At 38.9% G+C, this 72089-nt stretch overlaps 1 protein-coding gene across 3 annotated transcripts; it reads right to left on the reverse strand.

Annotated features, from left to right (window-relative positions):
* Window positions 1–4258: 4258 nt before the first annotated feature.
* Window positions 4259–51711, reverse strand: RAD23B (RAD23 homolog B, nucleotide excision repair protein). Of its 3 annotated transcripts, XM_003810899.6 has the most exons (10): window positions 51231–51711; window positions 34669–34750; window positions 32780–32859; window positions 28262–28530; window positions 23144–23199; window positions 16002–16129; window positions 12803–12938; window positions 10900–11027; window positions 9922–10092; window positions 4259–5607 (listed from the first exon to the last, which is right to left on the reverse strand). In XM_003810899.6, exons 1-10 carry the CDS (start codon window positions 51294–51296, stop codon window positions 5494–5496), a joined length of 1230 nt encoding a protein of 409 aa, XP_003810947.1. In that variant the 5' UTR covers window positions 51297–51711; the 3' UTR covers window positions 4259–5493. The 3 variants fall into 3 exon arrangements, with proteins under 3 accessions (XP_003810947.1, XP_054973736.1, XP_063450007.1); XM_055117761.2 differs by lacking the exon at window positions 34669–34750 and having other exon boundaries at window positions 51231–51368; XM_063593937.1 differs by lacking the exons at window positions 32780–32859; window positions 34669–34750 and having other exon boundaries at window positions 51231–51650.
* Window positions 51712–72089: the final 20378 nt, after the last annotated feature.

A 72089-nucleotide genomic window follows, 5' to 3' on the forward strand; every position in this document is an offset into this window, starting at 1 on the left:
ATAAAAATTATAAAACCATCTTGAATTACAACACTTAAAGATATGACTGAAAATATTTTACAATTAAGAAGTAACAAACTGGTTAAAAAGCAGTTTAACTTTGCAATTTCCTTAGAATCGAAGACAATATAAAAATTATAGTCAAGATGCTGTTAAGCAGAAGCAGACCTAATTGACAGCTCCCTATACAAAAAATAACAACAACAAAAAAACGCCTACAATGAACTAAAATGTTAAGCTGCAAGAATCACTCCAGGATCCATAAAATCATTCAATAAACAAAAAACTGAACCCTCAAGCTGTTCTAAGACATAGTCCCACCACCAAATATTCTCAACAAAATTTCAATGAATTTTGAAGCAATATTATTGTGCTCAAATCTGCTATTGTGTGCAAACAAAACCCATATGGCTTGTACAATTGTGCAGCCAAACAAAAGCAGTTTTAAAACAATTTTGGACTTACAGAGGTGGAAGCTGTCAACATCCAAATCCAGTTATCCATATAAAACATCCCAAGAGCCTGAGGTGGCAACCCAATCGGCAGCTGCAGTCCTGGTCAGCACACTGAAGTGTGGAGGGCCATTTACAGCTGAGAAGCCTGTGATGGTTTTGTGTCAACCTGATTGGGTGAAGGGATACCTAGATAGCTGGTAAAATGGTATTTCTGGTGTGTAGGTGAGGGTGTTTCCAGAAGAGTTTAGCATTTCAATCAGTAGACCAGAGTACATCTACTGGATGATGCCCACCCTCACCAATGCAGGTGGGTGTCATCCATTCTGTTGAAGGCCCAAACCAAAAGGCAGAGGAAGAGTCAATTTGCTCTTGAGCTGGAACGTCCACTTTCTCCTTTTCTGGGTACCATGGGCCTTACACCAGTGCAACTGACCCCACCCTTGGCCATCTCAGGCCTCTGATCTTACTGAACTACACCAGTTCCTCTCCTGGTTCTCCAGCTTGCAGACAGCATACTGTAGAACTGCTAGGTCTCCATAATCAGATGAGTCTACTTCCATAATAAATCTCCGTTTGTTTTTTTCTGGAGAACCATGACTTACGCAAAGCTCATCTAGAAAGCTAACAGATATGTAGGAGAGAGCTTCCGGATCTTTTCAACACGGCAAACACGGCACTTGTATAACACGCTGGGAAAACAGATGAGGTTGCCTGGGGCTAGAGCCCAGGTTCCCCAGCTGCCTTGAAGACGACCTCATGGGCTGAGGAAAATCACCATCTCTAAACATCTACACCTATTGCAAGCCGAGTTAGGAAGCTCTGGAATAGGAAGATGAGGAGTGCGTAAGTCAAAGGCAACAAGAATGGAAAATTACGTATGACTAAGACATGAAGCAGAAGTCTGGGATGACTGTTTTCTAATTTGTGCTCGTGGAAGACAATTAGGTTAGATCTGTAAAGGATCCATTACTATTAAAATGGCCACTGTCACAGTATATCAAGTTCAATGGCAGAGACCATGTTGGTATCTGCAGCACCATACCACACATGAAGCAAACTTGTCATCCGTTTCTTTGGTCCTCCCAGCCTCCTCTCCACAGTGAAAACCCTACATGAGGGACCACTGCTTTCTAAATCTAACTTCATCCCAGTGAAGGCTCTTTACAACCAACTTGTAACTGTTCTTGCAGTTCCCCAAATGTTACTGACAATGCAGTATCTTTTTCCTAGCAAGTCCAAGCCTTCACTCAGACTCATCACTCCCCTTTCCATCCTCCCATCCACAAAGTACACAGTTCTGGAAGCTACCCACCCACCCACCAAAACAGGTCCAATTGCTGTAACTTCTCCCTCTAAGGTTCCACCCACTCTCTTCTTCCAGCTGCAGTTAAGATGCTTCCTCCAGTTGCCCCAACTCCAATCCCAGGGCATAAGAATTTCCAGATGCTTTCATCGGGCTTTTGTTTTCTGGTTGACTTGTCACACTGCCAGGTGCTTTTGACAACGTGGTGATGGACTTCATTATCCTACTGTAAGAATAAGAAACAGTGTAGCAACATCCAAGAGTAACTTAGACACCACTAGGCCAGCACATCAGGCTCACAGTGTTCCTTTTCTTTGTGAGTGGATAATAGGGGTTATATCACTTCTCTGGAAAGATCTGTGACAGTCACATGGAAGCCAGACTACAGCTAAGACCTGAAGTCAAGAGTCCAAGAATGTCAGGAGAGGAATAAAAAGCATCATATAACTTAGGGTAGACTAGTCAGTTTTCAACAGGGGCACCAAACCTTTGCTGTAAAGGGCCAGATAGTGATTATTTAGGCTTTGCAGGCCACAGTCTGCTGCAGCTATCCAACAGCAAACTTCTGTAGCACAAAAGTAGCTATAGACAATATGTAAACAAATGAGGATGGCTGTGTTTCAATAACACTTTTAAGGACACTGAAATGTAAGTTGAAACTTTTGAGGTGATAAAAAACATATACAATTGAAACCATTTAAAAATGTAAAGATCACTCTTAGTTCATAGACCACGTAACAGGTATATGCCAGATTTGGCTCATGAAGCTGTAGTTTGCCAGCCCTTGGCTTAGGGGGAAAAAATGGGGAAAATGGATGGGGCAGGCCAACTGAACTTCATGGCTGGAGAATCCACCAGAACTGACTGGGTCAGGAACACTCATTCCCTCCAATTGCTTACTTTCGGTAGAACATTTTGCAGCAGGCTTTGGCTGGCTGCTTCAGACAAGAAGTATGGAACAATGGAAATTTTATGCATTCCCTAGAAGACCTCACTAACCTTAACATCCCAGCAAGTATCCCATCTCTGTGTTGAGAAAAGAACCAGGAGACCCAATAAAGTCAATCTAGTGCCTGGGCCTCCTATATGATACACTCACCAATTACTAAAGTAAAAAGAAGTATCAGTGACAGAAGCATTGTCAACTTTCAATCTGATTCTATGTGACAGAATCATTTAAAAAATGAGAAGTGCAATGTTGGATGTATTGAAAATATTTTATAATCAATTCTCTAGAATCCTAGCCATCCAGTACAGGAAAAAATTATATTGGAACACTTCCGTATTTTTAAACAATGAAAAAAAATTTGACTAGAGGATGGCATAAGAAATTTACAAATACAAACTTAGGCTTCCTCACATTTCCCACAGAGCAACTAAACGAGAAAAAGATTTCAAGAAATGACAGTATACCTCGAATGCAAAATTCCAAAGTCAAATAGCTACTTACATTAAGAGATTTACCAAAACAGTTTGTAAATTAAACATTAACAGCAAAAGGCACAAAAAGCCTATTTCTTTTATGGTGTCTCAGCTGATTCTTTAAGAAGCAGATAAACAAGGTACTGTATGGAACGATCAAAACTTGGCCTGAGCTGTCTTCTGATAATTAATCCTAGTATATCCAGATTTGTTGTCCAAGGACACAAGCTCCATGCCACCTTCTGCTGTCACTTTCCAAGGAAGAGGCTGTTTTTTTTTTTGTTTCCAGTTTTCACTATGATCTGAGTAGACAGAGAATGTCATAAAATAAATGAGAGTATTCCATTATCCGATCAGAAATGCCACCTCTTTTCCCAACTCATTGCTCTGACTTGAAAGATGAACGTATATATGAATTCTCATTTTATTCTCCTGAGAAATTATGCATGATCCATTATAAAACATACAGGTAATACAAAGTCCAAAAGCCTGTCATGTTTATGGCAGTGGTGTGATCTCGGCTCACCGCAACCTTCACTTCCCGGGTTCAAGCAATTCTCATGCCTCAGCCTCCCAAGTAGCTGGGACCACAGGCATGCGCCACCATGCCTGGCTATTTTTTGTATTTTTAGTATAGACGGGGTTTCGCCATGACGGTCAGGCTGGTCTCAATCTCCTGGCCTCAAGTGATCTGCCCACCTCGGCCTCCCAAAGTGCTGGGATTATAGGCATGAGCCACCATACCCAGCCAGTTTCATTTATTTTCATAATAGGCTATGAGTACGTGATGTAAATGCTTAAAAGTCATCATCACCAAACTGTGCTAAAGATATTGAGAAATTATGCAGAGAAATCTGTGCAAATTCATCTTCTTAGTATCAGATGGTTAAAAAAAAAGGAAACAAAAAACAAAAGCAATCCAAATTATTTCTTTAAATACTCTTATTTATACTCAGGAAAACAGATTTGAAAAACTGAACAAGTAGACATCTGCCCCGTTTATGATTAAATAACAATGCCAATGAAGGAGATTCCACAGAAAAAACTGAGATGAAAAAATCCAAATAAAAGCCAACACTGCTATTAAGATTTTTCTTTTAATATGCCATGAGATATCTTGATTGTATATTTTCCAAAGTACTTTCCAGCCACATCTCCCAACCCTTCAAAAAGACTTTGCCAGTCTTTCCAATGCAATAAAAGATGCTGGATTATAGTTTTGTCTACCATTTCTTTTTGAAAGCAATATTATACTAATGACTTTAATGGTAATACACTCTTATCTAATAAAGAAACACATTTACAAATATCAGAAACCCAGTTTTGAAACATTTGCATTAATTTTGAACTGAATCAGCATTTTGTGGGTTTTTTAAAAGGCAGCAGTTTGACTCACGACTTGCTGATAAACACGTTTCTGCTGAGGGAAGGGGAAAAGACAGGGAGAGTGAATGCTGCATTTCTCCATTGGCCCCAAAAGTGCTAATTTCACAAAGGGATACATCAAAAGCAAACATGCAATGGTTGTTTTAAAAGTTTTACTGCAATATAACAATGAAGTAAACAGTAATTAGACACCTACCAATTTTTTCCCCAAAACAAAAAAAAATGTAAACAGGAAAATAACTCTGCCTATACTTGTACAGCTTCTCAAATCATGTTAGAAGGGTCTCACATTCAATGATCAAGAAATTTTAAAATAGCAGTAATTATTTTCATTTTAAGAAAAGGTTCCCTTTTCCCCTCCCACCCCAAGTATTTAACATGAAAGAATGGGCTTCCTTACATATTAATTTTATACTTATTTTTGAAGCAGCAACAATTAACCATCAATTTGGCATTTCTGTTTACAGTCGCTACAAAAATTTTTTAAATTTCACAAAGCCATTATCCAGTGTTGCCATGAAACAGAGACTGTAAATTCTAGGTAGCTAAGATTCTTTCTGAAACCAATGTTAAGTCAAAGAAATATAAAGCAGGGCATTACACTAAGTTTCTGGATCTAGTACACTAAAAAGAGTGAAACCTAGGAAAAGTTACCTACTGTTTTACAGAAGAAATAAAGACCTGCAAAAGCTGATTTTTGGTTGTATATATTTTACACACTGTGTGGAGTTGCGGCATCTGCTAATTGAAGCAGACATGCACTGTATTTATCCCTGCCCTGTATCCTAGATCCCTCCCTCCCCACCCCCAACAATCTACTACCTTATACCAAGTATTGTGGATATGAGCCCAAGTCATCCCAGACAATCCAGTGAACAAGTTAGTGTAATGCACTGGTGTGAAGTGTGAGATATAAAAAAGTCCCTTTCAATCTTCATCAAAGTTCTGCTGTAGAAGAAAATTGGCAGCCAAATTCTCATTCTTCTCACAAGCAAAATACGCTTGTATCACAAGTCCTTCAGGAAATCCTAATGCCTTTAACTGGAAGAAAAAGGAAAAAAATATAAATCCAACACACCAATTATGGCACATTTAATTTTATTTACATATTATAGATTCCAGCATAGCACTAAAGATAAATCATTACTCAAAAACATACTGCAACCCAAAAAAGCTCGAGAATTTTACATGAATTCATCTCTAACAATATGGATTTACTGCCCAACCCAAGGGATTAGATGGAATCTAGACCCTTTCCTTTACTAATCACCTAAAAAAGTCTTTGTTTCTAGTTAAAGCTTAATAGATACTATGCAAATACTCTTTGGCCTAATTAAAAATTAGCTGCTAACTGCTATGGTTTAAAAATAAATGACTCTACAGAAATATGTAAATCAAATGGCTTTTAGTATATTAAGAGTGAAGATAAGGATGAGAGTACCTGCAGTATAGTTTAACCACCTCACCTATTTGTAAATTAAAAGCAAACTATGTTTTATTTATTAATGTCAACTCATGTCTTTCATTTGGATCAAACATCACTCTCAATCTCCTTGCTTTATTCAACACTCCATACTAGAAAAACAGGTGACCAATTATTAGTAATACATGGTACATTTTGAAGATAGTGTTCTATTTTTATCTGCTTAACAGTTACAGCATTTTAAATGGTAATACCAGCTACTTAATTTCATTTTCCTAGTCTATTATATTAAAAATCACTTGTGACAATACTCACTCCTTTTAAAAGCCTTTAAAAACTCAGCCAAATGTCACCCTCCTCAATTGTCTCAATCACCTTGAGTTAGATCACAGGTCCCAAACCCCCAGACCGTGAACTGGCACCAGCCATTGGCCTGTTAGGAACTGGGCTGCCCAGGAGGAGGTGAGCAGTGGGCGAGCAAGGAACTGGGCCGCACGGGAGGAGGTGAGCAGTGGGCGAACAAGTGAAGCTTCATCTGTATTTACAGCCACTCCCCATCACTCGAATTACCACCTGAGCTCCGTCTCCTGTTGTATCAGTGGCGGCATTAGATTCTCATATGAGCATGAACCCTACTGTGAACTGTGCATGAGAGGGATCTAGGGTCTGTGCTCCGTATGATAGCCTAACAAATGCCTGATGATGTGAGATGGAACAGTTTCATCCCAAAACCACCGCCCCACCCCACTTCCTAACCTAACTAACGCCTGATGATCGGAGGTGGAACAGTTTCATCCCAAAATCACTGCGCCCACCCCACCTATGTTGGTAGAAAAAAAGGTCTTCTACGTAACTGGTCCCTGGTGCCAAAAAGGTTAAAGACTGCTGTGTCAGATTATATTCGGAAATAACCCTTAAAATTTGGGCAAAAATCCCAATTCATCACGAATAACTATTCATCTATGAAAGCAGAAGAAACTAAAAAATCAGTTTGTTATCTGGGTTTTATCCAGATTAAAGCTAGGATAGGTGAAGTAAAGGGTACAATCCAACTGCCTGCTTCTACAAAACACACAATTTAGATTCAAAGACACAAGCAGGTTGAAAGTAAAATGATAGAAAAAGGTATATACTATGCAAATGGTAACCAAAAAAGAGCTAGAATGGCTATATCAGAGGAAACAGATTTAAGATAAAAATTGTTACTATAGACAAAAGGCATTTTATGATAAAAAAGGATCAGGAAGACACAACAATTATATATAACAGAGCCACAAAATACATAAAATAAAAACTGAGAATTAAAGGTAGAAATTGGCAATTAACAATAATAGTTAGAGACATCTATAGCTCCACCTTCAATAATAGATAAAACAGCTAAGGAAGAAGACTTGACTACAAACTAGATCTATCAGATATTTATAGACCACTTAATAAGAACTACACTATATTCTTCTTCAGTATACATAGAACATTCTTCAGAAATACCATGTTAGGCCACAAAACGAACCTCAATAAGTTGAAAAGTATTGAAAGTATATTCTCTGATTATAATGGAATGAATTTAGAAATCGAAAGGAGAAAATGTGGGAAATTCATAAACTTGTGGAAATTAACACAATCCTAAATAACGAATGAATTAAATTAGAAACCAAATGGGAAATTAAAAAACATTTTGAGATGAAAGAAAGCAAAAATACAACATACTAAAACTTATGGGATGCTGCTATAGCATAAACGCAGAAGGAATATTATAGCTATAAACATCTATGCTAACAAAGATAGATAATAATTTAATCTTAAACTAAAACTAAACAAAGAACTAAACTAAACCTAACCTAAAAAAGGAAGAACAAACTAGAAGCAAGCAAGAGGGAAATAAACATTAGAGAGACTTAAAACAAAACAAAACAAAACAAAAGACTAGAAAAACAATAGGGAGAATCAACAAAACCCAAAGTTATTTTTGTCATTAACAACAACAACCACAAAATGAACAAAATTAAAATCTTTAGCTAAACTGAAGGGAAAAAACAAAAATATCTTAGGACTCAAATGACTGAAATCAGGAATAAATGCAGGAACATTATTATCAAAAGAGGAAATAAAATGATTATAAGGAAATATGTACAATTGCACGCCAACAAATTAGACAGCTTAGATAAAATAGACAAATTCCAAGTCAAAAACCACCAAAACTGACTCTAAAAGAAATAGAAAAGTTGGCCGGGTGCAGTGGCTCACGCCTGTAATCCCAGCACTTTAGGAGGCCGAGGCGGGTGGATCACGAAGTCATGAGATCGAGACCATCCTGGCTAACATGTTGAAACCCCGTCTCTACTAAAAAAATACAAAACAAAATTAGCCGGGCATGGTGGCAGATGCCTGTGGTCCCAGCTACTCGGGAGGCTGAGGCAGGAGAATGGTGTGAACCCAGGAGGTGGAGCTTGCAATAAGCGGAGATCACGCCACTGCAATCCAGCCTGGGCAACAAAGCGAGACTCTGTCTCAAAAAAAAAAAAAAAAAAAAAAAAAAAAAGAAATACAAAAGTTGAATAGACAAGTAACAAGAGACTGAATCAATAATCACAAAACTTCCCCCCAAAAAAAGCCCAGGCCCAGACTACTGGTGAATTCTATCAACTATTCAAAAAATTCACACCAATTCTTAATAAATACTTCCAGACAACAGGAGAGAATAATTCCCAACTCACTCTAAGAGGCCAGTATTACCCAGACACCAAATTCAGACAAAAACATCACAAAAAAACTACAGACCAATATGACTTATGAACAGATGCAAAAATCCTCAACAAAATACAAGCAGGCTAAATCCAGCAACGTATAAAAAAGATCATATGCTGTAACCAGTAAAATTTATCTCAGAAATGCAAGGTTGGTTCAACATACAAAATCAATCAATGTAATAAAGCATACTAAAGGACAAAAATCACATGATCATCTTAATAAAGAAAGAAAAAAAATTTGACAAAATCCAACACCTTTTCGTGATGAACAAACTAGTAACAGAAGAGAATTTCTTCAATCTGATAAAGGGCATCCACAAAAAACCTATAGATAATATCATACTTAGTGATGAAAGACTGAATGCTTTCCCTTAAGATCAAGAACCAGACAAGGATGTTGTTGGTTCTTGCTAGTCTAATAATATACTGGAGGCTCCAGATAGGGCAATTAAATAAGACAAAGAAATAAAAGGTATCTATATGGGAAAAGAAGTAAAACTGTCTCCATGTGCAGATGACATGACCTTGTATATGGAAAATCCTAATGAACACATGCACAAACTACTTAATGAATAAATTAACAGTTCAAGAAGGTTTTATGATAAAACATCAATATACACAATTAAATTGTATTTTTATATAGTTAGCAATGAACAGTCTGAAAATGAAATTAAGAGAAAAATCCATTTATAACAGCATCAAAAAGAATAAAAATACTTAGAAATAATTTTAACAAAAGTATTACACAACTTCTACACTGAAAACTACAGGACACTATTGAAAGAAATTATAGAAAAACCTTATTATTAATATGTGACTTCTGAGCATTTGAAATGGGGCTAGTGTGACTAAGGAATTTTTTTTTTTTTTTTTTTTGAGACAGAGTCTCACTCTGTTGCCCAGGCTGGAGTGCAGTGGCACAATCTCGGCTCACTGCAACCTCCACCTCCCAGGTCCAAGCAATTCTCCTGCCTCAGCCTCCCAAGTAGCTGAGATTACAGGTATGTGCCACCACGCCAGCTAATTTTTGTATTTTTAGTAGAGATGGGGTTTCACCACGTTGGCCAGGCTGGTCTTGAACTCCTGACCTCAGGTGATCCACCTGCCTTGGCCTCCCAAAGTGCTGGAATTACAGGCATGAGCCCAGTCAACAACTAATTTTTTTAAAGTTTTACTTAAACTCACCCTTTCTATAGCTTCTTTTTCCTGAGGCGTTACTTGAATGTAGTTCATATGACCACTTCCAGCTTCTGCAATTCCTCCACTGCCACCTCCACCTCCTCCTCCTTGACCACCAGCTTCTTGAACTGGTTCATTTAACATCTGAATAAAATGCTCCTGGTGTTGGCTAATTTGCTGTGGTGATATGAAGGACAGAGAAAAATAATACACTGATATTAAGTATCTGCAGGAACAGAGAAATTCTAAATATTACTAAGAGAAAAGGCTACACTTTTGCAAACGTAATTTAGTGATTGTGGATTATTCAGTCTTTGGAAGGATGTGATTTCTTATACAATAGTAAAGAAATTCAGTACTTTTGGGCAAAGTAACCAGTAAAGAAATTCAAATTCTTAAGTGCTCTGAGCCTCCTGTGCTTAAAAAAACAAAACAAACAAAAAAAAAACTACTGTGGGACTATAAGAATAGAACTTATTCTTAATACTTGCATATATTTTTTACCTTCCACACTAGTGGGCATTAAAATGCTGTATAAAATTCAAATACTTGGTGATCTGATCACTAAAGAAGCCCCACAGCTATTTTTTCTAAGAGTAAGTTGTTCCTGTTGCTTAAAAGTTCCTAAGAAAAAGGAACTGAGTAATAAGCTTGTGAAAAGTGATTTAAAGTTAGGCAGTTTCTCTGTTAAACAGCTTCCCAAATTCTTTAACATATTAATGTGTAGTGGGAATCTCCAAAAAGGAAATATAAAATGTTTCCCAAACTTATTACTATTTGGTCAACTTAATTTAACCCAACCTCCATATCCCAACTGTTTTTTTAGTACACCTATCTAGATTACAATATCTAAGTGTAGCTTGGAAGAAAACATTCACATTCTCAAATACAGAGTTGTATTTGAGGAGGGGAAGGACCGTTCATGGACTTTTTCAAATTGTGACACACTCTAAATCACTTGTGAAACTGACACTGATTAGTCACCTGAAGTAATTGAGGATTCTCTCGACCTATCTGCTGTAGTAACGCTGGAAGCAAGGAAGGATTCTGCTGAATAATTTGTCTCATCTGTTGAAACTGAGGCTGATTCCGTAAAAATTCAAGGGGATGTCCTAAAATACACATAAACATTTTTAAACAAAAGCAGTAAATACATACACAAACAGTGGTTAAACAATACATTTAGACAGCAAACACTATCAAGGAAAAAATGATTTGAGTTCTCAGATGTAATAAAATGAAGTAAATAATGATGAAATCTTCCAACTGTACCAACTTGCAAGTTTTATACGGCAAAAATTACTCCTATTAGTAAAGGCAGGGAGTGCAGAACGCTGATTGTAATATGAACCAAACTTTCCTATAATTGCCCTTGGCACTCAACGTTATAAAATAATACTAGAAACTTGTCTCCTGTGTGTGTTCTATCAAAATAAAAAGTACTAAAAGTTGTTCCTGTTGCTTAAAAGTTCCTAAGAAAAATATACACCACAACTAACAAAAACAAAAACTCACTTACTTTATAAACAATGAAGACCCCTAAAAGAACACAATCTGAGCTTGAATTCCTAGGAATTCAAGAAACCAAAGAAGAAAAAGATATTTAAAGTCTGAGGTCAGGTTTTGCAAATCAGGAGAAACTTTAATCCAAACTTACATTAAGGAAGACTTCCGGTTATTACCATTAATTTTCAAACATTTGTGAACTACAAGAACTCGGATAAATAAGCTGTATGGCAATCTAGTACTAATATATCTAAACTCTTCAGTCTAAAATCCATTCACAATAATAAATGTTAATAATGCCAAATAAAATATAAAATACAGAACTTCTGGCTTTTTCAGGGTGCTGGTACTTGTCTGGTTATGCTATAGGAAACCAAAAATCGTACATACAGGAATTGTTTTTGAGGTTACTAATGAATAAAAGAGAATTTTTAGATGTATGTTGTAATTTCCTATTCAGGAAGACAATCATTCCAATTGAAATGACCACAGCACATGGGTTTTTTGTTCTTCCATATATAATACTAGCTTTACAGGTGAAGGCAACGAGACTTAGAGACTATGTCACCTAATAAGTGCTGAAAGGAACAGGACCCCAAATCCAAAGCAGAGCTGTGGTCATCTCTTTCCACTCCCAAATGCTGAATCACAACGAACAAAGGGCCTGTCCTTGGGAGACTGTACACAAAGCACTGAGTGACCTTTGTCAACCAGAGGTGACTATCATTATCAGAGCTAGGAAATGCATGGAAGAATGGCCTTTTCAAGATCAACAGTTTAAATTACTTTATTAATATACAGAAGAACGAACGAAGGAGAACACTGCGTAATTCCTAAGCTGACCGCAGGTTCCAGGCTTTGCTCTGTAGTCAGACCTATAGCAATGTGTGGGGTATGGTCAGCACCCCAGTAAAGAGACTTCAATTCAAGCTTTGCTTTCTCCTCTAGATACAAGGTTTTAAACCTCTCACCGTTTCATTTCCTTGGCTGTATAATTACTAAAATCCTGCTGGCTTTGAAATTACATACACTTTGTAACATTTATGGAGACAGTAAGAGACAAAGTGAGCAAACCATTCTGAATGGCATCAGAAAGTAACACTAAATACAAACTGGAAAGCATCTTTTCCTTAAAACAAATAAAACAGAATATGCCCTTCGGCAAAACTGCAACACTGATGTTTAATATCAGCAAGGATACCTTTTACATCCACTTGGGAAAGTTTCTTTTGGGCCTTTCTCAAACATTAGTGAAGAGAGAACTTAACGAATTATTCGACTGCTCTGGGAAGGAACGTCATTTCTGAAGTATTTCAGATTAAATTATTTTACACTAAAAATTCAGGGCCATTCCCTCCCCATCCAGAAGATTCCGCTTTACCTCCAGAACTTGTTGTTGTAGTTGTTGCCGTCGTAGTTGCTGCAGCTGCAGCCACTGCTGAAGACTGAGGAGCCCCAGTACTAGCTGCTTGAGGGGGGTCAACCACAGCCTGACTTTCTCTATCTCCAGGGATTCCCTATAATAGAATTTCCAAGCTTTAAGATATCCCATCATGCAAAATTAAATATTATACAGAGTAAAAGATTTATAGTCTATTTAACATCTTGTTTGACTTTCAAAAGCATCAAACAGATGTCTGCTTCAATTAAAAGTAAAGGATTATTAAGCTGCATGGATTCAAATTAGATTAGAAATGACCTGGGTGCATTATAGAAAAACCCACATTGCTATAATAATGCAAAGCAGCACTGTCCAACAGAACTTACCATGATGATGGAAATATTCTCTGTGTTGTTCAATAAGACACCTACCAGGCACACGTAATTAGCATCAAATTTGAAAAATATTGATACATGTACCTTCTTAAAACTGAACACAACCAAAGGTTTTTGTGCTACCTATTAGTTCAGTTGACCTTTTTAACTTCTTAGAAATCTTTATCAGCTGTTACTCAGTGATAAAAAGGATTGAGTTTGCAACTCTAGCTTGAGATAATCCAAAAAAAGAGGTTTTGATGCACACTTGACAGTTCTGAAATGACTCCTGGGGGAAAAAATATCTAATGGATACAGACCAGGTACACAGTGGCCAGGCAGGAGGATCTCCCCTACTGATCCATGGTACTGAGAAAGTGTCACTCAGAAAGTATCTCATAAATTTGAGATACTTTTGAGTGAAGTGTTTCTTAAAGTGTCAAAGTATCTCATAAATGAGATACTTAAAGTATCTCAAAAAATGAGATAAAGTATCTCAAAAAATTTAATTTTTCAAAATTCATAAAATCGATATAAAAGAAATTGAAACCATTTAGTTTTTAGGTGATGCCTTTTGTAAGTTTATAGTACTTATCTTTTAAAGTTATTAAGAGCTTAAAACTGCATGCACTAAACTCTTTTGGGACACCTATTTTGATGCACATGATTGACAGACTTGTCATTTAAAATTTTTTAAAAGTCTTTATCAAGTTCTTATAGATTTTGAAGAGAATAAAGAACCAAATATTATAATTGAATAAGATGATAAATGCTTCCATTCCCTAATAAACCAGAAGCCAAAAGCAACAACATATAAAGGATGAAAAGTAACACAGCAGGAAAATGGCTGCATGGATTAGATGTCACTCCAGGCATTAAAACCAATGTTTTTGAATGAGTTAACCAAGGCAAACCCTTAACTCAGATGGGCAGTTATTTAAGTGCTAACAAACTACATACAAATTTAGGATCCAGAGTGTCCATCAAATTCTCTTTTATTAAACTAAAAAGTTAATCTTTATTGCTATAGATCGACCTCTATTCTCACACATTACACAGCCTCTTATATAAATGCTCAACATTTCTTCTTTCCATCCATTCACCTTAACCTATCTCTTAACTAGTAACAGTTAAAAGCAACTTTTCCCCTCCAGTCTATGAAACAAAGAGCAAATATATAAAAAACATTTCAGTTATAAATTGTTTTTGATGAACTCATGTATCATCTATTTATTTGCATTTGATGCTCTACAGCAGTTTTAGCATTTGGTAACAATGATTCTGTATTTTTATACCTCAAAACTCCACATCTATTAGATCAAAATAACTGATACTGTTAAACTTATACAGAATTCTAAATCAGGTGTAAATGAAAGCCACTCCATAAAAGCTAATACTTTTATACAATCTGTTTAGGGTACACACTCCTCACCAAACAAATTCACAACAATTATTAATTCCACAATTCCAAACAAACTGGATAAACTGCCAGCATTTAAAGACACTACTCAAGAAGACAATGAAAAAGTGAATTTAAAAAGATAAAATAATATGCTAAGAAAAAGGTTTTGTGAACTTCACATGCAAAGGCATGGGCAAATAAATGGTGGAGGCAGAGTACAGTTATGAGGCTTATAACTGACTCTTCTGAAACTAGCTAGCTACCTGAAAGGAGTTTTTAACAGAAGTACAACCTAGACACAAAGGAATGGGTTAAACTGTGGATGTAATTCCCAAAAGGGTTAGAATCAGGCAACTTTAAGATTATATTTAGGGCAATTCAGACTTTGATAATACTCCAAAACACCAGACAATTATAGAAGTCTGAGATTTTAAAAAAGTTAATTCAATTACTTTAGCCTGTGTCACATCTGTAAAACTAGCAGACTTTCATCTTAATACCAAGGGTTTCAGTTGATGTCCACAACAACCTATTTCTCAAAAACTCCCATTACCAGTAAAAAAAAAGAATACTTTATTCAAAAAGTCCCTCAACTCCTACCGACTATAAAAACAAATTCAAATGCCAACGGAACCAGGTAGTAACATCATTCATTAAATGCATGATGTTACATTGGTAACAGAGTGAATCAGAGGATAATGAATTAGATTCCACGATCTAAAATATTTTCCTTAATCCCTTGCAAAAATCTGGGATTAAAGTTGTCCAGTTAAACCAGAAATCTGTACTTTTATGTGAAATTTCCCAGTTTTTAAAAAGCTGGCAACTTATTACAGAAATATACACAGTATAAGCAAAAGAATTTGGCCCGGATTCTCAAGCTTGAAATTTTGGCCGGGCACGGTGGCTCACGCCTGTAATCCCAGCACTTTGGGAGGCTGAGGCGGGCGGATCACGAGGTCAGGAGATCAAGACCATCCTGGCTAACATGGTGAAATCCCATCTTACTAAAAATACAAAAAAATTAGCCAAGCATGGTGGCAGGCGCCTGTGGTCCCAGCTACTTGGGAGGCTGAGGCAGGAGAAAGGCGTGAACCTGGGAGGTGGAGCTTGTGGTGAGCAGAGATCATGCCACTACACTCCAGTCTGGGCGACAGAGCGAGACTCCGTCTCAAAAAAAAAGAAATTTTTGTTCTGAATAATTCACGCATAGTGGCACCTAAAAAGCTACTACAATGTTGGACCATTAGATTAAAAAAGGTTACATTTTATTAACACAAAATACAAACATACTAGAAAAAAAAAGCATTATGTATATCATCTAGCATATATCAGTGACAAGTGAACTGGTCCTTTAAAATCTGTTTCTTTGAGATTTTAATCTTAAACAACAGAATGGAGTAAAGTAAAACATATTTCTCACCATTAAAAGATACTCCACTGCTCTGTCAGGGTTGTTGAAACTGGCTCTCAGGGCTGCAATTACTTGCTCTCGTTCATAGCCCATTGACATGATCTCAGTTACCATATTCTCGTAAGACTGACCTGTCACTAAAAAGGGAGGGGGGAGGGGAAAGAAAAGGAACATTTAATAAATAAGCATTCTCTATACATTTATTGATTCATGTATACAACATTTCAGGCACTACTATGCTAGGAATACAAAGATGAGTAACAGTATAAATTAAAAAATATATGTAGTAGGTAATGGTCCCCCAAAGATGCCCTCTGGTTTGATCCCTGGAACCTATAAATAGGTTACAAGGCAAAGGGAAATTGCGGTTATAGATAAAATTAAGGTTGCTAATCAGCTGACTTTAAGACAGAGACCTCATTCTGGATTATCCAGGTGGGTCCAGTGTAATGACATGAATCCTTAATAGTAGTAGGAGGAGGCAGATGAGAGGGTCAGAGGAACAGGTGTGAGGAGGAGGAGACAAAACCAGGATGAGAGATGTTATGCTGTTGCCTTTGAAGATGCAGAAAGGGGCTACCAGCCAAGGTATGTGAACAGTCTCTAGAAGCTGGACAGGATCAGGAAAAAAATTCTTCCCCGGAGTCTCCAAAAAGGAATGCCGGCTCCCTGACTTTAGTACAGTGAGCCCTGTGTCACACTTCTAACCTACAGTACTAGAAGACAGTTAATCTGTGTTGTTCTACACCAATAAGTTTGTGGTAACTTACTACAGTAGCAACAGGAAACTCATATAATATGTTTCAGAGTACAATAGAAAAATGAGGTATGAAGGTAAGGGAGAATTAGCAGGAGGTCAGGGAAGGCAACTGGTAAGAAGAGACACCGAATTCTGAAAACATGCTGGGGAAGGGATGGTATTTCGAACCATCAACTCCGATGGAACAAGTTCACAGTTTCCCTTTGATACCTTATATAACTGAAACGGGGGAAAGAGAGGTTAGGAGCTAGAAAGTTAAAATCTTGTACACTATACAAAGTTGGTAAAATGCCCAAAGCGCTAATATTCCAAGTCACTTCTTACAGACTCCTATGCTCCCTCCTCTCAACACAGACAACACTCTGAATAAATGAAACCTATTTTCCTCATAAACTTACCTCACTTAAAACTATCCTTTCTTCCGCTTGTGTTCTGGGGACCATTACCTTTATTGTTGCCTCACACTCAAACCAAACTGGATTTGGTTATCCTCCCTCTTCTCCACCAACATCTTTCCCCCTCTGTGTAATTATCCTGGGTCAGTAGTTAACTATGTCCTATACTTCACTCTAAAACAAAAACACACCTCCCACCTTTGACTTCATCCTAATTCCTCTTTGAGGAACCATCTGCTGTCTTCTCATCACAGCCATAGCTACTGAACATGTGTCCATTTTCTCACATTCCACTCATTCCTCAACTAATTGCAATTCAGATTTCCCTCTCAAATGTGTCCCACCATTGTCTGTCTGCTCTCTTTAAACAAATGGCACCTCTGTTTACCTAAGCACTTGGACAAAAACCCTGGTGATTTCAGTTCCTTTTCCTCTTCCTTCCACACCTCACTTACCAGCATACCTGGTAGGTTCTATCTCTAAATTACACCCCAAACCCATCTCTTCATTCTCTAGTGTCATCACTGAAGACAAGCCCACAACAGTCTCTAGATGGGATTACACCCTGTTTCCAACTTGTCTCCATATCTATAATCTATTCTTCAGCCAGTTGCAAAAGTCAATTAAACACACACACACACACAGACACACACACGCGCGCGCGTGCGCGCAAAACCCCTCATTTTATTTCTGGCTCCCAGCCCTCAACAATCCTCCACCCAACACACTCATCTTCCTGGTGTTACTTCAGCAGGCCACACCTTTTCCTGCCCCAGGGCCTTTACACAACACCAGCCATCTTAGATGGCCAGTTCCTTCAACATGCTTCAGTTCCATATTTAAAAGGCATTGCCTAGTCATCCTAGGTAGCCTTCTGTTTTTTCTTTAGGGAAGCCCTTTGTGTTAATATCACTTATCTTTTTTTTTTTTTAATGTTTCATTATTTTTTTCTTGCCCCAACTGAATGCAAGTTTGACTGTGCAGGAAACCATGTCATTCTGCATGTTTCCCTGATACACAGCTGACACCGAGTATCTGTTGAATAATTTTTTTCTGCAGAATTTTCAAAAATAAAGGTGTTTAATAGCTAAAAACCCCCAAATATCACAAACAGATTAAGCATTTGATATCTTGCTTAAAATAATGACTTTCCTTTTCCCATCCCATAAAACAATAAATTTTAATTATTTTCTTATCTACTGATATAATTCGAGCACAAAGCAACTCAAGTAGCAATACATGTTCAGTAACCTAATTCCCAGATACAGAAATCAGTATCAATACAAACGAAATTACGAGCTACAAAAAATCAGAACTGTACTATTTTAACATGGTGTTTCTCATTTAGTTCTCTCTCACTACTTCATAAGAAAGGTTTAATTTCAACTCCTTTAAAAGATGAGGAGGGTACAGCTTGGAGAGATTAATAATTTGGTAAAGACTAGGTGTGGTGGCTCACGCCTGTAATCCCAGCACTTGGGAGGCCGAGGCGGGCAGATCATGAGATCAGGAGATCGAGACCATCCTGGCCAACATGGTGAAACCCCGCCTCTACTAAAAATACAAAAAAAATTAGCTGGGCATGGTGGCACGCGCCTGTAGTCCCACCTATTCAGGAGGCTGAGGCAGGAGAATTGCTTGAACCCCGGAGGTGGAGATTGCAGTCAGCCAAGATCACGCCACTGTACTCCAGTCTGGCGACAGAGCAAGACTGTCTCCAAAAAAAAAAAAAAATTCGTAAAAGTATTAAGTCATGGTGCAGAGATACAAACACAGGCTGACAGTCAAGAGTCTCCACACCTAATCATTACACTATGACTCCTAAAATCATGTTTCCTAGTTAAATTATACAATCTCAAAAAAATACCCATAAGCAATGTGATACTTTTTAGATCTTAAAAGTCCAAAGGCAAATGACTTGTAAAAAGAACTAGAGAGGCCAGCACAGTGGCTCGTACCTGTAATCCCAGCACTCTGGGAGGCCGAGGCAGGCGGATCAACTAAGATCAGGAGTTCGAGACCAGCCTGGCCAACGTGGTGAAACCCCGTAACTACTAAAAATACAAAAATTATCTGGGCATGGTGGCAGGTGCCTGTAATCCCAGCTACTTGGAAGGCTGAGGCAGGAGAATTTCTTGAACCTAAGAGGCGGAGGTTGCAGTGAGCTGAGACTGTGCCACTGCACTCCAGCCTGGGTGACAAAGAGAGAGAGTCTCAAAAACAAAACAAAAAAAACAAAAACGAGAGAGATTGGCCAAGAAACAGAGTAATGAGGCAAAAGAGGTGGTGATGAAGAACCTTATATATGTCATTCAGAATAAGCTTTGATCAATATTGCCTGACTTCAAATAATACTACCAGGCTATTGTAACCAAAACAGCATGGTACTGGTATAAAAACAGACACATCAATCAATGGAACAGAATAGAAAACCCAGAAATAAAGCTGCATACCTACAACCAAAATGATCTTCAACAAAGTCAACAAAAACATACACCGGGGAAAGGACACCCTATTCAACAAATGGTGCTGGGAAATTGGATAGCCATATTTAGAAGAACGAAACTAGACCCAGACTTCTCATCAAACACAAAAGTCAACTCAAAACAGATTAAAGCCTAAATATTAAGACCTGAAACTACAAAAAAACCTAGAAGAAAACCTAGAAAAACTCTTCTGGACACTGGCTTAGGCAATCTAACAAAGTGCTATTATCCAGAACTTTAAAACATCAAGAAAAAAACAAATAACCCCATTAAAAAGTGGGCAAAAAACATGACTGGCAAAAAACATTCTTCAAAAGAAGACAGACAAGTGGCCAACAAACATGAAAAAATGCTCAACATCACCAATCATCAGAGAAATGCAAATTAAAACCACAATGAGATGCCCCATCTTATACCAGATGTTGGGCAAGGATGTGGAGAAAATAGAATGCTTATATACTGCTGGCGGAAATGTCCATTAGTACATCCTTTATGGAAAACAGTACGGAAATTTCTGAAAGAACTTAAAAACAGAACTATCATTTAATCCAGAAATCCCACTACTATGTATATATACCCAAAGGGAAATAAATCATTATATCAAAAAGATACCTGCACTTGTATGTTAATCACAACATTATTCACAATAGTAAAGATATGGAATCATCAATGGAGGATGAGATAAAGAAAATGTGGTGTGTGTGTGTAATAATACTCACCCATCAAAAAGAATAAAACCATGTCTTTTTTACAGCAACATGGATAGAACTACAGAGGCCACTATCCTAAATGAAATAACTCAGTAACAGTCAAATACCCCATGTCCTCACAAGTGGGAGCTGAACAATAGGCACACATCATATAGAGTGGAATAATAGACACTGGAAACTACAAAAAAGGTGGGGAGTGGAGTGTGGGTTCAAAAATTTCCTGTTTGGTACAATGTTCATTATTCAGGTGATGGCTACACTAAAAGCCCAAACTTCACCACCACATAATATATGCATCTAAGAAATCTGCACTTGTACTCCCTATATACAAATTTTAAAAATTAAAAAGAATAAGCTTTGGACTTATCTTCTAGGTCATGAGGAACTATTAAAAGAATTAACAAAGACCCCATTAGAGTTGCTTTCCACTCTGGTAAGGAAGAGGTAGACCAGGTGGATAAGGATAATGCAAGAGTACAAGTGAAATAAGGACCTGAACTAAGGCAGCTAAATGACAGTGAAAACAAATATTCCAGAGACTTTAAGAAACAGAGTCATTAGTAACTGTGGAATGAGGGGAAGAAAGGGAAGGAGGAAGGAAGGAGAAAGGAAGGAGGAAGGAAGGAGAAAGGAAAGGAGAAAGGAGAGAGGACAGAGGAGAGAGGAGAAAGGAAAAGAAAAGAAACAGACTCACTGGGCCAAAAAAGGCAGAGGGTGGATGAATGAATGATGGTACAAGTAAGAAGTGAACAAGAAAAGAATCAGACTGGGGAATAAAAAATGAGTCAGTTTGAAACCTGAAGTCATGGAGGTTCTAAAGTTTTCTAGTTGACAATGTGAAGATACGAGTTTGGGAGTTCAGAGGGAGATCTGTACTGCAGCTGTAATTTGGGGAATCTATATAGTATATGGATGGTTTGGGTCATTCCCATAATTTAAACTTTGAACTATGACCTAGAATGGAACCATAGAAAACTCATACATTTAATAGTCAGGTAAAATAAAACGAATTAACTGGCCGGGCACTGTGGCTCACGCCTGTAACCCCAGCACTTCGGAGGCCAAGGCGGGCAGATCACAAGGTCAGGAGATTGAGACCATCCTGGCTAGCAGGGTGAAACCCCATCTCTACTAAAAATACACAAAATTAGTCGGGCGTGGTGGCACGTGCCTGTAATCCCAGCTACTCAGGAGGCTGAGGCGGGAGAATAGCTTAAACCTGGGAGGTGGAGGTTGCAGTGAGCTGAGATCATGCCACTGCACTCCAGCCTGGGCGACAGAGTGAGACTACGAAAGGAAAAGGAAAGGAAGAAAGAAAAGAGAAAAGAAAATAAAGGAAAAAAGAAAAGAATTAACTAGAAAGCTTGAGAAGGAAGAGCCTGAGGTATGGATCAGGAAAAGAGTGGTGTCACAGCAGCCAAAGAAGGAAAGTTTAAAGAAGCAAGGTTAATTTGTACAGCAACAAGATAAATCAGAAAAATAAAATAAAATAAAAAAGCAGGGAATCAACATAGAGACTTGGGTAAATTAAAGATGAAAATGTAGAGGGATCCCGAGACCACAAAGCTGAGAATGGGAAGACATCGTCACAGAGGCTTGAGTAGCAGCAGCTACAGCATGGCCTCCCAGGCTCCCAGGAACTCAGGAGCATCAATGCATTCCAGCTGCAGCAGCAGTGACCACAGCCAGAGCCTTCAACACCATCAGGGGCAAGTGCCAGCTGGCTCCAGCCGGAGCCGAGGCCACAGACAGTTTACTGCCTCTCTGGGTAATCCTATTTTCCAGCCCTTCCAATTCCTAACAATTTCCTAAGATAAGCCTTTCCCTCTTTGAAACAGAGTGGTTTCTGTTTTCCTGGCTAGAGACTAACTCACACTGTATTTGATAGCAGAGTGGTTTTAGGACACTGCTCCTCAAAGATGAAAATCTGGGGTTGTCACACCCAGGCGATCTTAGATAATTTAAACTACTGTTTTGCCACTAAATGTACATGCCATTTTCCACAGCAACGAGGGCATCATGGAGTTCCAGTCCAACTAGCTCAGAGAACCAACTCAGATGCTAGGAGGTGGTACTGCTGCTGGAACCCTGCTGCTGTAGAAGCTAAGCAGGAATCCAGAAGCCTGTACTGCACCAAAGCTGCTGTTTCTACCTATTCCTCGCTTTCTCCCTCCCTGCCATTTAAGAGTAACAAACTAGGAATGGAGTTGCCAGCCAATAAACCAGTAATTAGCAGGAACTGTATCAGAGATGCTACAATGGGAGAAAAAAAATGCTGCTTCATTTTGACAGATTGGGGTGATGGGAGATGGAAAGGCATTATTCAGCAGGTAAAATTAAAAGTTGGGATAAAAAGGCATTTTTGCTGCAAGCCAATGCAAGCAACAAGATGTAGATGGGAATGTATAGTGCCATCAAGTTGAATTAAGTCTAATGGTGAATACACGTGAAGTGTGAGGCAGATCTAGAAAAATTTCATACCCATTTCAAAGACCCTTTGTAATAAATCCATACACAGATCAACCGTGTTAGGATCACATTTAAAATTCACATCCGGAAAATGGAAATTTATTTGCTTTAACCAAGTATGCTCAACTCAGAGCAAGTTTTAAAGAACTCAATACATAAACATTAGAAGTCTTTAGTAACACTATTAATTGAATAATTACCTAAATCAATCATCTTACAGCTTGATTATAAACCACCATGCAAATTATTAACACTTTTATCATGATCTAGAAAAGTGAAACCTCTTTCCCATCTCTTTATAGGTTATTTATAAGGAAAAGTAGATACTTACCAAGTGCACTCGTTGCATCTTCAAAAAGGTTTGACCGAGAAGAATCACCCGATGTACTATAAAAGGATTTTAGAAAAATCACATTTTAAAAAGTATATAAAATTTAATTTACATTAGTTTTAGTAACTATCCAATTGGTAAACAGATTCTTTGATTTTAATTAAATATAAAAGTCTGACTACAGTATTTAAACTGTCTCTTCTAGATTAAATCCAAAAGCTTTATCTACAACATTTGTGGTTTGGGAAAAATTTTCAATCTTGGTACTCCTTCTATTCTGAGACTCCATCACTTTAAATATCAAAATATATAAAATAATATCCTAACAGCTATCTATTGAATACAAAAAAGATAATGCACAATTATTTACCTGAAATAATTTACACGAGAAGTTAAATAATTTATAAATCAAGTCACACCAGAAGAAATATCAAAAGCAGTATACAAAATAGCACATGGAGAAACCAAATTAGGCTATAAAGTCTTTACATAATGAGGTCTTATAGGTAAGTTCTGAATGAGGACACTGAAAGAAGATATTCAAATAAAGAAATATAGCATATGCAAAAAAGGTAGATATGGGTTAAATCCAAGTTTGAATGTAATGAAAATCAGTTTAAAGAGATTAAGTTTCTGTTGGGAAACTACAGAGAAGTCTGCAATAAAAGACAGAAAATTATGACAGACCAAGAGCAAGCCAAAGAAATATAAACTTAAGTTTACAACAGTGGTAAAGGTAGTAGTTAGAAGTTTAAATTAAAGCAGACACACATACACACTTAGACCTGTATCTCAGTTAAAAACAACACACACATTATATTTCAGTTCTGAGAAAGCCCTTGGTAGTATATAATAAGAGCAGAAAACTCAAGTTTGGATTCATAAATTACTTAACCTTTCTAAGCCTGTTTCTTCATCAGTACAATGTCAACGACCGTATCATATACTCCAAAGTGTTGTGGGTAGGGCTACACTAGTACAGTGCTTAGCAAAGTGTCTGGCATCGTAACACCCAATATGAATATTATGATTAATATAATCCTTTGGTATAATTTAAGTTCTTCATTAAATATACTGTAAAACTAATACAGAGAAAATAAAATTTCAAAACGCACAATATATAAAAACTAAATTTTTCCTACCCCTAACCCAGAGACAACCACTATGACACCAATTTCTATTTAAAAGAATAACAACTTGTGTCTTGCTTTGGTGTTTTTTTCTTTCTTTTTTTTTTTTTTAGCTTTTGTGTTTTTTTAACTTAATCATTCTATGTCGGCACAATCAAATCTACTTCAATTTCTTCCCAAAGGTGCACAGTATTCCATTTAAAAGACCAAATCAAGCTCTTATTAAGCAATGTGTAGTTTTGTTTCCTGCATTTAAATTCTTTCTGTAGTCAAATTTATCAATCTTTCCTGTTATAATTTTTTTTTTTTTGGTTGTCTTGCTTAGGAATGACTTCTCACAGTGAAGACTATTCTTTTGTTTCCTTGTTCTCCATTAGCTTATGGCTTTGCTTTTACATTAAATCCGTATCCATCTATAATTTACTTTTGCAGGTGTACAGTATGAGGGGTCATTCTTTTTTCATTCCAGATGGTGAGATCTCAATAGCATTTTCCCCACATTGTTCTGAAACTGTACCTTTATATTAAGTTCCTGTATCTATCTGGGTCTATTTCGAAGCTATTGTTGATTTCGCTGACCAATCTTTCTAATATGAGCCATTCCAAACTGTTTTAATCATTACCGTATAATACATTTTAAAATCCGGTAAGACACATCTCCCTTAGAATAATTTACACTATTATCACACATTTTTTTTTTTTTTTTTGAGATGGAGTCTCACTCTGTTGCCCAGGCTGGAGTGCAGCGGCGCAATCTCGGCTCACTGCAAGCTCCACCTACCGGGTTCACGCCATTCTCCTGCCTCAGGCTCCTGAGTACCTGGGACTACAGGCGCCCGCCACCACGCCCAGCTAATTTTTTGTATTTTTAGTAGAGACGGGGTTTCACTGTGTTAGCCAGGATGGTCTCAATCTCCTGACCTTGTGATCCGCCTGCCTCTGCCTCCCAAAGTGCTGGGATTACAGGCATGAGCCACCGCGCCGGGCCCACACATTGTTTTTAAAAAGTTCTCTTTAAACACCACAGATAAGACTGGATGTACATATACTTTAACCACTATTCTTTAATCTTGATTCTGTCTCACTACTTCTCCCCTCTCCAACCACAGAGGAAACCACTCATTAGTTATATGTCAACGCTTGCCTTCTTTCCTTCTACACATTAACATGCATACCCACAGAAAATGAACAATGTTGTTTATGGGTTTTGTCTGGTTTATGGTTATTGCCTATACTCTTTTGAAACCTGCTTTTTTCACTCAATAACAAAGCCTCAAAACCACACTCATTTAACATGCTTATACAGTACATACTTTAACTGTCTTGTAGTATCAGCTATCAGGGTTTCTCAAATTTTACAAAGTCCGAGAATCCCAAGTATTCACCAGGAGGGCTTGCTGATTTCTGGGATCCACTCCCAGATAATTCTGATTTACAGGTCCAGGGTGGCCCAAGAATTCATGTCAAACACACTCCCAGTGATGCTGATGCAGCCTATTGACTACCACACTTTGAGTAGTCCTGTTCTCTACTACGAATAAACCACAGGTCAATTTAGGATTCCAATTTGTCCTTTACTACAAACAATACAGTCATGTGCACAAGTGCAGTTTCTCTCAGGTAGATATCAAGTGGAATTTGCACTGTAACAGACAATTTTTAAAAGAACAAAACTGACCTAAAGAAACAAATCCCTAATAACAAAACGTCAGGTCAGTGGTCCTAAACAGACTTCCCACAAAGTCACTCCACAAAGTCTTATCAGCTTATCTCCTGATAATTATTCACTAGGTTTTGTGCTTCACAAGACACTAGATATTTTCCAGCAAAGACAAAGGAACTAAGACACATTTAAGCAGCTTGTTTTCTGAGTTTCCCTCATTCCTCTCTTCCTGTGTTGTATTTCTGAGGTAAAATTTTGAGAAATAAGAGTAAGCAGTTGGTGTACAAAGTCCAACTAAGTAACAAACTCTAGTGTCTGCTTTCCTGGATCACTGACCATCAAGTTACTTATGCAACTTCTGTAGGTCTGAAAAGATAACCCTGGCTCTTTTTAGAATAGGTAAGTAAAACTGCAACTCCAGGAAGAAAATAAAACTAGAGTTAATGGGCTGGGCATGGTGGCTCATGCCTATAATCCCAGCACTTTGGGAGGCCGAGGTGGGCAGATCACCTGAGGTCAGGAGTTCGAGACCAGCCTGGCTAACATGGTGAAACCCCTTCTCTACTAAAAATACAAAAATAAGCTGGGCATGGTGCCATGCGCCTGTAATCCCAGCTACTCAGGAGGCTGAGACAGGAGAAACGCTTGAACCCAGGAGGTGGAGGTTGTAGTGAGCCGAGGTCACGCCACTGCACTCCTGCCTGGGTGGCAGAGCAAGACTCTGTCTCAAAAAAAAAAAAAAAAAAAAAAAAAGTGGAGTTAATGAAGAAAGAAATTTAAATTGATGGCATTAGCATATTAAAATGTATTGATCAACTCTAAAATTCTCACACTATAAGTTTTTTTTAAAAAGGAGCTTAAAACAATTAAGAGAATAAGATGTATTGTGCTGACTGACTTAAGACATATTAAGTTTAATATTTAAGTGCTTTAGTAAACCAATTTTTTAAATGCGTAAGTTCCCTCTCATATACAGACCTGATCAACAGCCCTTTGATGTAACAGCTTAACCTGACTCTAGGTGGTATTCACTAGGATAAGATGGTTGAATGCATTTCTAGTTGTACATGGGAAAGATGGATCAAGTTAGGCAATGATGTCAGAGAATGCTTAAAGCAGTGTTCTAGGCAAGTAACAGGGCAAATATTCTATTGCCTAAACCCATGTTGTCTTCTTAGGGAATCAATTATTTAGAAAGAGACCCCCAAGTAAGCAATGAACCAGGTGGCTCAGACTCCTCCAAACATGGTTGACTAAGTCAGACACAGAAACCACACTCAAAGGCAGAACACTAAAATGAAGGATCACAACTATATCTTTCTGATCATTGTCATATATATCTTAACCCCATTCCATGTCTGTAAACCCTTCCAGTCACCGCATAGTTTTCCACTGTGTCTGATTCTGACTCCAAAGATCATATAACTACTGCCACTGAGGTCCTGAGTTGCACTAAGTCACAAAATACGAACAGCTGTAGTGCCAGTGAAGGCTGGTCATAATATAACTCATGCTCTTAGATCAAGGAATTGTGCTGTATGATTTCCAACCAAGAGAACTCTGACTTAAGCATTTGCTTTGGTCATTTTACCTGATCATCTGGGGAGAAAAAAAAAGTCTTGTCTTAAACTGCTCAATAATCCTAACTGCCTAAGCAGCCACTTAGTTGAGGTGTCTCTGCTGTCAACTTCCCACAAGAAATTATTTCTTGCTCCTCAAATATCTCAACACTCTTTTCCTTTTTTTTCCCCTAAAGATCCACACAGGCAGAAGCCTGAATTTCTCACAAGTTCACAAAGATACAGATACAACAGTGAAAAACTGAAATAATCCATAGGTTCAGGTTACAAGAGCTAACAAATGTCAGAACCAAACACAATGCTATATAACTATGGGAAAGATTTACTAACATGGAAGGATGCTTATGATATATATGACAATGACCACAAAGAATACAGATCAAGTACAAATGATGATCAGGGTGGCAATGTCATGATGTAATCCTTATTCATTTTGGTTATTTGTATTTCCTAATGTTTCTACTCAAAAAAAAAAAAAAAATGACTTTCACCTGCTTTCTCCTTTCCACTGCCCCCCACCCTGACCAAATCAACAGAGTACAGAAATCTGATTATGAAAATTTGTACTTATATTCTCCTTAGTAAGCTATCAAAACAGACGCAGCATATGTTTTAGTCAAACGTTTAAAAAAAGCTTAACATAGTAGATATAGTCGGTTTGATCAAAACAATAATCAAAATAAATGCATGAAGTTCCTGTTAAACACGGATTTTGAGACAGAATGTCCTAGAATCCAGTTCCTACCTGTCAGTTGCTGTTGGGCTAGTAGCCACTGGTGTCTCTGCTGGCTTTTCTGCAGGCTTCTCTTGTTTAGCTGCACTAGCAGGTGCAGGTTCAGAAGATGCTGTCGCTGATGCTGGAGTGATGGATGCAGGTGTGGAAGTGGGGGCCAAGGCAGGGACAGGGGTTGGAGCCTGAGCCACAGTTGTGGTGGTGGAGGAAGTAACTGCTGTAGTGCTGGCAGGAGCTGACTGCTGAGTTGTAGCTGGTGCTGGTGTGGACACTGCTTTGGGCTAAACACATTAAAAGACAAAATAATTACAATAAAACACTACATACTGCCTGATCTCTAATTAGACTGTACCGTTACAGGATGCCACAAACATAGCACTAATAACAACCTATAACTTGAAAATAATTTTGTAAAATGACACAATAAATGATCAATATTAACAATCTGACTCATGGTTACTCTTTCAAAGCTCATGACAGCGTATGTTAATCTTAACTATCAACCACAATTAATTTTACCCAACAATTTCCATCTTCATATCAAGTTAATATAAAATAAAAAATTTGAAATATAGAGTATATATATATATATAAAAAAAAAACCCGTATCATTTTCCCAAAAAAACTTTATGTACCTAAGTTGTAACTTTAAGGTACCTAATACCACTTAAAAGCATTAATAAAATAATTTTCTTTAATTTTAAAGACAGGGTCTTGCTACCTTGCCCAGGCTGGTCTTGAACTCCGGGCCTGAAGCAATCCTCCCACCACGGACTCCCAAAGCGCTAGGATTACAGGCATAAACTACTACATCCAGCCCAAAATAATGTTCTTGAAATGGCAGTATAAATGTTTATTTATAAACATGTCAAATATTCTGTTGTACTGTATTTTTAGAAGAGGGAGGAAAATCCCAAAATTGACTACAAATCAACAGATCCAAGTACAAAAAGGTTCACAATACTTTCAGACATATATGTAATTAAGCAGAAAAATAAAGGCCAAATTAAGTTACCTCCACACGCTCAGCACTTTCTGAACTGGAAATAGAGCCATAAAGCTTCCCACAGAGCAAAAAAACAATTAGTTGACCCTTGAACAACAAGGGTTTGAACTGCACTGGGTCCACTTACATGATAATTTTTTTCAATATAAGTTACACTGAGTGTGCCTGCCTCTCCTTCTACCTCCTCCATCTCTGCCACCTTGAGACCGCAATACCAACCCTTTCTCTTTCTCAGCCTATTCAGTGTGAAGACAAGGATGAAGACCTTTATGATGATCCACTTACACTTAATGAACACTAAAAATATTCTCTCTCGTGATTTTCTTTTGTTTCTTTTTGAGAGAGGGTCTCACTCTATCGCCCAGACTGGAGTGCAGTGGTATGATCACAGCTCACTGCAGCCTCAACTTCCCAAGGCTCCTGCCTCAGCCACTGCCCCCGCCCCCAACACCAGGTAGCTGGGACTACGGGCTCACACTACCACTCCCCGCTAAATTTTTGTATTTTTTTTTTTTGTAGAGACAAGGTTTCGCCATGTTACCCAGACCGGTCTCCAACACCTGAGCTCAAGCGATCCGCCCACCTTGGCCTCCCAAGGCGATGGGATTACAGGCATCAGCCACCACACCTGGCCATGATTTTCTTAATAGTTTCTCTAGCTTACTTTAATACAGTATATCATACATGTAACATATAAAACATGTATTAATCCACTGTTTACGTTATCAGTAAGGCTTCTGGTCAAGAGTAGGCTATTAGTAGGTAAGTTTTGGGCAAGTCAAAAGGTATATGCAGATTTCTGACTGTAGGGGAGAGGCCGGCACTCCTAAGCTCAGTGGTGTTCAAGGGTCAACTGTACATGTGTAAAAATCATACATGATTTTTAGTCTTCTCCTAAGGCCTGTCAGTGCTCGCTACCTGTTTAGTTCATAACTTTCCCAAGGACAAAAGGTAGCTGTTTTAGTGGAAGACAAGGCTTAAATTCAACATAATTTGCCACAGGCATAAACAAACTCTAAAACCAATGAGCTGCCTTGTCTTTTTGATTTGAACTAATAAAGAAGACACTAGGAAAAAGGTTAGTGAAAGGTGATAGGTTTTTTAAAAATACTAGTAGCATTACTCCCTTCTTTTCCTATTTAGCTTAACTTTCTTAACAGCCAATATAATATTCTGCAGATTATTAATGTTCTAAAACTAAAATGAGCTGAAATCCTGAGATCATTCTGGATCTTCAGTTATTCTGGAAAAACTGGAGCTTCACAAAGGTGAAAATTTAGAGTCTTAAGCACCAAAACTTTATAATAACCAATCTAGATAAAAATGTATTTTTAAATGTGGTATACTCATTTAATATTTTCCTTAATTGTTATCAAAATAATATTGCAATATAACTTCCCTTCAAGGTTCCTACTGCCAAGAACAGCTACTTATACTTTATTCTAAACAGTACCAAGCCCTTCTCTGCTTTTTAGTTTTTATTCTTGCTTTTGATCTTAATAGCTTTTTCCTTTCCCTTCTTTGTATTAAGGTCATTTCTCAGTGCTTCCATAATGCCTTACTGTAGCAGCATTCCCTCCCTTCTCATAGTTGTCCTCTACTATTAACTTCAAATAAAACAATCATAAATATCATTAGAATCCTATGTAATATTAGGAATAAAAGACTTTAAGGAAAAACAAAAGGACTGTATGCAATATAACGATAGGCTTCAAGTATCTATTCCTCAAACACACGCACCTATTGAGACTTTTTCTGCTTAATTCTTGTGTTCTAAACAGTCAGGATTACTGTAATATTAAAAGAAACTAAGACCAGTAACAAAACATATTTAAATGTGTGGCTATCACATTTCCCATTATGTACTATGTATGCTAAAACTAGATAGGAAAATAGGATAGTATTCAGTCTTAAAAGTTGAGCAAATTCTGGCACAAGCTATAACATAGACAGATGAACCTTGATGACATTACGCTAAGTGAAATAAGCCAGTCACAAAAAGACAAATACCATAGGATTCCACTTATATGATGGTGATAGCTGCAAAACAATGTAACTATAATGTTATTGAATTGTACACTTAAAATGATTAAACTGGAAGTTTGTTATATTTTACCACAGTTGAATAAAAAAACCTAGATGATACAAGGTTTCCTCACGATTCTGCTTGTTTTTAAACTTAACATATAATGACTTAAGTTCTTAAGTATAGCAAAATCAACATGGTTCTTAATGAATTAAAAAATGTTCAACACTTGTAAACTATTTAGCTGCTTGTTCCCAGTACAAAAGCATGTGGTAATTAAAATTTATTTCTTCGACTCTATTTTCTATTACTATTAACTATTTTGTGACTTTGAGAAAAAACCCACATTTAATCCACTTTTGGCCTTTGATGAAGTGGTTTCAATTAGTGATTTAAACTCATTTTCAGTGCTACAAGTAACACTGTTCTTTCTCAGATTATGACAATCCAATCCTAAAAATGAATGTCATGAGTACCACTTCTCCATTTGTCTCTTAATTCTACACTGCATTATATATCTTTAAATAAACAAGTATATAAATAGTCTCTTTAAAAAATCCATGTTCATTCTCTGCTTTAAAAAAATTTAATTTTATAAATTGTTCCAAATACATTCCAGCCTACTAAATCACAAAAAAGTATCTGTTTAAAACTTCCAGGCTGGGCGCGGTGGCTCACGCCTGTAATCCCAGCACTTTGGGAGGCCAAGGCGGGCGGATCATGAGGTCAGGAGATCGAGACCATCCTGGCTAACACGGTGAAACCCTGTCTCTACTAAAAATACAAAAAAATTAGCCGGGCATGGTGGCATGCGCCTGTAGTCCCAGCTACTAGGGAGGCTGAGGCAGGAGAATGGCATGAACCCGGGAGACAGAGCTTGTAGTGAGCCAAGACAGCGTCACTGCGCTCCAGCCTGGGCAACAGAGCGAGACTCCGTCTCAAAAAAAAACAACAAAACAAAAACAAAAAAAACTTCCTCATAAAAATCATTCCATCATTTCTTTAGTTATCTTTTCCCTTTTTTTAGTTTCTAAAAACATATTCTTTCACTAAGAACTATCACTGTAATAATAAGCTTTCATGCCTTTTCTGTCTTGAGGAATCTGTTAGGACTAGTACGTAATTTAGCAAGTCTATTTAAGGCAAGCTTACAAAAACTACAGAATAAACATTTATTCCACTTATAAAGACATTTTAAAAGAATTATATAATGATTTCACTACTGTAGCAAAAATAATTTTAACATGACATTTTATTTTTCAATTGTTTTAATTTACATAAAATTTTATTAAAACTATATTATAGTTTAATGTGTAATTAATGTAAAACATTAATAACTTTATGTTTCACTTAAGGTAAATTCTTAAAAACCTTTCATAGTAGTTAAGTGTACACCACTATGGATGTGTATAAACTGTGTCCATTGTGTGGACTTGTGATCATCATTTTTAAAAAGACCTACATGCATAAAGATATACAGAATGAGGTTGAAACTTACTTTGGTCACCATAACCACCACAAAGTTTTTCTCATCAATTTTATATTCTTTGAGAGCAGTATCATCATTGAGGATTTTGCCTAATACATTAAGAGAAAAAAAAATCATTTAAGGCATAATCTTTCTCTTACACTTCAGTTAAAACAACTTTCTACTCGAAATATGAATATTTCAGAAATATTAAAATATGAATCACCAACATAAATTCTACCAGTTAATACTTTTCCCAAAGAAAAACCAATCAATCAAGATAAAAATAAAACAACTCCTAAGTGGCAGGGCATGGGTGGCTCACACCTGTAATCCCAACACTTTGGTAGGCTGAGGAGGAAATATAGCTTGAGGCCAGGAGTTTGAAACCAGCATGGCCAACATAGCAAGACCCTGTTTATGAAAAAAAAAAATTTCAAAATTAGCCAGGCATTGTGGCACATGCCTATGGTCCTAGCTACCTGGGAGGCTGAGGCAGGAGGATCACCTGAGCTCAGGAGTTCAAGGATACAGCGAGTATAATCACACCACTGCACTCCAGCTTGGGTGACAGAGCAAGACCCTGTCTCAAACAAATAAAACTAAAAAGCATAAGCATTTGACTAAAAGATGTCAAACTTATATAGTGTATATAGAATGACAATCAATTTTTACAAATGTATTGATTATATAAAAGACTTACTGGGCAAGGAAATATGAAAGAGGCCCTGAAAAGGAGGAGATCATGAAGATAAAGAAAATTCAATACTCCGATTGCACAGGGGTCCTCTGGAAAATAACCTATATTCTTTTATGATATGAAGAAAGGGAGAGAAACAAATTTCCTGCTCCCCAAAATATTGGTATCTGATAAATCAGAAATGTTCTAACACTATCAAAGCAAGATACTAAAAGTACTTCAGAAAACGACATGATACACAAGAAAAGGCAAGATGCTACAGAACTGAGAAATGCACGAAGTACACAAAACTGTGGTCGTGCTGAAGGTCACTATTAGGTAGGTAGGACTCTCTAGTGTTTCTTGCTACATGAATTTAGTTTTCCACCTTTAAAAAGCTATTGAATCAAAAGCTGCTAACATTAAGTCAGAAAGGAATATGGATAGGAATGAGAAAACAGGCCAAAACAAGAAACTGGAAATTTGAATTTTATGTCCGCTTCTTTAGGCTTCTGAATTCTGACCTATAAAAATAATGGGACTGAATCACCAGGTTAGCATTTCCTCCAGGCTGTCTCACTTTAGGAAACACTATTCAGAAAAAGAGAAGAATCCATGGGCGATCAAACACCCACCTTACTAACATCTACAATGAAAGCATTTTCTCTAAAAATTTGGATATCAAATGTATTTTTAATATACATTTTCCTGGTTATTAGTGAGGCTAGTCAAATGTATAATTCCTACTCTTATCCTTTGTTGCTTTATTGGTCATCCTTTCCTTACTGATTTCTAAGAATTCTTTACATAATCTGAATATTAATTTTTTTTCTTCCTGTAGGTGTCTGTGTGATGTGTTTTTTCTGTACTCTTCAGTTAGTTTTGGTTAAAATAATTTTACAGGAATGATTCCAAACATACTAATAATAACACAATCAGTATAAATGGTTTCAATTCAATTTAAAAAAAAAAGCTCCGTTTGATTAAAAAAACAAAAGCCAGTTACACGATGCTTACAAAAGATAAAACAAAACTAATACCATTTGATGGAAAAATACATAGGGCAAATGTGAATAAAGAGAAGATTGAATATTAATATTAGATTCAAATGACTGCTCTTTCACTGCTTTTATTTGTACAATCATTTTTCTGACAATTTGAATATACTACAATATATAACATTTCTAAAACTAAAAGAATATCAAGACATGGCATGTTAATTTTAATATTTAATTCATACCTGCATAAATTAATTTTTGACCTGCTACCGGAAAGGCATCTTTTCCCTTTTCAGATTCAATCTTCTCTTTCAGTGCTTTCACCTATAGGAAAAATAAAGATTTGTTTCGGAAAAAGTCTAAATAAAAAATGACAATCCAGAATCTGAATAAATAATGGAAGACAAAAATTATATACATAATTATTAATGTTTCCAAAACCTCAAATATTATGTTTTTCCAATTTATATCAAAAAAGATTCAACATTAACTCATATTAGTTATGATAGCCATAAACTTTAACACCATCTGATACAAACAGATTTTTAAAAATTTACTAGTTGACCTGATAATTTAAAATAAAGTTTTCAACATCAAAGTTTTGGTTTATATAGTGTTCATGGGTTTATTTCCCACGGAGCAAGAAAGTAAAGCTTGATCACCTAAAAAATCTAAGAAATAAAACAGTCTCATCAACAATAAGAATACTTCAATGTTAAAGGTTAAATTGTGAATGTTAAAAGGCAAATGATTCATTTTAAGTGTTATGTTTCATTACAATCACCAGGGGGACTTTACAAACACCAATTAAAACATAATCTCTGAGAGTGGGACCTTGACATCAGTATTTTTAAAAAGTTTTACAGGTGTTTCCAAAGTTCAGCCCAGGCTGAAAACCTCCAGACAACTTCAATGCTCTTAAACAAGCAGCTTAGCTTCTCTCAGCATCAGCTTCATCTGTAAGAGGAGCTGGAATCCATGACCTTTATAGTCTCTTCATTTCCTAAAATTGTGTGACAATTAGGCTTATTATACAGTATTTACAAAAATGAGTCTAATGAACTTCTTAACTTGTTAAGTAGGGAGGTACAGGAGTAAAAAAGGCAGAGATGGCTTTCCCATTTGCCTTTATAGAACTACTTTCATTACTTTAAAGGCACAAAAACCAAGGAGAAAAATTCAATACTTCTTGAAAATTATCTAAGTTGACAGTTCTCTTGAGTTTTAGACAGAAAGGGATACAAATAAAGGTTTCTTTTGTACAATTAAAAAGTGATGGTGTGTACTTCAAAGATAAAAAAAGCTTATTTAGCTTCAGATGTTAACATACAATTTCACACAATCCTCAAAACTCTGGGACAAAAGGAAATGTCACCCACTCAATTTTATAGATGAGGAGATGGAAATAAAGAGGTTACCACCCCTTATGACTCCAAGCAGAGTATTTTGCAAATACCATATAAACCTTCCTTGCTGCACTGATCTTCCTGAAATGGGTCAGTAGCATCATTGCTATTCTGATGTTCCCCAAAGTAGAAATCCATCACAAAAATCTCAATCCACTATTTCCCACTGTTCCCCATTTCAAAGGTAAAACACAAGTAAAATTTTTTTAAAGCCAAACATCAGATTTGCAAAAAAAAAAAGTAAAACAGTGTCAGTCTTTTCAGTGCTTTGGTGTTACTGTTATTTTGACACATAGTTATTTTTTGCAAAAAAAGTAAGTATAATATTTATTATAATAAGTTTATATTTATTTTTAAATGAACATTAATAAAGTTTGTTTTAATTTCTAATGTGGTAAACATTAATAAATGTAAGTACATTGGGTCAGGCGCAGTGGCTGATGCCTGTAATCCCAGCACTCTGGGAGGCTGCAGTGGGAGGATCACCTGAGGCCAGGAGTTCGAGGTCAGCCTGGCTAACACGGTAAAACCCTGTCTCTACTAAAAATGCAAAAAAAAAAAAAAATTAGCCAAGCATGGCGGTAAATGCCTGTAATCCCAGCTACTTGGGAGGACGAGGTACAAGAATCATTTGAAAAGTGGAGGTTGCAGTGGGCCAAGATCATACCACTGCACTCCAGCCTGGGTGACAGAGTGAGAATCTGCCTTAAAAAATAAATAAATAAAATAAAACGTAAGCATATCGACAAAAGTTATTTTGGAGCCCTCAATAACTTATTTAAATGTAAACAAGTCTTGAAAGCAAGTCATTTGAGGACTGCTATCCTACATGCTAAGAGACTTGCCAAGTCAACCAACTGATGGCAGAGCATGGGTGGAGCACTCAGTGGTGTATGGTAAATTTCTTCTCAAACTTTGTTTGTAGAGGGACAAAAGGATACAATATTTGCAAGTGTGATTATTTAGGAAAACTACAAATAAATTACAGACCAAGTGTATCTCTATGCATGAACCCAGTTCTCAGAACAATACATAGTGGCTTGGCATGGAGTGGGTGCTCCATTATCCTGTGCTGGACGAATAAATGAACAGAGCATAGACATATGTGAAGAAAAAAAGACACATATGAAGCAACAAATAAAAGAAAATAAACATGCAGGAATATCTCATTCTTGACAGGTTACAATGAAGTATAAGACAGACTTAAATATTTCATATTTCAAAACGCTTAAATAAATAACGGGACTCTAGCTTTATATCAAAAATGAGGGAGGACAAAAGGAAAAAAAAGCCCCATAAATTAAGAAAAGCTGGACCAAAAAAAAAAAAAAAGGCCCTTTAGTAATTTACTACTAAATAACTTTTGCTTCAAAGAAATCAAAATTGATTAAAAAATATTAAGGCTGGGCACAGTGGTTCACGCCTGTAATCCCATACTTTGGGAGGCCAAGGCAGACGGATCACCTAAGGTTGGATTCGAGACCAGCCTGGCCAACATGGTGAAACCCCATCTCTACTAAAAATACAAAAATACAAAAATTAGCCGGGCATGGTGGCTGGCACCTGTAATCCCAGCTACTTCGGAGGCTAAGGCAGGAGAACTGCTTGAATCCCAGGAGGCAGAGGTTGCAGTGAGCCAAGATCATACCATTGCACTCCAGCCTGGATGACAAGAGCAAGATTCTGTCTCAAAAACAAAACAAAACAAAACACAGAATATTAAGAACATAACAATGGGAGCTCCACACAAGATACCTATAAGATTTGGCTAAAGAAGTAATTGTAGACTAAACACTAAAAATGTTTATTCAATAAAGAAGAAAAATTAACAGGCTAAACATGCAACTCAAACAGAAAAAAAGGACAAATAAAAATTAAAAAAAAAAAAAGAAATTAAGAGGCCAGGCGCAGTGGCTCATGCCTGTAATCCCAGCACTTTGGGAGGCCAAGGCGGGCAGATCACAAGGTTAAGAGATCAAGATCATCCTGGCCAACATGGTGAAACCCCGTCTCTACTAAAATAAAAAAATTAGCCGGGCATGGTGGTGCACACTTGTAGTCCCAGCTACTCGGGAGGCTGAGGCAGGGGAACCAATTGAACCAGGGAGCTGGAGGTTGCAGTGAGCCGAAATTGTGCCACTGCACTCCAGCCTGGCGACAGAGCAATACTGCATCTCAAAAAAAAAAAAAAAAGCAATTAAAAAAGAGAAAAGGCAGCTGGGTGCCATGGCTCACGCCTGTAATCCCAACACCCTGGAAGGCCGAAGTGGGCGGATCATTTGAGGCCAGGAGCTCAAGGCCAGCCTGGTCAACATGGCAAAACTCCGTCTCTACTAAAAATACAAAAATTAACTGGGCATGGTGGCGCACGCCTGTAATCCCAGCTACTCAGGAGGCTGAGGCTGCAGTGAGTCAAGATCATGCCACTGCACTCTAGCCTGGGTGACAGAATGAGACTGTCTCAAGAGAAAGAAAAAAAAAAGAGAGAGAGACAAGGCACAAAACTGTTTTTGCACTAATAAAAAAATTGGACAAATGATTGGGCAGGCAATTCACAATTACACAGTCACAGCACAGAAAAGCTCAACCTCATTAGTAACCAAAGACATAAATTTTGATGCCTCATGTTATTAATCCAATAGACTGTCACACTGGAAAGATTGTTTTGAATAATTCTTGGCATTGAAAGTGAAGAAATACATTCTCAGAATAAGAATTAAAGTATCAAATGATCAAAATTTTTGAGGGCAACATGCCAAGATGCTTCAACATTTTTAAGGTGGTGGGGGAAGGCACGGGGATTTGACCCAACAGTATCACTTCAAAGAAAATAACTGAACCAGACTTTGGAACCAGGTGCACTGACCTGTCTAAAATTCTGGCATTGTTCCTTACCTTGAACAAAACAGTGATCTTTACTTACAATCCAATCTATACTTACAGAACACAGGCTGAATTTTGTCATCTAAAAACCACTCCATGTTTAAAATTATAAGTGACCAATCTCCTGTTCCTACCAGCTCTTAGTTAACTGTTCACTATACTTGCTCTTGAATCTCCTTAAGACTTGGTCCCTAGAGTCTCTACTTTCATTTCAATCTTCACTATCATTGCTCCTATCACCTTCTTTCTAATATCAAAAACTTCCTTGTCTTTCTGCTGCTCCTAACACACAAAATTCTGTATTTGGACCAACACCATTTATTTGTCAGTTTGTCAGTACTCAACCTCTAAAATTTACTCCAACCACTCTGTGGTGTCTCATTGTCCTAACCTTGCTTAGCTAACAAATCTCAACTTTTACCTAAGAGACTGCCTATCTACATTTATACCGTTTTCTAAATGCTAGTGGAGAAAAGGATACACTAAATCTTCTGTTCCCCCTAGTTAGCCCTCTTCTCCATCCTCCAAAAGAATATCTCAAATCTGCATTCTACTCTAAATCTGATTCACAGCATCCTCTCGTACTCTCCGCAGCTGACCACTTTCTACCTTATTAAAAACAGAAGACAGAGGAACTTATTTTCAACTTTGTCTAACTTTGTTGCATCCAGACCCATCTACATCTCCTTCTCACCTATTAAATGAAAAAAGTATCCCTTTCTTTCAAACCTAATTATTTCCACCTGTCCTCTGGTTCGCCTCCAAGTATTTTTCAGTATCTTACTAAATTCATTATATTTCCTATCTCCCCCAGCTTTTTCAGCCTCTCTCTCACTCAGTTCACTTTCATTCACACTTAGACCTAATACTTCATCATTTTAAAAACACTTACCACGTCTCCTCCTAGACTCTCTCCCCCCACAATCTAATTCTTCAAAAACTTAAATACACACCACTGCCCTCACTTATTCATAATCCCAAACCAACTACTCAAAAGAGAGCAATACTGTGCTGATAAACAAAAACATTAAATTTATTCTCATTCTGCTGCTTATTTTCTCTGGTAGTCCCCCCCAACCCACCGCTGGCCATTCCATTAACACTGCTCTTTACCAACATCACTGAATTCTGCAACACCATAATGATATGACACTTCTTAATCCTCTCCTATCTTCCTCTTGTCACGTGTGACAGTACTGACCTGTCCCTCCTTTACATACTGCCATCCCTTGGCTTCCAGGATGCCACTTTTGGTTTTCCTATCTCTCCATTCACTGCTTCACGAAATCCTCCTCCCTGGCCAGCCCTTTAAGTGCTACTTAGACTTCCAGGATAATCCATCGTGTCTACTCCTAGTTTCAATAACCATGCAGATGTCATCTGTATTTCTAGCCCAGCTCTCTCTCTCTGACCTTCATTTATGCACACTTAACTCTCTACTGAACACCTTCACAGGATGTCCTAGAGGCATTTAAACCATAATGTATCTGTAGAAGAACTGTGTCTAAATTACTTTGTTTAAATCATCCCTAATCCAACCTAATTGAGCATACTTCAAAACAGATTAGCAAGAAAGACTGCCTTCTTTCTGGATGCTTCAAAGGAAGAGGTATGAACTCAGCACAAGGTTTCTCTTGGAAAGGATATGGCCCACCAACAGATGCAATTATGACTCCTTTAACTGCGCTGAGCCCCACACCAACGCTCCCATTCCAGTAAGCCATCTCAACAGAATGAATATAAACCTGAGCACCACAGTCCCAGTACATAACCAAGGCTAGAACTTTCATTGTGCTGCATTTCCCACTACATAAATAATGGTGGTTTATCATCAGTTCCACTAGAGACAAAAACATGGTTAACATTCAAGAAATCAAACATTTTTTCTAGCTACTTAATTCTCTCTTAAAAAATCGTGCATTTAAAAATAAAAACGTACTCAACATGATATTAAACATAATGGGCATGGTTTTTCTTTTTTCCTCCAAAGGAAGACAATCATAATAGTGTATTTAAAAGTGCCGCCACAAAGCTAAACTTACCATCTAATTATTCCCTAATGTGAGCACTACCGTGCATCTCTGTGGCACTGGCACTATTCTAGTTCAGGCCAACAACCATTAAAAGTAGTCATTTCCCCTGTTATCCCAATAGTTTGAGGTCAGCCTGGTCAACATAGTGAGCCACCACCTCCAAAAAAATTTTTTTAATTAGACGGGTGCTGTGGTGCCCGTTTGTAGTCCCAGTTACCTCAGGAGGCTGACGTGAAAGGATTGACTGAGCCCAGGAGTTCAAGGTTGGAGTGAGCTATAATCTTGTCAGTGTACTCCAGCCTGAGCAACAGAGCAAGACTCTGTCTCTTTAAAAAAGCAGTCATTTTCATTCGACAAATTTAGGTCATGCATGAGACATCAAAATAGTATCTTGTAAATCATATTCCTATGATAGTATAATGAGCTGCCATGTCAATCTTCTTACACAGCACTTTGCATAAGATTTCTAGGCTACTGCTTGTTAATTAGGTCAGCGATTGCATATTCCATATAACAGCGTGCTCACTGTTACAGTATTATTTTTCCTTCTTACTTTTGTAACTATGTTGTTCCTTATTACTGTTGTAACTATATACAGTATAAATAATTGTGTAAAGTTTTAATGGGTAGCCCTGAAATATAACATCTGAATAAAAGCTAATGCAGGCTATGTACTTGCCATATGCCAGGCAGTGTACTAAGAGCCTCACAATAATTAACTCTTTTAATCTGTACTACATCTCTATGAGGTTGTAGTAGCCAACACCCAAGATGGCCCCCAATGACTCCCTCTCTTGGTATTCAAGCCTTTGGTACATACCCTTCACATACTAAATTATGGCTAGTCCACAAGAACAGTAAGATACTGCTGAAGTAAAAGTGTGACTTCTGAGGCTGGTTTATATATAAAAGCCATCATTTCTATTTTGCTCTCTTGGATCACTAACACTGGGAGAAGCCAGCCACAATGTCATGAGGACACTCAGGCATCCTGGGGAGAGGCCCATATGGGGAGGATCTGAGGCCTCCAGTCAATAACCATCACCAAGTTGTTAGCCATGTGAGGAAGTCACTTTCAGTGGGAACCCTCCAGCCAGTCAAGCCTTTAATGCATAGAATGAAGTCCTTAAATGCAACTTCCTGAGACTCTTGAGTAAGAACCACAGAGCTAAAATATCCCTGAATTTCTGACTCACAGAAATTATGAAATAGTAAGTGTTTACTGTTTTAATTAAGTTTTGGGGTAATTTGTTATGCAGTAATAGGTTAACTAGTACACAGGTAGATACTATTATCCTCTTTTTCTAATGGGGACACTAAGGCAGATGAAATAAAAAGGTTAAACATATAGGCTCTAGAGGCAGAGTCTCTAAATTTGAATCCTGGCTACTCATATGGGAGATGGTATTTGTAAATAACAAGTATTGTTAATGTTTATAAGTACTGACCAGGCTTTTTTTTTTTTTTTTTTTGACGGAGTCTCGCTCTGTCACCAGGCTGGAGTGTAGTGGCACGATCTTGGCTCACTGCAACCTCCACCTCACGAGTTCAAGCGATTCTCCTGCCTCAGCCTCCCAAGTAGCTGGGACTACAGGTGCACGCCACCACACCCAGCTAATTTTTTGTATTTTTAGTAGAGACGGGGTTTCATCACATTGGCCAGGAGGGTCTCGAACTCCTGACCTCGTGATCCGCCCACCTCAGCCTCCCAAAGTGCTGGGATTACAGGCGTAAGCCACAGCGCTCAGCCTGACCAGGCATTTTTAAAGGCAATCTGCCACACTTTGACCAAATAATTTCGCATCTAGAAATCAATGCTAGAGGTGCTCATGTAACTACTTCAAAGACAAAGGTACAAAGTATGTGCACTACATTGCTTTTTGCAATACTAAAAACTGAAAACAACCCTAAACATCCACAAAGGAGAAATGGTAAAATAAATTAATGTACATACATTCATTTGAACACTATGCAATATAAATGAATATTTATAACTATGAGGGAAAAAAGCTAGTTGCTAATTAATTTTTTTAAACAAATAGTGTAGTTGTGTTCATGTATTACGTGTAAATATATTTTTTAAAAAGACTAGAGGGATATACAGAGTCTACAGTGGTTCCTTAGACCGATGGCAAAAGCCATTCTCATTTTACTATACTTTATTTAGTATAACGAGCCTGAATCATTTGAGTAATTTAGGGAAAACTGGACTTTCAAAGAGAAAAAGAGATTTCATTTAAAAGAAAAAGGTCTAAGGCAGTTCTAATACTGCACGGCCTAATTAAAAAATAATAGCAGCAATTAAATTTTGGCAATCAACAATTAGCAAAATAAAGGAGATTCCCAAAGCCAAATGTTTACTAAAGGATTTCTTATGTTTACACTACAGGTAATGCTTTTTCTTTTTTGGTTCTTTGGTTCTTCTCCTTCCACCTGAGAAACTGGTACAGGCACCAGAGTATTTCCTGGGGAATTTCTGTCCCAAGGTAGGTTCCTGATATTTCTACAAATACAAATTTGATTTTAAAAATGTCAGCTGACTTCAGTACAAATAGGAAAAATCTCCTCACTGGACCCAAGGAATAAAATAATTTAGTACAGGAGATTTTTACAATTGAAACAATAACTGATAGCATAACATTAATTATGTGAGAAGAGGCAGGCACTATAACAAAGGCAATCCTCAAATTGGGGTTATGATCCAAAAGGCTATTATTTTAAATATATGATTTGAAATCCAAAACCCATTTGTCCCACAGAAATTAAGCCAACCAATTCATGCCAATTTAATCTATTATAAAATATATTCCTAACAGTATGATTTCAACAAGACCAAAAGAAACACAGGAATTTGAAAACTGAGTAAGCAGAATTCCCAAGATACCTGTAAGTTTCTATATAGGCAAAGAATGGATCTCTCCAGTGCACTAGCAAAAACAAGGTGCCTACCTAATTCAACCAGAAGTGTGTGGGGAATAATTGGTGAGAACAACTTTATCTACCTGTTTAAGCCTCTAGAATCTGTTCATGTATTGTCAGTCATTTGTAGCTGGTCTACCTCCTCGAAATAAGTTTATATAATGTTTACAAGTTTTATAAAGCTCATTCAGTTGTAAAATTAGCTTTCGTGACACTATAAAAAACATTTATTTATCTAAACTTATAGGGAACAGATGGTGTAGTGTCCTTCGTACGATTCACTGTGCCACAGTAGGGTTAAATTTAGCAAATTTCTTTCAGAAATTAACTGGAATCCTATACAGCATCTATCGCGGCAGGACCTTGTTCATTGATTTTACACACTGTTCAAAATTGCTGATTATGTCAATCTAAGAAAATGAGAATATCTCATTCATACAAACCTTTTAAAGAAAGAATAGTGAAATGATTGAAATAAAAACTGATGAAAGCAGGATTTGTTTAAAAACTGCAAAATTTATTTCTAATTTCACAATTCACTAAATATTTCCATGCCCATGATCTCACCTGATTTTCACAACTGTTAGGAAAGCAGTTCAATTATTATTACTCCCATTTTAATAAAGAGGAGAAAGACTTTTTTAAAAGTATTGTGCTTAAGGACAAAGCACAAGTACAAAGTTGTGAGGACTCCCTTTTAGGAACAGTATGGTGGATCTGAAAAGAGCAAGATGTGGAAAAAAGTACACAGAATTAAGAGATACTCCTGAATTTTCTTGAGAAGCAGGGAATTAGGGCAGCAGCTAAAGAGGGATGTGGACACAAGGGAGTGTATCATTAAGATGGGGAAAAAATGTTTGTATACCCTAGAAATGGGAAAAATCAGTGATGAAGAGAAAAGAAGATCTGATGGAGTGATGTCCTTCACACATGACAGGGGATGAGGTATAGTGGAAAAGTGGAAGGACCTGCCTTAGATAGCACCGCCCACAATTCAGAACTATCTACAGTAAGAAGAGGCTAGCAGGTAGGTAGCTACGGTAGGACCTTATAGACATTCTGTCTCGATTATTTCCAAATTCTCAACCAAAGAAAGACTAGGGTCATCAAGTGAAAATCAGCAGGGTAGATGATATGAAAGCATCCTGTGGCAGTGGAAGAGTGACTGGACTAGTAAACTGTAAGACTGTCAGGTGCTGCATACTAAGGACCCAATTAAGGTTCCTTAGTGTGCCTTAATGTTCCTTAGTGCTCATGAACTTAAGTTCCTTAATGTTCATAAATTTAAGCAAGACAAGTCAATGTGGCTACAAGGTGCATCTCTGGCCGCTCAGGTGCAAGTACAAACACTGAGTTGAATTTAATCACATTTGAGGCTTTCTAAGCAAGAACAATGGAGGGAGAGTGGTACCACATTGCCAAGCACTGTTAATATTATTTCAAAACCCATATACCAATAAGTTAGTACTTTCATACTAGTATTCTCATTTTACAGCAGAGGACCAAAAGGCACATACTGAGTAACTTGCCTGAGGTGACACAGCAAGTGGTACAGCCAACTGTACCTCTCAAAACATATCCTAATTCCATCTACTTCTCTACATCTCCTCTCCTACTGCCCTGGTTCAAGCTGCAATTACTTAAAACTACTGCACAAGCCCCCTAACTGATGTCTCTGCTTTTCACTCTTGCCCACCCCACAGCATCAAAGTAACCTTTAAAAATCCTACAAGAAATATTTCTTGGCTAGGTGTGCTGGCTCATGCCTGTCATCCCAGCACTTTAGGAGGCTGAGGCAGGAGGATCACTTGAAGCCAGAAGTTGGAGACCAGCCTGGATAAAACATCAAGACCCCATCCCTACAAAAAAAACACTAAAATCAGCTGGGCGTGGAGGCACGCCCCCGTAGTCCCAGCTACTGGGGAGGCTTAGGGTGGAGGATCACTTGAGCCCAGGAGTTTGGGGCTGCAGTGAGCTATGATCATGCCACTGTACTCTATCCTGGGTGACAGAGCAAGACCTTGTTGAAAAAGGAAGGGAAGGAAGGGAGGGAAAGGAGTGGGGAAGGAAGGGAGGAAAGGAGGGAAGGAGAGGAAAGGAGAGGGAAGGGAGGAAGGGAGGGAGGGAGGGAGGGAGGAAGGAAGGGAGGGAGGGAGGGAGGGAGGGAGGGAGGAAGGGAGGGAGGGAGGGAGGAAGGGAGGAAGGGAGGAAGGGAGGGAGGGAGGGAGGAAGGGAGGGAGGAAGGGAGGGAGGAAGGGAGGGAGGAAGGGAGGGAAAAGAGAGACAGAGACAAAGAAACAAAGATTTCTGTCCTGCTTGTAAATGTTTCCAAGTTTACCCTGAAAACCCCTAGCCTAACTCACTTGCCTAACTCACTCTCTTATCTCTTACCCAACTCACCCTTATCTCTTACCCATCACCTTAGCAATGCAGGCTTTTTTTCAGTACCCAAAACACATTCTTAAAGGTCTTTGCTCTAGCAGTTCCCTATAGAAAACATTCTCTTCATTCTCGAGTGCTCATTTTTACTCAGCTCTCAGCTTAAATGTCACCTTATTCAGAAAGGCCTTCAGTGACTAGTAAATTTAAAAGTAGCCACCCAGATCTCCTGAGCTCAGGAGCTCAAGACCACCCAGGGCAACGTGATGAAACCCTGTCTCTACTAAAAATACAAAAAAATTAACCAGGTGTGGTGGGGCACACCTCTAGTCCCAGCTACTTGGGAGGCTGAGGCAGGAGAATCGCTTGAGCCCCAGAGGCGAAGGCTGCAGTGAGCCAAGATGGCGCCACTGCACTCCAGCTTGGGCTACAGAGTAAGACTCCGTCTCAGAAACAAAACAAAACAACAACAAAAATGTAGCCACCCAGTGAAGTATTATCAAATACTTTATCCTATTTCAACTTTCTGCATAGCACTTACCATTACCTGGTTTTTAAATTTTATTTTTTGACAGTTTTATCCCACTAGAATGCACATACCATCACGGCAGGGCCTGACATCTAGTAAGTACACAGCAAATATTTATTAAATAAATAAATCAACATGCAAACACACTACGTTGGGGGATCACTGCTTTGCCAGTTCACCAAAAGAATATATTCAGTTCATTCAAAGATCTTTACTAAATGCCTACTGTGTGCACGGCATCAAAACAGCAAAAGTCTGGCAAAAATGTACCAGATTTCTCAGTTTCTTCCTGTATCTTGTTCTACCAATATGCCAAGAACTCTTAATTTCACCTCTGTGATATAGTATTTTTAATACATTTACTACTCATTGCCTTAATCTAGGAAGCTTCTATAATATGAAATTGTATCTAGCATGACTATATTGAAAATACAATAAACCACCACAGGAATACTTCACTAATAAATGATGGCTAGTAAATACTGTATAATACAGAGCAAGTACTAAAGCAATATACACACACAGTTTTTTTTTTTGTTTTTTTTTTTTTGAGATGGAGTTTCGCTCTTGTTACCCAGGCTGGAGTGCAACGGTGCGATCTCAGCTCACTGCAAGCTCCTCCTCCCAGGTTCAAGCGACTCTCCTGCCTCAGCCTCCTAAGTGGCTGGGATTACAGGCATGCACCACCATGCCCAGCTAATTTTCTATTTTTAGTAGAGACCAGGTTTCACCATGTTGGTCAGGCTGGTCTGGAACTCCTGACCTCAGGTGATCCACCCGCCTCGGCTTCCCAAGGTGCTGGGTAAAGCAGTATTTTATAACAATCACATTATAGAGATAAACCACGAAATTAGGTAATTCTTCATAGCACACTAATATGCTATTTATAGATATTAAAACTGATGTCTTTGCAATTCTCTTAGCAAAAACATCCAATGTATATGTAGAATTTTAATGTCACTTATATACTAATCCAATCACATTTCAGCTTTTGCATTTAAAGTCTCATCTCAAATTTACTGAGTTTTGTTTTTAGTTGTTCAAGGCAAACAGTGTCAAGAGTTAGACTGCAGGATTAATTTGTATATCACATACTTTTTCTTGTCACCATTTCAGTGATGCAATAAAATACTGCACTGTATTTTTTTTTATCTCAAAAGGTTTATTCCTAAATCTACCTTTCTTAATGGCTTTAAGCAACAGTAATATAAAACACTAATTGACTATAAAACTAAGCTTAAAAACTGTATTCCATTTCCCTCTAAATGTCCATCACACCATTAAACTTCAGAATTTTTTTTTTTTTTTTTTTTTTTTTTGAGACGGAGTCTCGCTTTGTCGCCCAGGCTGGAGTGCAATGGAGTGATCTCAGCTCACTGCAACCTCTGCCTCCCGGGTTCAAGCGATTCTCCTGCCTCAGCCTCCCAAGTAGCTGGGACTACAGGTGCATGCCACCACGTCCGTCTAACTTTTCGTATTTTTTTTAGTAGAGACGGGGTTTCACCGTGTTAGCTTGTGATCCGCCCACCTCGGCCTCCCGAAGTGCTGGGATTACAGGCATGAGCCACCACACCCAGCCTAAACTTCAGAATTTTTAAGAATTTCAGAGAAGCAGTGCTCTATCACACATCTCAAAATGCTTTAATATGTAGGCTACTTAAAAGTCTCCCACAATTTTTACAGTAAAAAAAAAAAAAGCACATAATGAAGAAAATCTCCTAGCAATGGTCTCCCTACCCCACACATACCACCTTCTCATTTTGTTTCTATATTGTTTGAATATTTTATAAGAAGGCTTGCATTACAATTGTAAAAACAAAAAGATCTTTGCAAAGATTAACACTAAAGGCAGTGGTCATGTAATGTATCACAGTAATAGTCAAGTAAATGGTACAAAATGCCTAATAAGTCTAAGAAAGTTTTGTTAAAACTAGGGCAAATAAAAACACCTTAAAACAAATTATCTTGCTTTTTCCATTTTGTATATCCCCCTACTCTATAGCCAATGAGCTTTGACTAAGTCAATAAGGCTCCCAGAAGCCCCAGACCACGTTCTACAGGTCCCTGTACTCCTCCAGTCCTGCCAGCAAAGCTCACTAAACATTTACTTGTTCAACAAATGAATCATTCCCATGATTCCATTTATCGCACAGTCCTTTCTTCCATTTTTGCTCATGCTCATCTCAAGCTCACAAGAGTTGCTATACTGGCTACGTAAGTTACTTAATTTCCTTGGTTCCTTCTAGGTAAAAATTAAACAAGGACAAATCTGTGACCAGACCAAAAACAGGTCTCAATAAGATCCTATCTTATTTTAGATCTATTTCTAATATCCTTGGTTACCTCGTTCTCACAACAACTTAGAAACAGGACACTTAGCGTTGCCCTAGAAAACATAATTTTCATTGTTTATTTTCTTACTGGAATTCTAAGGTGTCGTATCAAAAACACATACTAATTAAAACCCACTACAAACATAGAATTGAAACAGCTGTCATGAAAAATATTTCCTAAAGTCATTAAAATAAAAACTGACAAGTCACTAAATGCAAACGTTCCATATATCCCAGAGGAAATGCTTTAATTTCTTGCCCCAGACTAACAGTATTAGTTTTTTTATACTAACAGCAACAAAATTATATATAAATAGCAGCGAAAGCCGTAGAAACCGCTCCCTAACAATGGGCTTTTCAAAAATATACTTCCAGAAGTATAACATATTACTTTTCCTTGGAAATAAACTGGAAAACAGCAAAAATAGTTAAGAATTCACACACAGGTACAGCATTGACTCTCAGTTAACAGTATGCGTAAAGTGCCTAAAACGCTAAACAAATCTTACAGAACATAAATACTTCAGTGGAGCTGTTGAAAGAGTCACTGCATAACTTCAATACACTCACACGTATTTACCAAAAAGCCACAATATTTCTTTAGCTTTCAATAATTCTGAAATTAACTGAGTATTATAAGCCGATTAAGTTACTGGGGCACCAACATTTGTTACCACAAAGAACCAAAGTCAAATAGGCATTTTACGTAGTTTGTCTGAAATCATCAAACTCCATTTTAACTTTCACCCTTCAACTTATTAATGCACATTAAGCAGTAAAGAAATATTCAAGAGAAATTAGATTCTATTAGTACTGTCAGTCCACAGGGTGTTGTCAATTACTTCTGAGGACACTGAAAAGTTTCTCATGTATAACTGAGATCTCCTGTACTTTTAAGAAGTTAATCACACAGCATACACCTACGTATAAATATTCTGAAATCAAATAATTTTGTATCAAAATCCCAAAAAGGCTGTTTCTTAAAAAATTAAAGATGTACAAAACTTAAGATTAAATAAGTAAAACGTAACACTGTATCTCCACTCAAAGGAATCCATTGTTTAAATAATCGATTCCATTTACTGACCACCAAGTAAATACATACCATTTAATCTTCACATCTCTGCAAGGCAGGTATTATCCCTATTATACAGAGGATGAAACTAAGCGTAATTTGCCCAAGGTCATAGCAAATAAGTTACAAAACCACAAATGGAACTCAGGTCTACTTAACACCAAAGCCCCTGATCTCCACCCAAAATAGAATCAACTACTTTTAAAAATAGAGTTGGGCAGAAAGCTGCTGGTTTAAACTTAGTATTATGACAATCTTGGCGGTGTATTTCCGAACATAAGCAGTAAATTTACACTCACAGCGTTTTTAGATTCTTGGCATAAAGTTGTACTGACCTCAACAGTGTCTCTTTATGCAGTCACAAATACAGAAAAATGTATAATGTGGACTTCTGAAATGTTTAAGGCTTTAACTGCAGAAAGGATTCAAAGTTGTTGTTTTTTGTTTTTTTTTCTTTTTTCCCCCTTGAACTGCTACTGTCTGGGGCATCGGGGGAGGGTGGCTGCAGCGTTCCAACTCCTACAATTCCAAGATTTCTAACACAGAAAACCCGTTAAATCTGAAGTTTAGTTTGAGCCTGGATGGCTGTGAAGAGCTCTAACAGCTAAAACCATCACCAAAGAGGCCTCAAAGTGCAATCTACGCAAGGGTGTGGGTTTGGTGGCGGGAGGAAGGCAGCAGAACGATTCATTTGCAAATAAAAGGGTTAACAATTCTGAGGAGAAAGGGGCAAATTCATTTTCACCACCACTCACCTCTCGGCGGCAAACGGAACCTGATACTTTTTTTTTTCTTAAGGCTCATCTTCTCGGGTTACCAACTCTGGGAACTAAGCGGCTAACCAGGTCCACACAGGGGTAGTGGCGACGCCTACGTCTCCCTCCCCCACCTGTGCACCCATACCAGAAAGCCAGGCTCTACGGCCGAGACGGCCCGGACCTTCCCATCCCCCTCCGGCCCCGCTAGCACGAGCTCCTAGGCCCAGGCCCGCGGGCGTGCGCTCCACGCCATCTGCCACCAGGCCTTCGGCGTCCGGCCACTGCTTCCCCATTCTCCTGCCACAAAGCCCACGGCCAAGACAGGAGGATCGGCTGCGCTGTACGCCGCCAGGGCCGGCACCAGGACCCAGGGCCCTCATCGCGCCCTCCGGGGCTTCCCCCGCTGGAGCGCGCCGCCCGGCCCCACGAGCTCCTGGCGCTCCCCGCGGCCCGCACGCGGCTGCCCCTGCCTCCGGCCCGCGCGCATACCGTCTCCTCGGGGTCAATGTCTATCTTGAAGGTCTGCTGCTGGAGGGTCTTCAGGGTGACCTGCATGGTGCCGCCGCGCAGCTCGGCTGCCGGGCCTGCGCCGGGTGCTGGCCGCTGGGCGGGGTCTGTGGCCTGGCGGGGCCCCGGGGTCGCCCGCGCTCCTCGCGCTCTGGGGAGGAAGGCGGTGGGGGTGGGGGCTTGTCACATTCGCCCAGCGGAGCGGCCTCTCCCCCAGCCCGTGCCCCGGACCGCGCCGCTGCCTCCGCGACTGCGGCCTTCCCCGCGAACTCGGGCCGCCGTGCTTCCTCACGCGCCGAGCGCCAGCCACGGAGTCTGCAGAAGGCGCGAGGGGGTCGGCGAGACAAGCAGGGAATCCGCTAGCTCACCACAGGATGGTGGCCGCCATCATCGTGACTCGCCGAGACGTGCCCCCTCCCCCACGCGAAAAACCTGGGGGGATGGGGCCGGGCGGGCGAAGCGCGCAGGCGTGGGGTGCGGCGACGCTTTGCGCCGGCGCGGCCGAGGACTCCGCCCCGGAATTGGGGGCGGGGCGGAAGGCGGCTCTGGAATGCCGGCGGCCTGGACCCGGATTACGCAGGCGCGTTCCGTGGGCGGCGAGGGCTCTTGGGGCTTCCTCCTAGGGACTATTGCTGGGGCGTTCTCTCCGCCCGCCGCGGCTCCGCCTCTGTCCAGACTCCGCCCGGCTGACGAAGTTACGCAATGTGTAGCCCGGGAAGCGCTACGTGGAGACCCGGCAGAGTGGATGCGGAGCCCTGGAGCGGGGGAGTAATCGGGGCGGAGTTTAAGTGAAAGGATGGCGGTAACCACAGTCTGGGGGCCAGGACCCGCGGGGCGCTTGCTGCGGGGCTCAGCCCTGGGGGTGTCGACTGATTCTTTAATCCCGACAGCACAGACTCCTGAGCTGGACTGCCCGAGTTCAAATATTGTTTTTTCTCACTAGCCTAAACAGATGGACCGATTTAAAATGAAGGTCAAGTTCTGTCACACCTCGGGGTAGAACTGTCCAGTGTTTCCCCATCTAGCCTCGAGTTAAAGTCAGAGTTATTAGAACGGATGCATTAGCCCCTCGCCTTTCTCCGAGTCGCCTTACTCTCCCCACTGGTGGATTCTAGGTTGCCCCCGGCTCCCTTAACATCCTTGCTCAGATATTGCCTTCTTGGTGAGGTCTGTTCTGGCTGCCTTACTTAAAATCCCAACTTCCTATCTCTGTTGTCCTGCTCTGTTTTCTTGTATAGCGGGTATCCCTTTATAATTACCCTGTAATGTACGTATCTCTTGTTTATCATCTTTCTCCTTTTCCTGTGAACCCCAGACTGAAGCTGCACAGAGGCAAAGATTTTGCTGTGTTCACCCATGAACATGCCTGGCACATTGCAGGTGCACAGTAAATATTTGTGGAATGGGTGAATGTGCTTCTGGATCCTCAGCAGTAGAATGAGAATAATAATGTCACTCATTGATTATTGGAGGGGGAAGTTGAATATTGTATGTAAAATCATGATAAACAGTCTGTAAGCAGTTAGCTATTAGTAGAAAGTCCGTTTACAGATAGAAAACTGAAGTACAGAGATGTTGAGTAATGCACCTGGAATAACCCAGCCAGTAGTAAATGGCAAATCCACAATGTGACCTCAGACAGAATGACTCCAGAGTCTGTGTCCCAGGGTGTGCCACTATTCCCCTCTTTTTTGTTTTAAAGATTATTCTTATTTTTTTAAAGCGTCTGGCTCTGTCATCCACGCTGGAGCGCTGTAGCACAAACACGGCTCACTGCAGCCTCAACCTCCTGAGCTCAAGAGATCCTTCCACCTCAGCCTCTTGAGTAGCTGGGACCACAGACACACACCACTGCTTCCCAGCTGATATTTTATTTTTTTTATACAGATATGTTCTCCCTATGTTGCCAGGGCTGGTCTTGAACTCCTGGGCTCAAGTAATCCTCCTGCTTCGGAGTCCCAAAGTGCTGGGATTATATGTGAGCCATCACGCCCAGCTATTCTCCTCTGTTTTATACTCTGCCTGTGGCACATTTGATTTAGTTCAAGTATAAAACATAGTTCTAGTCAGGCCACTAGCTGTATGACCAATTACAAATTACTTCTCTGGGACAGCATCCTCACTAATAACAATGTCACTGCTTGGTTTTCAGTGGCTTCAAGGAGCTTGGGTTTAATGTTTTCAAGAAACTTTCCTTGACCAGCTTCTCCCTCCACTAACCTGATATTTCCCCTTTCACAACACATAACTCCCTTCATAGTAATTAAATATGCAATCTTCTGCCCTCTGTCTTCCTGTATCTACTCGTAGTCACCAGGTGGTTTCATCTTGGCCCTTGTTTTGAAATACCTCCAGCCTGGACCTTTCCCCTTAGCTATAGAGTTAGCCAATTGCCTAAGCAATATCTTCACCTGAATATGTAACAAGCCTCTGAAACTTAATGTGGCCAAAGAGAACAATTGATTTCTCTCTAGACCTCCTTCCCCCCTGCAAACTGCTCCTCTCCCAGTTTTCCCACATCTTAGTTTATGGCCTCACAGTCTACCCAGGTGCTCAGACCAAAAATCTGGTCTTCATCCCTGATAACTCTCTTCCCTCACTCACCCACTCCCAACCACCACATGCAATTCATTATCAAGCCCTGTCAACCTTATTCTCCAAAGTATATCCCCAAGTCAGCTTTTTTCACCGTTTCTACTTCTACAGCCCTAAGCTAATCCATCATTATCCTTCACCTGCGTCCCACCTGGTCTCTCCGCTTCCACCCTTTACCCCCAACAGCCTCCCCAGCAGCCAGAGTGGCCTTTTAAACCCATAAATCAGAGCATGTTGTATCTATGCTCAGTATCTAATTACATTTTAGAATAAAAGTCAAACTCTTTACGTGGCCTTGGAGAGCCCACATGATCTGACTCCTGCCAGTTTCTCTGACCTCATCTCTTTCCTTCTCTCACCCACTCATTCACTGTCATCCATTTCCCTTTCAACCCTCAAACAGGTTAAGCTGGTTCTAGCCTCAGGGCCTTTGCACTTGAGGTTCCTTCAGCTTGAAACTCTATCTTCCCAGATCTTTGAACGACTAACTCCTTTTCATCTTCAGGTTCCAATTCCAATTTTACTTTTTTAGAGAGGACTTCTCCAACCAATTTAATAATATATATTAAACATGTGTTAAGCCTTTTTTCTTTTTCTTTTTTTGAGATGGAGTATCGCTCTGCTGTCGCCCAGGCTGGAGTGCAGTGGCGCAATCTCGGCTCACTGCAACCTCTGCCTCCCGGGTTCAAGCGATTCTCCAGCCTCAGCCTCCCGAGTAGCTGGGATTACAGGTGCCCGCCACCACGCCTGGCTAATTTTGTATTTTTAGTAGAGATGGGGTTTCACCATATTGGCCAGGCTGGTCTGGAACTACTGACCTTGTGATCTGCCCGCCTTGGTCTCCCAAAGTGCTGGGATTATAGGCATGAGCGTCCTCGCCTGGCCTAAGCCTTTTTTCTAGGCAAGCCACTTACTTTTTAGGGAGAGACACTGACTCTCGTATTCAGGACTGTTTTCACCTACAACAGTGCCTAGAACACAGTAGGTGCTCAATAGTGTATGCTGACTGACTCCTAACTCAGTTGTAAACTCCGTGAGACAGGGGCTGAGTCAGTCCTGTGCATCTTGTTATCTGAAGGAGCTAGCACAATGTGGATACTCTATACATGTTGTTTGAAAACATGGTAAGGTCATTTTAGTTATAATTTACAACTGTTGTAAGAAAATATGAAAATATTTAAAAATATGCTGTACAATTGTAATATTAAAAGTTTCCTGCTACAACTGTTATTGTCTGCAGAAAAAAAAGGAGAGAGATGCCTTTCCATATATTAGTGCATGCAAAAAAAAAAGAAGTTTTTTTTTGCTCGTGGCAAAAGGAAAAAAAAAGCCAATGTAGAAAAGGAGGGATTGATTGAAAATAAAAATCCTCCTCCCACCTCCCTAGAAGTAAGCATTGTTTTGAGTTCTTAGAAACTTTCTAGATATATAAAAGAATATATTTCTCCAGCTGGGTGTGGTGGCTCACACCTGTAATCCCAGCACTTTGGGAGGCCAAGATGGGTGAATCACGAGCTCAGGAGTTCGAGACCAGCCTGGGCAATATGGTGAAACCCCATCTCTACTAAAAATACAAAAGTTAGCTGGGCGTGGTGGCGCGTGCCTGTAGTCCCAGCTACTTGGGAGGCTGAGGCACAAGAATCGCTTGAACCCGGGAGGCAGAGGTTGCATTGAGCTGAGATAGCGCCACTGCACTGGGCAACAGGGTGAGCCTCTGTCTCAAAAAAAAAAAAAATGTTTCCACAAATACAGTCATGCGTCACTTAATGAAGAAATTTGTTCTGAGAAGTGTGTCATTAGGCGATTCGGTTGTTGTGCAAACATCGGAGAATGTACATATACAGCCTAGGTGGTATAGCCTACTACACACCTTGGATATATGGTATAATGTATTGCTCCTGGGCTACAAACCTGCACAGCGTGTTACTGTACTGAGTACTGTAGATAATTGTAACACAATGGTAAGTACTTGTGTATCTAAACATAGAAAAGGTATGGTTAAAAAAGTGGTATAAAAAGATTAAAAATGGCACACCTGTGTAGGGTGCTTATCATGAATGGAGATTTCAGGACTGGAAAATGCTCTGGGTGAATCAGTGAGTGACTGGTGTGTGAATGTGAAAGTCTAGGGTGTTACTGTACACTACTATAGACTTTATAAACACTGCACACCTAGGCTACTCTAAATTTAAAGCGTTTCTTTTTTCAATAATAAATTAGCTTGCTGTAACTTTATGAACTTCTAATTTTTTTTTTAACTTTTTGACTGGTAATAACAGCTTATAATACAAACATTGTACAGCTATAAAAAATAAAAAATATTTTCTTTATATCCTTATTCTATAAGCTTTTTTTTTTTTTTTTTTTTTTTTTTTGAGACAGGATCTTGCTCTGTCATGTAGGCTGGAGGGCAGTGGCATGATCATAGCTCACTGCAGTCTCGAACTCCTGGCCTCAAGAGATCCTCCCACTTTAGCCTCCCAAAATGCTAGGATTACAAGCACGAGCCATTGCCTCTGGCCATTTTTTTTCTTTTTCTGTTTTTTTACTTTTTAAACTTTTTGTTGTTGTTAAGAACTAAGAAACACACATTAGCCTAAGCCTTTAGGATCGTCAATATCACCATCTTGTACCTCCACATCTTGTCAAACTGAAGGGCCTCAAGGGCAGTAACACCCATGGAGCTGTCATGTCCTATGATAACAATGCCTTCTTCTGGAATACCTCCTGAAGGACCTGCCTGAGGCTGTATTACAGTTAACTTTTGTTATATAGGTGGAAGGAGTACACTCTAAAAGAACAATAAAAAATATACTACAAGGCCAGGCGCAGTGGCTCATGCCTGTAATCCCAGCACTTTGGGAGGCCGAGACAGGCAGAATGCATGAGTCCAGGAGCTTGAGACCAGCCTGGGCAACATGGCAAGACCCTTTCTCTACAAAAAATAAAAATTGCCAAGTGTGGTGGCACGCACCTATAGTCTCTGCTACTTGGGAGGCTGAGGTGGGAGGATCACCTGAGGATGGGAGGCGGAGGTTGCAGTGAGCCAAGATTGCACCACTGCATTCCAGCCTAGGCTACGGAGCAAGATCCTGTCTCAAAAAAAAAGTATAGTACAAGCTGGGCACTGTGGCTCACGCCTGTAATTTCAACACTTTGGAAGGCTGAAATGGAAGGATAGCTTGAGCCCAGGAGTTCAAGATCAGCCTGGGCAACATAGGAAGACTTCATCTTTACAAAAAAAATTTTTTTTTAATTAGCCAGGCATGGTGGTGCACGCCTGTGGTCCCAGTTACTCTGGAGGCTGAGGTGGGAGGATCCCTAGAGTCCAGGAGGTCAAGGCTTCAGTGAGCCATGATTGTGCCACTGCACTCCAGCCTGGGAGACAGAGTGAGACCTTGTCTCAAAATTTTAAAAGTGTAGTATGTTAGTGCATAAACCAGTAACAATCATTTATCATCAGGTACTACATACAATACATAATTTTATGTGCTAGACTTTTATGTGACTTGCAGTGCAGTAGGTATGTTTACACCAGCATCACCACAAACGTGAGTAATGCATAGCACTTCGACGTTATGACACCCAAGATATCACTAGGTGTAGGAATTTTTTAGCTCCATCAAAATGTCATGCATAAATATGGTTCAGCATGGACTAAAATGTCATGTGGCACATGACTGCAGTTGTGGCAACAGTAGATTTTAGATGTCAATTAATTAAAATGTTTGCACAATATCATTTTTCTGAAGTACAATGTTAAGATGAAATTTTGTTTTGAATTTCTAGAAAAACTGCACACTAGACGTGCTAGATAATAAGACCTCCACCCCTACTCCAAAACACAAAAACCATCAAGATGAAGCTCTTGTCAGCAAGGCATTGTAGGATAGGCCTTGAGCCTCGCTTCTAGAGCTATTGGGCCAAGATTAAATTCCAAATGCTTCATAACAAGCATTGCTTGCATTTTTGGAAATCCATCAAATGGTTTTAGGGAAGAGGCTGAGCAAGAGAGATACAGCAGCTGCTGACTTAAAAAATCCAGGGTAAAAATGCCAGACTAGACAATTCATTTGTCCAACAAATAATTTTTAACGATTCAGTAGGAAACAGAACAAAGTCCTTGCACCCGTGGAGTTTATATTCTAGTATGATAATAAACTGATAATACACTAAAAATAAAAAAATTATACATCAGATGATAAGCACCATTTTAAGAAAATGCATGAAGAGGATGAATAGTGCTCTGGAAAAGGAATATTGCTTTACAGATTGTTCCATTTATGTTTTATTCCCACCCCACCCCCAGTATTATTTTTGTCTCCTTCTTCACCCAGAAATTAGCCCCAAGAAGGCTGATCTGTAGGACTACCACAATTGGCTTCCTGGGGCATCTCTGCAGGAGATAGGTTTGAGGGAGGCGAGTGAAGTTAGGGAATTTATTCCTCTTTGAGTTTGGCAGTGCACTTGATACAGGGTCATTGCTTCTGAAGGGTGGCTTTTCCCCAGGTGATTCTGGTAACTGCTCCTCACTTTGCCCCCTCAAGCCTAGAGGGACCTTATTTCTCACTCCAGGGAAATGTACTCTCCCTGCAGTTTCCCTGTGCTCTCTCCCACATCATTGCAAAGCGTCTGTTGCATGAATGTTTTCAGTATATCCATTATTAGTTTCTTAGGGCTGCCATAACAAAGTACCACAGATTGGGTGGCTTAAAATAATCAAAATTTGGCCAGGTGCAGTGGCTCACACCTGTAATCCCAGCACATTGGGAGGCTGAAGCGGGCGGATCACCTGAGGTCGGGAGTTCAAGACCAGCCTGACTAACATGGAGAAACCCCATCTCTACCAAAAATACAAAATTAGCCGGGCGTGGTGGCACATGCCTGTAATCCCAGCTACTCGGGAGGCTGAGGCAGGTAAATCGCTTGAACCCAGGAGGTGGAGGTAGCAGTGAGCCAAGATCACACCATTGAACTCCAGCCTAGGCAACAAGAGTGAAACTTCGTATCAAAAAAAAAAAAATTATTTTTCACATTTTCACATTTCTGGTGGCTTGAAGTTCAAAATCAAGGTGTTGATAGGGCTATATTCCCTCTGAGATTTGGGAGAATTCTTCCTCATCTCTTTCTAGCTTCTGGTGCTTTTCCAACAATCCTTGGCGTTCTGTGGCTTGCAGCCGCAGCACTTTGGTTTCTGCCTCCATCATAATCTGCCCTTGTGTGTCCACATCCCTATGTCTCTTCTTATGAGGACACCAGTCATATTGGATTAAGGGTCCCTGTCTGCTCCTGTATGACTTTGTCTAACTAGTTGTATCTGCAATGACCCCATTTCCAAATAAGGTCACATTCTGAGGTGCTGGGGTTTCAGTTCTCACCATATCTTTGGGAGAATACAATTCACCACCAAAAATAGCAATGTGATGTCTGTTTTTCTGCTGAGGCCCAGATTGATGTACCAGTTAATGAAGAAAAGTCTCCTTAATCAAGTGATATTGGAGTAGCGCGAAGCAAGGAAGCCAGTCATGCCAATGCTAGGGAAAGAGAGAGAACTGAATAAAGGGAACAGCAATAATAGCCGTAATTGTTCATATTTATATAGCACTTATTACGTGCAGATGCCAGGCCATGATATAGGAGCATCCTTGGTGTATCGGAGGAATAGCAAGGAGGGGAGGTGAAGGAGCCAAGGAAGCAAGGAGGAGAGAGACAAGGGGAGGTGGGACAGTGGGCTGAGAGCCATTGTAAAGACTTCGGTTTTAGTTCTGAGTAACATAGAAAGTCATTGGAGGGTTTAAGACAGAGAAGTGACATGATCTGACTTATGTTTTGAAAGAATTGCTCTGATTACTGTATGGAGAATTCCCTAGAGGAAGGCAAGGATGGATGGAAAGAAGCCAGTTAGGAGGTTATTGCAATAATTCAGAAGAGAGTGGTGACTCATATCAGGGTGGAAGCTGTACAAGTGGTAAGAAGCGGTTGGGTTCTGGATTTATTGAAACTACAGCTGACAGGCTTTGCTGATGGAGTTGATGTGGTATGTGAGAGAAAGAGGCTCATGGAATGCACGTTCATGTTAGGAAACTTCCTAGGCATTTTCTGATCCTCCTCACTCACATCTGTCTACCCTGACTCACAGTGTTCTGCAGACATCAATCTATCCAGCAAATATTCTCTGAGCACCTATTCTGTACCAGGCATTGTGTCGGAAATACGATAATAGGCAAAGTTTGATTCTGGATCCTATTAAGGAAAATAAGTGTTTCACTTAACCGCTTCTTGTAGGCAGAACACACACTGCATAAATTTATTTAATATAGTTGTAGTCTTGGCATCCATTTTTAGGCTTGACATAAGTTGTTTGAAACCCAGTTGTACCCTATCACCTTGGGCTTAATTAAAACTTCCCCCCCTGGCCGGGTGCTGTGGCTCATGGCTGTAATCCCAGCACTTTGGGAGGCTGAGGTGGGAGGATTGCTTGAAGCCCCGAGTTTGAGACTATCTTGGACAATAGAACAAGACCCCATCTCTACAAAAAATTTAAAAATTAGCCAAGTGTGGTGGTGTGTGCCTGTAGTGGCAGCTACTCAGGAGGCTGAGACAGGAGGGTTACTTGAGCCCAGGAGGGCTATGATCATGTCAGTGATCTATGTCATGTCACTGCACTCCAGCATGGGTGACAGAGTGAGATCCTGTCTCTAAAACAAACAAACAAAAACAAAACCTCAAAAATTTCCCCTTGTGGTTGTTTGAGATATAGCCTTTCTGCTCCCCATCTTGCTAACCCCAATCCCAGCAGGTTCCACAGAGGCTGACCATGATAAAACCTAATGGTCAACACCAGGGGCAAGTAAGTAGTTTCCCCTTTTGCATTTGTTTTCTTTAAACTAGCCAATCCCCAGCCCTCTTCACCAAAGCCTAAGGGATAAGGTCCTCTCTCTCCCTCCCTTCTTCTCCCCCTGTCTTCTTTCTCCCACTGCACTCCTTCTCCCTCCTTCTGTCTCCTTCTTTCTCGCTCTCCCGTTTTCCCTCTCTGTCTCTTTCTCTCTCCACCCACTGGTTGAGCTCTCTGCCACCTCCAGACTTTCTCAGCACCCCTAATACCTCTGGGATCTATAAGTAATAAATTTATTCTGTTTCATGCATTTTGGCTTCACTTCCTCATTGTGTCTCCCCTGACCAACACACCAAAGCTAACTTCACCCCAGTCAGGGCTCTTCTAGAGAGTGGCTATCTTGGCTTGTGGCCATTGTCAAGAGAGAGAGCTTCAGACCAAATTAGAAAGAAACCGTAACAATAGAAGTCACAGTACCTGCCTAGTCATTGAGCTATTGTTCCTTTTCCCATTGTTAATAAGTAGATTGGTGATTTATGACATACATTTTATGCTCATAGAACCTCTTTCCAAATTCTAGATGCTTGTAGAGTGGTGACATTTTGTAAAGTATAACAACAGTGCCTTATTGTAACAAAAATGTTCATTATTGAAAGCATTTCAGCATCCCACAATTAAACACTTAAAAACAGTTTCAGCCTGCAACAATTAAACTTTAAAAATACCTTTTGTCAGACTGTGCATCATGTCTCACGCCTGTAATCCCAACACTTTGGGAGGCTGAGGTGGGAGGATCACTTGAGTGATCCAGCAGGAGTTTGAGACCAGCATGAGCAACATAGGGAGACTCCGCCTCTACAAAAAAATAAAAAAAAATTAGCTGGGTGTGGTGGCACATGCCTGTGATCCCAGCTACTGAGGAGGCTGAGGTGGAAATATCACTTGAGCCTGGGAGGTTGAGGCTGCAGTAAGCTGTGATCGTGCCATTGCACTCCAGCTTGGGTGACAGCATGAGACCCTGTCTCAAAATAATAATAATAATTATTATTATTATTATTATAATCTTTGTCTTCTTAGACTTCGGGCTTCTTCAACCTCCATCCTGCTGCTTACAGCTCAAGTTTCTCATCCTTGTAAATCTCTTATTTGTTGTTCAGTCACTGTGTAAGTTCAGGTACCTGGGAAGCAGACACCAAAACAGTTAGGAATAGTAGTCTTTTTTTTTTTTATGGTTATCAATTGTGAAAAATAGAAGGGAGGAAGCAGGATTTGGTAAGGAAAGCCTTTAGACAATGGTGATAATATTTCCTTTGAAAGGAAAGTAGAAAGGAAGCACAATTGGGCAGAGAGAGAGAGAGTCAGACTGTGATGTAGATCAGACAGTTTCAACCAACCTAATGGGCAGGTCTGGAGTCAACACTGCCCATCCCAGCAGTCAGTGGACAAAACTGCCAGATTCTGGTGCTGTCACCATGCTCAGTAGCTAGGGGCTGCCCTGAAAGAGCTGCCAGTTAATTGTGCTTCTCACAGCTAAGTTTTGCTTTGTTGTTTCTTTGGAAGTGCAGTCTGAGCAGTTCACTTCCCTAGCTGTCATGGGGATGCCACTTGCACCATGCAAACCCCCCTGCAGTTATCTGCCCTCTCCTTAACTTGCCCTAATCTTTGTTCACATCCCACCTTCTCAATGAACCCTACCCTGAGCCCTTATTTCATACAACAAAATGCCCAACACTTCCCAATGCAGCTTTCTCCAATGCCCCTTAGCCTGCTTTTCTTTTCCCTCCCTTTAAACTTATCTTCTAACACACTACATCATTATTTATTATATTTGTTGTGTAGTGTCACCTCCCCTGTTAGAAGATAGAGATCTTTGTCACATTCTTTAAGCACCAGGAAGTGTACTTAGTGAAGTACAGAAGTGAAGCAGAGAATGAGCTCAATTAATAATGAAAGGAAAACTTAGCCATCAAAACAAAGCAAACTGAAACAAGATGATATTGTTATATACAAAAATTAAACAATCAAGACTTAATAACCTGCAATAATATCAAAAGTGTATTGAAATGGTGTTTTCATAGTTTTCTGATGAGTTTACACTTGTTACAAGCATTTGGAAAGCCACTTAGCCATACAGGTGGTTTTTAACTTCCAGAATTTTAATTCTTGTACACACCAAAGTCTTGCCAATTATACATGAATAGCCCTAAAACTAAGCGATTCTCATCTTAGCTACCTAACTATGATTTGGAAAATTGGTTTTATGGTGCAGTCAGCGAGCTACTGGGGCAAAAGTCTGGCATTCACATTTTTTATGTTTAAACAACACCGTTTACGCAACTCAACATTCCTTTTTCTCATTTGAACTGATTTTCTCAGTAGTTTTGCAAGAGAGAGTAGAAAAGTTGTTCACAATAAATTGTGAAATAGATCTTTTGCTAAAGTTCAATATGTTTAAACAGTTTTTTTCTCCCTAACATTCTTTTTCTCATTTTTTTTAAATTTTCAGCTAAAGCTGATTTTAATACATGATATATTTCAAGTATTCCTGGCTTATCTTTGGAGCTAAAAATCATGGCTGGCCTTTTGTTGAAATTGTGTTTATTTGTTAATAAACATTATCATTTATTCTCCAACGTTTCTTGGGATGTGGTGACATGTCAGGCCCTATGTTGGGTGAGTCTTTGAATCTCTGACCTAAGGAGCCCTACCAAGAGAGATAAATAAAAACCTGTGTTATGGGCCGGGCGCGGTGGCTCACGCCTGTAATCCCAGCACTTTGGGAGGCCGAGGCGGGCGGATCACGAGGTCAGGAGATCGAGACCATCCTGGCTAACACAATGAAACCCCGTCTCTAATAAAAATACAAAAAATTAGCCGGGCGTGGTAGCGGGCGCCTGTAGTCCCAGCTACTCGGGAGGCTGAGGCAGGAGAATGGCGTGAACCCGGGAGGCGGAGCTTGCAGTGAGCCGAGATCGCGCCACTGCACTCCAGCCTGGGCGACAGAGCGAGACTCCGTCTCAAAAAAAAAAAAAAAAAAAACCTGTGTTATGTGCCGGGACTAAGGAATGTTCCAGAAAGCTTGTGAGACCTGATAGGCTCTGGGTGGGGTGGGATGTGGACAAGGGACTCATCGTCTTTCCAGCTCTCCCTATATCCTACTTTTACAGCTGGTTGTCTAGTAAATGTTTTGGATACGTGCTCTGAAAATTGTATTAGCATTAGAATACTATCTTCTCACAAAATAAATTCTGAGTAAATTAGTACAGTTATGTGGGCTTCCTGTTGGAAGAACTTTATGTAGAGTACTACATTAAAAACAAACAAACAACTTTATGACTGGGAGCGGTGGCTCACGCCTGTAATCACAGCACTTTGGGAGGCCGAGGCAGGCGGGTTTGTGACCATCTTGGCCAACATGGTGAAACCCTGTCTCTACTAAAAATACAAAAATTAGCTGGGCGTGATGGCGGGCGTCTGTAATCCCAGCTACTTGGGAAGCTGAGGCAGGAGAATTGCTTGAACCCAGGAGGCAGAGGTTGCAGTGAGCCGAGATCCTGCCACTGCACTCCAGTCTGGGTGACAGAGCGAGACTCTCTCAAAAAAACAAACAGACAAAAAAACAAAAAACAAAAAAAAACTTTAAATGTACTTAAAAAAACTTTAAATGGGTTCCTTCTTATGGACCCATGCTTATTATATTTGTAATTTTGCAATACAAGCTTGCCTGTGTTTTGCAGAGCTGTTACACTATGTATTATAAACACAGGGGTTTATAATTAAACCACCTGTGTATTATTAAATAACATGGGTTAAGGTTGCTGACTCCCACACCGTTAAAAATGTGCATATAACTTTTGAATCCCCCAGAACTTAACTACTAACAGCCTACTGTTGATTGGAAGCCTTATGGATAACATAAAAGGTTAACACATATTTAATATGTCAAATGTATTATATACTGTATTCTCACAACAAAGAATAGAGGACAAGAAATGTTAAGAAAATCATAAGGAAGAGAAAATATATTTACTATTCATTAAGTGAAAGTGGATCATTATAAAGGTCTTCATCCTCATCATCTTCATGTTGAGTGGGCTAAGGAGGAGGGGAAAGAGGAGGAGTTGGTATTGCTGTCTCAGGATGGCAGAGGTGGAAGATAATTCATGTATAAGTGGACCCTCACCGTTCAAACCCGTGTTGTTCAAGGGTCAACCATAATTAAGGAGAGCCCCAGGGACCTGAAGTGTTTAACGTTTAGATATCAGTTATCCCACAGATACATCTTTTCTTTCTTTCTTTCTTTCTTTCTTTTTTTTTCTTTTTTGAGACGGAATTTCACTCCTGTTGCCCAGGCTGGAGTGCAATGGCATGATCTCAGCACACCGCAACTTCTGCCTCCCAGGTTCAAGCAATTCTCCTGCCTCAGCCTCCTGAGTAGCTGGGATTACAGACATGTACCACCACACCCGGCTAATTTTGTATTTTTAGTAGAAACGGGGTTTCTCCATGTTGGTCAGGCTGGTCTTGAACTCCCAGCCTCAGGTGATCCGCCCGCCTTGGCCTCCCAAAGTGCTGGGATTACAGACGTGAGCCACCGCGCCCAGCCTGGATACATCTTTTCTTGCATATATGAATATTGTGTGAAATTGATTTTATAGTTTCTTGTTCCCATTGTATTTCCAGCCGGTCTCATTCTTTCTTTGTTTCCTCACTGAAGTTCCAATGTAGCCCACATGGTAACTTAGTTAAAAATAAAACCAAAAACATAGGGGGTCCACGAATGGGACATGCTCCTAATCATAGCAAAAATTGTGTCTCTAAATCTTCTACATAACTTTCATGACAAAACCAGTGGCTCTAAGAAAGTCAGAAACAAAGAAGACTGCTGGTCAGAGTACAGATTTTTGGCAGAGGGAAATAATTGAGTTGTGTTGTTGCATCATATGACATTTTTAAATCTTCACATTCAACTACTTGTCAAAATTATTAAAAGCCACTTAAAGATATATCTCCCTCTCATAGTGGTACAAGAATGGACAGATAGATCACAAAGTCAAAAACAAAAGCCTGAAAGAGACACTAGTATATATTCATTTAATATGTGATCTAATGGCACAATAAAACATTAGTTAACAATCTTTAATAGGGAAAAGTGTCAGGGCTGGAATAATTTGTTGGGTATTTAAAAGCTGTTGTGGGTTGAATCGTGTCCTCCCAAAAGATGTGTTCAAATTCTAATCCTTGGTACCGGTGAATATGACTTTATTTGGAAATAGAGTCTTAAAGATATTATCAAATTAAGACGCTGTCATACTGGATTAGGGTGGGCCTGAATCCAATAACTCGTATCCTTATAAGGACAGAAATTTGGAAACAGACACAAAGAAGCATGCCATATGATGATGAAGGCAGAGATTGGAGTGATATTGCTACAACCCAAGGGAACATTAAGAATTATTAGCAACTACCAGAAGTCAGAAAGAGGTAAGGAAGAATCGTTCCTCAGAGAGACCAATGGCCTTGCTGGCAATTGAATTCAGACTTCTAATCTCCAGAATCGGAACTCAATAAATTTCTTTTGTTTTAATCCACCCAGTTTGTGGTAATTTGGTGTGACATCCTTAGGAAACTAATAAAAACCTATTGATGTACACTTACATAAATTCCAGATGGATGACCAGCCTGGGCAATATTGTGAAACTCCGTCTCCACAAAAAATACAAAAAATTAGCCAGGTGTGGTGGTGTGTGCCTATAGTCCCAGCTACCCGGAAGGCTAAGGTGGGAGGATCACCTGAGCCCAGGAGGTCAAGGCTGCAGTGAGTCAAGATTGTACCACTCCACTTTCTCCTGGGCAACAGAGCGAGACCCTCTATTTAAAAATAAATAAATAAATATTCCAGACGAATTAGTAAATGTAAAAAGTCAGACTATGAAAACAGAAGAAATAAGCAAATATTTGCAAAATTTCTGATTGGCAGCAAATATTCTAGTTTAAAAAATATTCACAATGGAATTGACTTCATAAAAGTTTTAATATCTCATTATGTAATAAAACATAAAGAGGCTGGTCACGGTGGCTTATGCCTGTAATCCCAGCACTTTGGGAGGCTGAGGTGGGTGGATCACGAGATCAGGAGTTCAAGACCAGCCTGGCCAACATGGTGAAACCCCGTATCTACTAAAGATACAAAAAATTAGCCAGGCGTGGTGGTGCATGCCTGTAATCCCAGCTACTTGGGAGGCTGAAGCAGGAGAATCACTTGAACCTGGGAGGCAGAGGTTGCAGTGGGCCAAGATTGCGCCATTGCACTCCAGCCTGGGTAACAAGAGTGAAACTCAGTCTCAAAAATAAAAAAAAAAAACAAAACAAACCTATAAAATAAAAAAAATGCAATTGAAAACTATTTTCAACATATGACAAATTTAACATCTTTAATATACAAAACTACAGCTTGAAAATGAAAGCGTTGAGCCAACTAAGCAAAGCAGAAAAACTACACAGAAAATTTATTAATAAAGTACAATTAACTAATAAAAATGGGAGCAAATGCTTATATAGTACTTATTATGTGCCAAGGCCTCTTCTAAATGTCTTACAGATTAACTTTTAACCCTCATGTCAATTATGAAATAACCCTTATCAAGTTAGTTAATCTTTTTGTGCCTCAGTTTTCTTCCTCTCTGCATATGTCTAAAAATTTCTCCATGACAGGCACAAAAAATTGAGCTATCTAGGTCATAGAGAATGTATATTTTAAACTTAATATATTCTACTAAAATTTCATCCAAATTGCTGCATTAATGTACACTTCTAGCAACACTATTTGGAAGTAGCAGTTTCCCCTACCCCAGCCAATACTTAATAGGTTCTATAATTTTCTTTTTTGCCTCTCTGATGGGCAGATAACTCTTGCCTCTCAATAATTCAAATTCTATGCATCCTTGAAAGTACTATGTGAAGCATATGACATACATAGTGATCTGAATCAAGCTATCAGTGAATTTCACAGCAGAAATTTTACAGACCAAGAAAGAGTAGGATGTTATATTCAAAGTGCTGAGAGAAAATGCTGCCAACCGAGAATGCTTTATTCTAAGAAACTTTCTTTCAAAAATGAGAGTGAACTACTTTCCAAGACAAACAAGCTGAAGAATTTATCACTGCTAGATCTGAAACATTAAACAGTTCTTCAAGCTGAAATGAAAGAACTCTAATTAGTAACATAAAATCATATGAAAATGTAAAATTCACTGGTAAAGGCAAATAATAGTCAAATTCAAAATACTCAACTATTGTAATGATGGTATGTAAATCACTTTCAACTCTAGGATAAAGGTTGAAACACAAAAGTATTAAAAATGACTATAACTCCACCAACTTGTTAACAGATACACAATATAAACAGACATTAAGTGAAATATCAAAATATAAAATGGGAGGATAAGTACAGAACTTTTGTTCATGATCAAAGTTAAGTTGTTATCATCCTAAAATAGACTAGTATAACTATACAATGTTATACTAGCTTCATGGTAACTACAAACCAAAAACCTATGGTAGATATACGCAAAAGATAAAGAGAAAGTAATCAAAGCATACCATTATTTTAAAAATTATTAAATTATTTTTATTTGAGACAAAGTCTCACTCTGTAGCCCAGGCTGGAGTGCAGTGGCGCGATCTCAGCTCACTTCAACCTCTGCCTCCCAGGCTCAAGCAATTCTCTTGCCTCAGGCTCCCGAATAGCTGGGACTACAGGCATGTGCCACCATGCTCGGCTAATTTTTTTGTATTTTTATTAGAGATGGGGTTTCACCATGTTAGCTAGGAGGGTCTCGATCTCCTGACCTCGTGATCCACCACCCTCAGCCTCCCAAAGTGCTGGGATTACAGGTGTGAGCCACCATGCCTGGCAAAAAGTTATTAAATTATTTTTAAAAAGCCAGCAAGAGAGGAAGAAAGGAGCAATGATTCTGCCGAACAACTAGAACACAATGAACAAAATGGCAATGCTAAATCTACATTGTCATTAAAGATTTCCTTCAATTGCTCAGGAAGTCATTTTTCCTTCCTCTCATTTCCTTTGGCATTTTATCCACTCAATCAAAAATATTTATTGAGCATTTACCATGTGTTCTATTCACTTAAGGCAATTAACAAACTAGGCAAAAGTTTCTACCTTTTTGGAGCTTACATTCTAAGGAGGAAAGCAAACACTAAAAATAAAGTTACATTTATAGAATATTAGATAGTAATAAACCATAAGGAAAAAATAAAGCTGACATAGAAGATAAGAAGTATCAGGGTGGGAATAGAATTGAAATTTTAGACAGGCTGTCTGAAGAAAACTCTGGAAAAGATTATTTGTCCTCATTTTATAGTATTTATCACTATTTTCTGTGTTCATTAAAAATTATTTTTTATTGTAGTAAAATATAAATTACATTAAATTTACCATTTCAATCAATTAAAAATGTACAGTTCAGTGGACTTAAGTACATTGACTCTTATGTGTGAATACATACACTTATGTATTTTTATTGTAGCAAAATATAAATTACATTAAATTTACCATTTCAATCATTAAAAAATGTACAGTTCAGTGGAATTAAGTACATTCCCACTTACATGCAACCAACACCCATATGAATCTCCAGAATTTTTTCTGAAGAAGGAACAAACTTTTTCGGAAGGATAAGTTCTGGAGATTCACATGGCGTTGGTTGCACGTAAGTGTGAATGTACTTACCCAGTAAATGATAGCTCCCCATTTCTCCCTCTCCCCGGCCCTGGTAAACACTGTACTACTTTCTTTGAATTTGACTACTTTAGGTACCTCATAGAAATGGAGTCATATAATATTTGTCTTTTTGTGTCTGGCTTATTTCATCTAGCATGTCTTCAAGTTTCATCCATGTTGTAGCATGTATCAGAATTTCATTCCTTTTAAGATTGAGTAATATTCCACTGTGAGAATATGCCAGATTTTATTTATCTATTTATCTGTTCATGAACATTTGAGTTATTTCCACCTTTTGGCTGTGAGTAATGTTGTGGCCAGGAGCAGTGAGGGTATGCCTGTAGTCCTAGCTACCTGTGTGGCTGAGGCAGGAAGATTGCTCGAGCCTGGGAGTTTGAATCCAGCCTGGGCAACATAGTGAGACCCTGTATTTAGAAGAAAAAAACAAAAAACAAACAAAAAACCCCCGAAATCACCAGATTCTTTAGTCTCATAAGTAGCAATGATGATGATAATGATGATGATTATAACAATGCTGTAAACATGGATCTACAAATATCTATTTAAATCTTTACTTTTAATCTTTTTGTGTATATACCCAGAAGTAGAATTGCTAGACCAAATAATAATTCTATGTTTAATTTTTTGAGCAACTGCCATACTGTTTTCCATAGTGGCTATACCATTTTACATTCTCACCGTCAACGCATAAAGGTCCTGATTTCTCCACATTCTCACTAACACTTGTTTTCTATTTTATCCCAGCACTTTGGGAGGCCAAGGTGGCGGATCACCTGATGTCAGGAGTTCAAGACCAGCTTGGCCAGCATGGTGAAACCCCGTCTCTACTAAAAATACAAAAATTAGTTGGGCGTGGTGGCAGGCACCTGTAATCCCAGCTACTTGGGAAGCTGATGTAGGAGAATCGCTTGAATCTGGGAGGCGGAGGTTGCAGTGAGCTGAGATTGCGCCATTGCACTCCAGCTTGGGCAACAGAGGGAGACTTTGTCTCAAAATAATAATAATAATAATAATAGTCATCCTGATGGTGTAAGGTGGTATCTTATTGTAGCTTTGGGTTGCATTTTCCCAATGATGAGTGATGTTGAGCATCTTTTCATGTGCTTATTGGTTATTTGTACATTTTTTTTTGGAGAAATATCTATTCAAGTCCTTAGCTCATTTTTAAATTGTTTATTTTTTTGTTGTTGAGTTTTACAACTTCCTATATTTTGAATATTACTCCCTTATCAGATATGTGATTTTTCAAATACTTTATTCCATTCTTTGAGTTGCTTTTTTACTCTGGTGACAGTGTCCTTTGATGTCCAAATTTCAAAAATTTTGAAGTCCAATTTATTTTTTTTCTTTGTTGTCTGTGGTTTTTGTTCATATCTGAGAAATCATTGTCAAAGCCAATGTCATGAATCTTTATGCTATGTTTTGTCTAAAAGTTTTTTAGTTTTAGATCTTTAGGTCTTTGATCCATATTGAATTAATTTTTGTATGTGGTGTTAGATAAGGGCCCAAGAATGTCTTTTGTGTGTGCATAACATGTTCATTTTTATTACATTTAATAACTATTCCTATTTTAAGGCTCCCTGAAGACAACACTGCCTTAAAATCCTTTATACCCCTATAGTTCCATAAATTTAATAAGAGCTTAATGTACTTTTAAAAAAAAGAATGCTTTATGATTACTGATCATTGAATCAAATTGAAAATATTAGTCACTCTGCACCTTGACCCAGCATATGAGATATTTTTTAAATGTTTATTGAATTAAAGAATTGAATATATTCTTATTCTGAGAGATTTTATTTTCAAAGAAAACCATATTTTTTCAATTAAGTGATGTTGACAGGATTAGAAAATGAGATTATTGTATATGTTGTATTACACAATGCACATAGTAAAAAGAGAATAACACAAATACCAAAAAATAATTTCTACAGCCATTTTCAAAACAAATACTGGATTCCCACTTTAAGATGGTGAATTAAAACTGAGCTCATTTTTTTCTCCTCTAAATCTTTTTGAAGTAATTTCAAAAAACGTCCCAAAACACAACAGCTTTGGAAACCAAAACAAAGTGATGTGATAGTTACACAAAAGCGATCCCAGTGAACCACGCTTGTTGGTACTTATTCCTCTGTGTAGTCTCCTCCCATATTGCAGGTGGACTTTAATCAATAAAATGCAGTGACAGTGATGCTGTAGCATTTTGGATTTAAGCCTTTAAAAGTCCTGGCACCTTCCTTTTTTGCACTCATGAAAGCGGACCATAATGTATGCATCCAGCTACCACGCTGTAGAAAGAGGTCATGTGTAGAAACCCTGGAGGATGAGATACCCCTAAGGATGAGGAGAGAGGCCATGTGGAGAAGCATCAAGTTGCTAGACATGTGAGAGAAGTCATCTTGTATGTCTCCATGCAGCAGAGCCTCCAGAGGACTGCCGTCCTAGCTGCTATGACTGCATGAGAGACCGGAAGTGAGACCAGAAGAACAGCTCAGCTAAACTCAGTCAACACAGAGGCTCATAAGATAATAATAAATTGTTGTTTTAAACCACTATGTTTTTGGTAGATTGTACTCAGCTATAGTTCTGAAAGCTATAAAGCATCTGGAAATAGATTGACAGAAAAAAAAGAAAACACGTAAATTTT

The sequence above is a fragment of the Pan paniscus genome, chromosome 11 (assembly GCF_029289425.2).
Source record: "Pan paniscus chromosome 11, NHGRI_mPanPan1-v2.0_pri, whole genome shotgun sequence".
Lineage (NCBI taxonomy): Eukaryota > Metazoa > Chordata > Mammalia > Primates > Hominidae > Pan > Pan paniscus.

Coding starts and splice junctions, on each gene's coding strand:
- RAD23B (XM_003810899.6), bottom strand. CDS start 51,296: ATGCAGGTCACCCTGAAGACCCTCCAGCAGCAGACCTTCAAGATAGAC. Junction 34,751..51,230: donor ACATTGACCCCGAGGAGACG/GTATGCGCGCGG, acceptor TTTTTCCTATAG/GTGAAAGCACTGAAAGAGAA. Junction 11,028..12,802: donor TACAACAACAAGTTCTGGAG/GTAAAGCGGAAT, acceptor TGTGTATTTTAG/GACATCCCCTTGAATTTTTA.